A 72,089-nucleotide genomic window follows, 5' to 3' on the forward strand; every position below is an offset into this window, starting at 1 on the left:
ATGGATTTATGACAAAGTGAAGCCATATTCTAGAATCAATATGCACTTCAGATAACTCATGGCAAGAGCAACAAGAGTTTTTCCAAAAATATAAAATGTTTACCTACTGAAAACCTGAATTTTCTGTTGTTCAAAACCAAATACTATGAATTCCGGCAACACAGGTGTTAAACACAGTCTCAATTCTGTCTGGAGTTAAAGTATATTTGTAGTTGTCATTTCAGTGATTGGAGTGATATTCTGGCTCAATGAAATATATGGCTTTTTTAATAGATTTGGGAGAGTACAAAGATTACAATTGTGCAGCAGTAGATGCAGAAAGTAATTCAGCAAAGTAATTAGCAAAACTGGACAAGTTAGTGAACCTATGTGGAACTCTGCTACACTTAGTGACATTATTCTAAGTTCTGTAGGAAGTTAATCCTACTACAACTTAACTAAAGACTGCAAAAATATCTTTGCTGGGAAAGGTTATCAACATTTTAATCTACTTTGTCCTGATAAAGAGACAGAGAGGGGAGGGGTTAATTTTCATGGAATAAGATGGAGGTGAAACAAAAAACTCTTTGTCTCAAGAAATATTGCACCTGCATTAAGTTCACTGCTGATTTCTTAGTTGAAATTTGATTTTTTCCCTCTCCTCCCTCCCTTCATTATTTTCAGCACTGAGGAATGTGAGGCATGTAAGCCGTTCTTCTTGTCACTGACAAATTTCTTTCTTCAACTGTGAAAAAGAATAGACCTTCCTCACCTAAGTTACCATCAGCAAGTCATTTCAGCAATGCACCTGTACTGTGTAACACTATATTATACTTTCCAGGGCTTCATATTTGTGTGACAGACTTGAGAGATCCATTTCCTGTTCGTCTAAAACCTAAAGTTAAATTTCCTATTCTGACTAGGAAGGTCTTTTAGGAATGTATTGTGGTTTCCAAACAACAAATCAATGTAGAAATAAATCTTTAAATTCATAGAGAAAACTTTTTCATGAAGGGAGAAGGTGTAACTTCTATGGTACTCCCCCAAAGGAACCTATAGCACCTTCAACACATTGCATAGAAATTATTTTTTCTTGGATGTTCTTTTCTCATTAATTTTACACTTTAATACTCAAAGATTCATAGGGGATAAGGTCAGCTCAGATAGAGATCTGAGGCCTTCACATCTGTTTTGTTCTCCGTGAAAACTTACAAAAATAGAAGATCCATCTAGGCTGGTTTGATAGCCCTAAAAATCATTATAAATTGTGCAGACAGGCAGGTACATGAAGATGAGTAGAAAGCCTTTACAAAAACTGTGTGATTATGAGGACTCAGGAGATTACACAACCTTGCAATAAGTAATCTAACTTTTCCTATTTTTTTCAGACCTGTTGTGGAGGTCTTCACTGTGCAATCCCTGGCCTGGCAATACCCTGTGAATATTTATCATCCAGTATCACCATCTGCTGATATACCAACGTGGTACTAAAAGAAGTGTAACAATGTGAGTGCGGCTAGTTAGTTCCCAGATTGGATCCAGGTCAGTCAATCACGAGTGGGAAAATATGTGTATCTTGCTTCAAAGAATAGTTATCAATATTTCCAGCTCAGGTTTATGGAGTATTTCAAGTAGGATTACCCAAAAGTCTGTCCTGAGCCTAGTTTTATTCATTCTGTGTGATAATAACTTAAATTATGGAATAGAGTTTATACTGATGGCATTTACAGATGACAGCAAGGCCACAGAGGCTGTATGCATTTAAGAGTCTATGATCAGAATTTAAAATAAATTAGTGAAAATTGAGAAAATGTTCAAATTTAGCAGGATGGATTTTTTAAAACACCAGTGCTATATGTAGGCAGCAGGAAATAAATTATTGGTTTTGGGAAGCAAAAATCTCAAAATAATGCCTGGCAGGTTATACCAGTAAAACAACATAAAAAGAAGTCCTTAAGTTAAAATGAAAAACAAGCTTGCTGTAGACCAAAAAATGTATGTACTTTGCATGAAATGCTAGAAATAATAATTCCAGTTCTACTGCATCATAATGTATTCAGCAGGGATTTCTCTGCCTTTCAACCTCACTTTTAAAAGAAAGGCATAGCTGGTGTGAACAGAGACCAGAAGACAACAGTCTGGAGGACAACTAACATGAAAGATGAGAGAAATTAAGAAAAAATTACATACACCAATAGTGAAAGGCCCTAATAGTCTTTAACATAGGAAAGACAAGTACAAAGAGGAACCTTGTCTCAGAATAAGATGACAGTGTTCAGTTTGTCAAATCTACCAGGGTAATTACAAGACAAAATCCATTTGACTGCTAACAAGATTTGAGAAATATATTCAAGAACTGGCATGTGTCACTACAGAAATGGAAAAGCTTAGGGATTGTAATATCTTTAAAATCAAGTTAGAGGACAACCTTTTACAGAGAGAGTATGTTTGTTCCTGCAGTAATGTAGAATCAGATGAGGATGGTTCCATAATCTCTCAAACTTGTTTTCTCAATTTAAATGACATTGCATAAGTCTAGTATTTTATTCCCCATAATTCTGTTACAATTGCCATTACTTGTGGTAATGCCTTTTCATTTTTTGATTGCTAAGATCCCATATCTACTCTCCCTTATATTGACCAATCAGCTATCAGTATTTAATATTTTACTTTTTTGTGTACTGAAAAAGAATACTTTCTTCAGCCCTCTGATACTTCCCATTTTCTAAGACTTCTTTGAAAACATCACTGAAATTCTAAAGAGATTGTCTTCCAGATGTTTTAAACATCTAAGGTGTGAATTTTATAGTCTTATGACTTAAAGTGTCTAACTTTTAAGCCTGCTATTTAACATCCTGATGAAATGGAAAGAATTTCATAATTGTCCTTAGTGACAGGAACGTATTACCTGTCTTTTCCTTCTGAGTCCTGAAGATTTTTTTTTTGTCTTCTTTTTTTTTTTCCCCATTTTTACATCTAATACTGTTTTTTCTGTAAGTCGGGGGGGTTGAAGGGGACTTTTAACCAAACTGAAGATTAAATGTTTAATCAGAAAAAAGAGTGGTAGCATCTGATAGCTCTTCTTATGTTGCATCAGATGAATTTATGATCTCAGCTCTGCTCCCACTGAAACACACAGATCTGTATAAGATAGACATAGGAAGGAGGACATGCCAGCCATCTCATGAGAGGCTAATTGTGGGTGCATTCAAGTGTCTGTATATTCAAACAAGTTATACATTGCCATGATCCAAGTGAGTCACCATGAGCCACCATTATGATTTGAATTACATTACTTTGCATTTAGAGCAGACTATGACTATTTGCATAATCAGCTGACGTGGGTCAACTGGTGGACAATACCTTCTTAGGGTGTTTTAACTTGATCACTTAGCTGAGATCTGATTCTGTTATTTGAAGAGCTTTGCAGGCACTTCTAAGGATCATTTATACCAGAACTGATGGAAATAATGCACCAGGTTCTGATTTATATAAAAGATCATGAAATGTGTTTGCATACAAATCTTTTCAAAATCTCTTTCAGCACAGAAATAGTCTTAGACACCACAAGAAACTTTTATCACCGGATGCAGTCTGTATTAACAAATGCTTGTGATTTTTTTCCTAATATATTTTATGTAGATTCTGCAGATGAAATAATGTACACTGATAAATTATCTGTTTTAATAAAATAATTAATGTTTTTCACAGTGATATCTATGTTAATTACAGCCATGAGTCTTTTCATGCACTGGACTGACACGAACATGTCAGCAAAATCAGTTCTTTCAGCTTCAGAGTTGAAAACATATGAAAGGCTATAATGCATTATAGAAATTATAGTCTTTGATACAACTTTCCTGTCAGTAAAACATGGGTTTTAAATTACATATTGTGAGCATGATCATTGCCAAATACAACTATCATAAACATGAAGTTAACACATTAAATAGTTCCACTGACTGGAGCTGTAAGAATTGTCTGAAGTACCAGTAGGCTTCAACAATGTCCTCTTAACCAGCTATCAATCTCCAGTATATGTCTTATCTCTTGATAATTTTTTCTCATGAATGTGGTAACTAGAATGCTTTGTGGATCACCAAAGTTGTAAGAAACGGGAAAGGACAGATACATCCACATGTATTGGATATACTTACACCTGTATAACATTTTGCAATTTGTTTTAAAATCAATTGATACCACATAACAGGAATCTTCTCCTAGAAACCCTAGGCATCATACATAATGTGTTCTTCTTTGTTCCCTATTATGTAATTTGATGATGTTCTATTTTGTAATTTCCAAAATTTCCCTTCCTACTGTATATATGTTTGTCATTATGTTCACAACAATGTCACTCTAATTATTTTTCCTTCTGGGTGAGGAAACTAGTAGAAGAAATTTCTCAGCTGAGATCAAACCCAACCAACATCCATTAGCAGATTCTATGTGTTTAGTAAGCAGTCAGTACTAAGTGAAAGAAAAAGACCTGCTTTTAAAAACACAGCACTCAATTCTTTTCTGAAATGTAGACAAAAGGAGAATTAGTGTCCACAGTGAATTAGAGTATCTTCAAAAGGTAGATACTTGCCTGAAGAGGTAACAGAACCCTCAGTCTTAACTAGTGCAAAGACGTGTTCAGCGCAGAGCTATACAGTAATTATTCCTTTAATCCTATGAAATTAATAAAGTTTGATGGATTATGAGATTCTGTCCCAACAGATGTAGACCAATTGACAACATTGTTGACACTTTTAAAGACCTCTATTAAGGACAGGGTCACTGAATCTGCATCATTTGTTATTGAATTATGGCTCTGTGTACTCAGTTCCAAAAAACACAAACATGCAGCATTTTCCATGCTCCTAGTTGCAGATAACAAAGATGAAAAAATGCCTCCCATTACTTCCCCTCAATCATTTATTCCTCCCTCTGTTCTTCTGTTTCACAGAATTTGAAAGAAGTCCAGGAAATTGTGTAAATGTCCTTCAGCATAGCCACTGAACTCTTAAAAAATGCAGAACCTGGTCTGACCTTAGACCTGTCCTTGTTTTGAGCAGAAGGTCAGACTAGTGGACTCCTGGAACCCCTTCCCAACTGAATTTTCCTGTGATCCTATGATTTTTAAAAATCTGCTAGCAATTGAAAACTCCAAGAAGATATGAGAGTGATTAGGATCCTACAGTACCAAATCTCAGACATTCAAAATCTTTTCTTGCCATATGTACCTTCCCTTTTGGACTTTCTATAAAAATCAATAAAAATTAGAGAAAACATACAATTCAAGTACAGAAACAATCTCCATATAAGTCTGAAACTGCCTGGTTAAACATCACTGGATTCTGACCGTCCTTCACAGAAATCACCACAATCCAGCTTCCCTTCAGCTTCAGTTATTTGGCATTTTATAAAAAATAATAGATCAAACACAACAAATACTAACCATGTGATGACCTTAATGTAATGATGTGAAATTGTTTAAATCTATCCCATACTCTTTAATTTGAGCAGCAGTTTTGATTTTCCTCCTTTGAACAGCATCATGTGGGATGTTCCTGGATGAGAGGCCTCAAACAACTAGAATAATATTGTTACATTTTCTGTAGTTCATTTCACCTGCAGCTACATCAAACTTCTCATAATTAGGATGCATGAAGCACTAACAAGTTCTGCTAGAGAGGTCTGACTCAAATGTAGCTGTTGGAGTCCCTTAGTATTGACCACTACAAATGAATGAGCAATTTGATACTCAAATATGAAAAAAACAAACAAATAGTGCAAATACATACTTAGATCACTAATTTCTGTCCACTAGCACTATCTAAAATCCCCACTAATCTTTGTGAATAATACTTAGCACTTGTTTCTAAATTCTCACTTATTCTCTGTTTGGAGAAACACGGTAATGATACTAAATTTTTGGGGGAGTGTTTGTTATTATTGCATCTTAAGAGTGCTTAGATGGCCCACTGAGTTTATCTGAGCTGATAGGACAACTGATCTGGCTCTTCCATTTACATACCAATCCCTTCCACTTCTGTCCCAGGCCTCATGAAAGATAGAAACTATAGTAATAAGCTTTCATGGAGTTCTATCTGCTCCTCCAGACTGAAGCGGCAAACACAATTTAGGAGCCTGCTAAACCAGCATTCCCCTTCGAACTTCATTGTGGTTCTCCCCTGTTTGTGAGGAAGAATTCCCATGTTATGTTATGCCCTGCCACCTGACATGACTGGTCATCAATGGGTGAGAGAAGAACAGAGACTTCTCAGGTCCAGACCTGGAGAAAAGAAAGTTTCTGTCTTAAATGCACTAACCTGATCTCAGGCACATTTAAGTAGGCAGTGCAGAAAGTTAAATGTTTGTGGTGTATAATGAAATAGAAGTAGTGCAATCTCTACATAATTCTTCTGACTGATTTGCGATATGGATACCTCAAATCCATGTGCATTGCATGATGATCTCCAGTGACAGTATGTGCCTTATGTAAAACTTTGATGCTCTCTCTGCCTAAATGCGTTACATGCAGACATTACAAGCACTGTCCCTCCTGTCCACTTTCCTGCTGGAACCATGATTTTTGTGTGCCTGGACGTGCATTTTTCAAGAGAAAAGGTGGACATGGTTTTCTCTAGTCTACTCAGAAATAAGGCTTCCTTCTCTCTCACATCTCACCTTTTCTTTGAAGAACAGAGAGAAGTACTTCTCTCAATTCAATTGGATGGTCAGGATTACATCACTAAATTTGACATATAAAAAGTCAGTGAGGATCATATGTAATATGTTTTAGAGGACAAGCATTATGTACTTTGACTATTCTTTCTGTTACATTGGATTAAATATTATTTGATACCCACTGTTAAGGTCTGAGGATGTGGCAAGCTGAAGAATTTTAAATGCAACTCAGGATGAGAACTGTACCAATAAGTAGACTTTTCTGTTTATTGGAACTATTAGAAAAAGAAAGGAAAATCATCTTGAGTCCAGTGAAGCATTCAATTCTAAATATGAGCAGTTATTTTTATTTACAAACAAAATTGAAAAAAACCCAATTGAATAGATAAATTATATTCTTAAAGATGATAAAACATTTAATGTCTTTAACATGAGAAAGTCAGTAAGATATATGCACAAAGCATATATTCACAGTTCAGCCTCATGTTTCTAAACACACTCTTTCTGCCAAAAGGATTTTGGCCAAAAACTAATGTAGCATTATTTGATATCTTTTCTGGTTTTCTTCTGTTTTTGTAGGTCAGAAGAACATTTTGATACAGTATATTGCAGAAAAATAATTTTCTAAGCACTATATTTCTGTCTATCATTTATAAATGCTTCTTTTAACTAGATGAGACTAATCCAGCAATGCTGAGGTTACATTCTAGTATGTCCTTAGAAGACTATTTTTCAAGCATGATGAAGATATGTTAAAATTAATGTAAAATATACTGAGCATGTGCAAACTATGCCTTAAAAAGTCTCACAACTTGATTCAATCCAAACCAGTTCATTTTCACCCAAATTTCAGCTTTCCATCCTTAGTATTCTATGTTCCAAAAAAAATGAGATTTTGAATATTGGAAGCCTATATGTAACTTTCTATAATTATGAGTAGAAGAATCAGTTTTGATCAGCTTATCTGCAATGTAGGCAGAGTCTAAATTATTTTTATTAAAATAGTGGAAATTTCAGACAGCTACTCATTGCTGCATTTCAGAAAGGGAGATTAGAATGAAAGTTGTTGCACAAACTTATTTTAGAACTTCTTGACCAAAACACTAGTATCATTTTCTGGGGGAAAAATAAAATAAAAACAAAACAAAAAAATCTGAAAAAGAACAGAAAACCAAAAATCCCAAAATGTACCCTTCAGATTTTGCTTTGAAACTGCTCCAGTATCTTTTTTTCTATATGATTCATTAGGTTTCTTCTGTCTCTTCTTCTTATGACTAAACTCATAAGTTTACTTCCCTGCACAGGGAGGCCTCAAATCATTTAATTTCTGTGCTGTCCAGCAATATGTCAAGCAGTCTTCAGGAGTATCTGCTTTTCAGGGACTATCTCTATAGTTAGTGCTTTCACTTGCTTTTGTTGACAAAATATTTTTTCACTATCACTTGAAAATGAGTTACATTCAATGCCAAGTCATTGAAACATTAAAGTAGAAGCATCTCTGTTGCAGGTAAAATGCAAGAGAAGTTTTCTCATGTGGATGTATTTTCTGAGGTTAATATTATTCACAGACAATAGAAAGTCCTTAGAAGTTTTACATTAATGAATTGGCACTTCCAGACTCTTAGAGGGTTTGGTAAATTGATGCTAGGTAATGGTGATCTGAAATGGCAATGACAGAGTATACTAACCCATTTGTGTTTTACAGCTTTTCTTCTTCATTCATCATGTCAGAAACAGGACTAAGCCTTTAGACTTAGGTTATCCTATGTAGCATTTGTCCCTGCTCCAAAGGCTGAAGTTCAGTAAGGCTAGCTGAAGTATTAGGTTTCCAATTTGATCTTATTCAGAAGTTGCAATTTGAGTTGGTTCCAAACCACATCCGAATCACAGATTTCTTCCAAGTTGCTACCATCTTGGAAACATCATGATTTGTTGGTGATAATGAAAAGTATGTGAAGTACATGGGCTACAGATTAAGTACATGATTACACATATAAGAATCCTAGGGTACATCCTATCCTCATTTGTAACATCTACTCTTTGGTTATTGCTTGCTTTCTCTTTTTGCTTGGAGTGGTTTTATTTTTGCAATTAAAATTGAACTGTTTAAATACCTTCTAAGAAAACAATGAGCAATTTTTCTGTGTGCCACAAAGTATAACAACATTAATATCAAGTCCTTTACATCCTGAAGTGCTAACAGTGGATACTCAGAAGGTTTCCTAAATCTGCTTAAGATTAGGCCTAAAAATAAATTTGAGTAAAAAGAATGTTTTTATGTGCTCAGATATTAGGACCAGCTTGAGCTGCAGATCATCTTGGCAGCCATTGCTGGACCTCCCTGGTGTCTAAGGAATTGTAAAGTCCTTTCCAAATCCTTTCGGAAATTGCCAGTTTGATAAAATAACATTGCAGGAAACCACTCAAATTTAACATATTTGCTGTTTCATGTTCTGCCAAAACAATGACAGGACACCAGATTAGGTCATACTTTGAAAAAAAGCACAGACAATAGATTCAAATGCTGAATTTTATTATTTAAAAAAATTTTTTTATTTTTGAAAATGTGGAGTGGGAAGAATGTGTACAGTTGCCTGTATCATTCTGTTGTGGCTAGTTTCATAGAATATAGTATGAACATCTTGTTTCAAGGAATAGATCCTACTGCTTCTTTGCAGAAAAAATGTTATCATGTTGTTGGAAGGGATATTATTTATGTTTTGTATTACTGGTAGTATATAGAGAATGCACTGAGAGAGGTGATTATAGAAAAAGTGTTTTTCTTCCCCCAAAGGATTTTAAATTTAAGTAAGACACAGCAGAATAATTCCTACTTTAAAATTTACAAAGTAAATTATAAATTACTGTCTACTTAGTTTTGATTGTAACTTTGTTTTCAGTGCAAATTTAACAATGTACATATTATCTTTTATATAAAAAAGTATCTGAAACCAGTATAAATAATAGCCTACTTCTCCTACATGAAGTTTCATTGTAATAAGATTAAGAAGCTGAAGAATATCAACAGCAGGTTCCACAGGAGCTAAATTCAGGTGAACCATAGACAGGTAGTTAAATTATATCCTTACAGATATAAATTAATTACACTTTAGATGTAGATATATCTTCACAGGAACTCTTAGTAAAGATAAAATGTTTTTTATATTCCCTGGCTTTTTAGAGATTAGTTAGCAAGATCAAATTTAACTCATCACAGATCTAGAAGGGTTATGGGAAAGGGTGTGACATGTTTTGAGAACCACTGAGCCTTTCTCTAAAATACACTGAGACCATCTGTGTTAATTCCTCAGAAACAAGCTGTATATAGCCCATGTATTACAATACCAACACGAGTAACTCAAGTTGTGCTCCAGTGAAACTGTATTGGCAAATATTGATCCTAAATCTAGCAGCTGAAGAAAGATTAGGTAATTCTTATGCTGTTCTATGGCAGTAAAGAGACTCTGGTTTACTTTAGCAGAAGATGAAACTTTATTAAAATTCTGATCTTGCATCCTTTTTGTGGGGTATTGAACATTCAAAGCTATGACTGATTTTGTTCCCAGCCAAGAACGCTCAGCTCTGGTGTTTGAACATCTCACTGAACATCTTTTCACTAATAAATGCTGATTCAACAAAACCAAAATATTTCCTGAAAATATATTTGTCTTGTCCTCATTTTCTGTGAAAATAATAAAATATTTTACTTCAAAAGCACTGACTTTTTTTTTATTTACTTTGATTATGAGTCAACTGCATTCTTACCTAGAGGAACACAAATTACAGTGCTTTGGTTTTTAGATAATTTTACTGTCAATACTAATAACACTTTAAAATAAATGTTTTCAAAGAAAATTTATATTTACATTTTTTTCATTCAGTTTTGCATGATTCTTCTTCAAAAAGATTAAACTTCACTTCTGATGGAAACATGTAGCATCCACTGGGACCCATCAACACTAGCTTTATTTTTCCTTTGATAGCTGCTGAGCAGAAATTATATAGTTTAGTGGGAGTATTGGACTCTTTGGAAGCACTCCCATCTTCTGCAGTTTTCAGTCCCTTGAAACCTTGATACATAAAAATGATTTGACATAAGAAAATAAATTATTTTAACTCTTTTAAAGGATTTTCGATAATACGCATAGAGTTTGATGTCTTTGTTAAATGTTGGTTCGTCTGTGTTATTAAATGTGTTTGAGGCACATGAATGGAAGTATCGGTCTATTTTTCTTCCACATCAGATAAGAGACTCTTGTTTCCCTTCTAAAAATTGAAATGGCAGCTGTTTTGGCAGCTGCATAGCCATGTAAACAAGATACCGTTTTCAAGTTTCCACATATTTATCATATTACAGGCACTGGGAGACTGAATCAATAAAACAAAAAACTCTAAGTAGAGTTTAAGTGTGTTAGACTACCAACAAGGAGATGTGTTGTAACCCTAGCTCAAAAAAGACTAGGTCAATGAGGAATTAAAATGTTAAAAATAAAGCACAATTTCCTTCCTAAACAGAAGATTGATATTTACATAGAATATAATAAAGACAAAACTAACTGAATGCACAAATAGATTAAAATAGAAATAACTCATTTTTTTGTTCTTTTTTTTTTTTTTTTTTAAAAAAGCAACAATAAAAATATCTATTAAGCAAAATGACTCACATAAAATGCACTCAGTTTCAAAATACTCCTAACAGAATTAATATGCAAACCAGAGTAATAGCTATCTGCATTTTCTTTTGTACTAGCTGAGTCATTAATTCCCTTTCTTCTTGTAGACACAGAAAACTGGTCTAAGTAGAAAATTAAAATATACATCTGGAAGTGCAGTGGGTAGAATATAAACTTGTTCTACCAGAATAGATAAGAAGATATCTTTGGATTGCATTTTAGAGGATTTTGTGTTTATTTTCAAGCCTTATACATCTGAACATGACCGTGTATGATCTAGATTTTGAATGCAGACACATCCACAAATTCTGGTAAAGTTAAATATAAATTATGTATTTAAAACAGATGGATGTTGCAACTCAATAAAGTGGTTAAGCACTTGTTTTACTTTAAGCATGTGAGCAGCCTCAATGACTCTTATAGAGCTCATTTTTGCTCTTCCTAGTGTCAGTATTCAGGTACCTGATGTTTCGCATACTTGTATTTGTTTTGCTGGATAGGTAACCATGTCTTGTGTTTCTTCCATATTAGATAGCTTTGTGTTCTCCATATGCTACATATTTTGCAGAAAACTATTCTTAGGTACTTGTCAGCTATTCCAAATTTTACTTAATATCTCCATCTTTCAAAGTTATTAAAAAGCTGACTGTAGAGGGCTTTCAGAAAATGATAAAACCTGTAAATATGGATCACTGGGAGTTTAGTCTAGCATCTAATGGTTATGATATTTCCAGGATAAAAACATTTGGGAAACATTCAGACCACATGAAAATTGCCTTGTTTTGGATTTAGTGAAAATACAGTCTTCTGCAATCCAATAAAATAATCAAAAAATCTTATTCCCAGCATACCCTATCTTCTATGTAGTCAGTGTAGATGCATTGGACCACAGTTACCTAACTCTAGATATATACATACAGACAAAGGTGTGCTTATTTAAATCACTGATGTGTTTGGAAAATCTAGTCCTTATGTCCCTTTTGAAACTGAGAATGTACTCTTTATAGCGGGACAAACCTAATACTTCTGGTTCTGCAGGGCTGGAAAATAAATGTGTTTTTTTTAATTTTAACTAATGAAGTACAGATAAAGATGTGTAGCTGCATACTAGACCCAGTTTTTCTGATAGTGTTCTGTCCTTGGGAAAATCAGACAGAAATGTTTTATGGCCACATGAAAAAGAAAATGTTACCGTTGTCTGAGGTCACTCAGATGTGTGTTTAATTTCCAAGACCTGTCCTAAAGGATCCAGGAATACGGAGCAAAGAGTAAGGCAATGTGGGCTGGGTCAAAGTGTGTAACTCAGTTATGATGTAGCTGTCTTAGATATGTGGTGCAATTGTGTGTGTGTGTGTGTGTGTGTGCATGTTTGCAGGTATGTGCATAGCACTTGTAAACAATCACATACCAATACATGCACACACATACATAGTTATGTACATCTATTAGTTTTTAAATATTTTAGCTAGGTGTGTGGTAAGAAACCTTTAAAAAACCCAAACAAACCTACCTTGCCTAAAGCACTGGACTTCTAAGGCCAGGCCTGACGGGTAAGTTAGTTAACATCGAATGATGACTTCTTGTGCAAGGACTGGACCACAGTATGTTTAATGTTCATTGGCAGCTTTCCTTCCCTTAAGGCAATAATAAAACACCTTCTTTAACACTGAAACAAATAAAGCTAATCAAGGTATTCATGCAAAAGGGATGTGAATTGAAAGAAAGTGAAAAAAATAGAGGGGTCTTTCAGTCATGCTGGAAGAAAGAAATATTAAATTCCTCTTTCAAATGTAGGACAGGAAAATTGAAACAGGTGAGAGAGGCAAACAAGGTCCGCATCCCACAGGCAGTGCTGAAAGGCTGTATGTGCCAATGCTGAGGTAAGCCACTGGTGACAGGATCCCTACATGGGTGGTCAAGCAGATACCTATCAGTGCAGAGCTGAAACCTAGCCAGAACATCAGTTTTGACTGCATCTAAACCAAGCTGCAGGTGTGCACCACAGTATGCCCTGAATCAGAAATCTGGTGGAAGCATGTGATGGCTCCCATCCAGACAGCACTCCCGGGTAACCCTCCTATAGCAAATAGATGAGAGGGAGAAGGCTCGCTCTGATTTGGAGGCAGGGCCCTCATCCAGACCCATCAGCTCTGAAGTGTTCTCAGTTCTCCTCCTAGTTTAGATTGCAGTCTCTAAGTTTTCAAGCACCCACTGTACTTCCTGTCTATCTGCCAATTTGTGTAATAGTAATAATAATAATAATAATAATAATGCCAATTTTCAGGGTGGAGTAATAGGCCTGCAGCTGCTAAAGCAAACAAATAAATGCTTTTGCCTTTCTAGAAAAGAAATCATGTCTTAAGACAGCAATTTAGCACACTATTCAGGTACCAAGTATGGCATTTAGAACCCTGCATTTTGGGAGAAACAACATAATCCACTTTGCACTTGGTACATGCTAAGCACCTAAAAGGCAAGGCAAAAGTCTGTCTATATACTCTGCTGTTATAAAGATATAAATGCTACCTAGGATACAGCCCGTGTGACCTGAAAATCTGAAAACTCTTGTTTTCTATGGCAAGTGACATCTATTTCCTGTACATGATTTGCTAAACTGATATGAGAAGGGGAACTAGACTTAGACACTGTGTCTTGAAGACTGATGATTCCTGCACCTCCCTGGTCACCAGATTGTGCAATGGTGAGACACGTAATATTGTTATCCTACCCAACACCTCAGATGAGCCTTTCACACTGGAACGGGTCAAAATCACCGTTTTGATAGCAATCAGTACATGCTTTTTTATATATTCTTGCCTGGCTGGCTAAATTTTCTAATGAAACCACAATATCAATCAGTCCTGCAAAGAAAACAGAAGAGCAGGGAAAATGTTTCTAATTGTTATAGCTCATTCCTGCAAAAATGTATTGGTATAAATAAATCTTTTTTCCTTCTTTAACCTTCTTGCTAAGATTGATAAGACAACACTGCAAACCTACTGGTTTGAGGGATAAATCTTACATGGCTTAAAATTCTGGGAGAGTGATTTGTACCTACTCTGCAGAAGTTTCAAATCTGTGACTAAATGGCTGCCACATCATCAGCTAAAAATAAGAACTGTAATTTTTGTAGATTTAAAGCAGCTCTGATTTAAGCCTGTGGCTGGTATCTGGTCTCCTCTTCCATGTGGTTATCTCTCTGACTGTCAATCAAGCCAGGAGTTTTCTGAGGACAGAGAGAAGCAGCTGCAGATTCAATAGGAGCTCTGAGTAGCTCATCAGCACAGCTGTTCCCTTACATTTGTTTCCAAAGCAAAAACTCTTTTGTGTTTATATTAGGTAAGGAAATGTACTATTTGTGCCTATGAGACTTTTCATTAAAACTTCTGAACGGCAAAGAAGGCAAAAAATATGCTTAAGGGATAGAATTATATAGAAGAGCTCTGGATAAGAAGCTAATACATTTCAACTACATTTGCTTTAGTAAGAGCTTTTGATGGGAACTTAATTTACTTAGGAATAAAATGCACATTAATATTAGTGAAGATTTTAGTACTGTAGTCCTTGTAAAGTGAATCATGGCATGGCTGTCAGTCAAACTACCTTGTATGGATCTTTTTCTTTTTCTTTTTCTTTTTCTTTTTCTTTTTCTTTTTCTTTTTCTTTTTCTTTTTCTTTTTCTTTTTCTTTTTCTTTTTCTTTTTCTTTTTCTTTTTCTTTTTCTTTTTCTTTTTCTTTTTCTTCTTTTTATTTTTTTTTGTTTTTGTTTTTTCTTTTCTTCTTTCTCTTTCTTTTTCTCTTTTTTTATTTCTCTTTCCTCTTTTTCTCAAAATTCTCAGGCATTTTGCCTCTGAATTTTAGGGAGAACAGACTCTATTCCTTCCTCTTCATGAGAAGACCCCTGCTTTAAGAAGAAGGACATTAGAACTTATTTCAGCAGTAGAGAGACTCATCTGATGCTGCAAGAGAGATAATTATCTGTTTTCTAAATGTGACACAAAAATTCAATTTGTCTCGATATTGTATTTCTTTTACTCACATAAATTCTGCATTGCCAGTCTAATGAGCCTATATAAAATGATTTGTGATTTGTGTTATTTTCTAGCAAGATTTTGAAGCAAAACCACTTGTGAGCAAAAGCTGCACACCAAAGAAGACAAAGTGATTTCTTATTAAAATACATGAAAAATCACTCCTTTTGTAAAAAAACCAAACCAAACCAAACCAAAACAAAACCAAAACATAAACATATCAGCAGTTTTCTTTTTGTCTTTGTATATTTAGAACCAGTGGTTCATAAAAGGACTGACCTTAAACCATTGAAATCAATGAAAGTTTCTACTGACTTCCAGAGGCTTTGGACCAAACCCAGTATACACATGCATGGCTTCAAAGTAGGAGACACATTAAAAAAATGCAGTTCTTGGTGTCTAATGCTACAGTCTTTTGTGTTTTCATTATAACAATTACAACAGAAGATCTTTGTGCCAGATGTTGGGTCACTCACAAGAAACATCTGTTACCAGCACGCAAAACCTGGCTGGATCAGGGCCATTAGGAAAAATAAACAAAAATACATTCTTTGTTTTCATTACAAGAATTATTGTAATTCTCCCAAGAACATGATATTTCTCCACAAGAGGAAGATTTTGTGAGCCATATACACTAAAACCTGAAGACACGAGATCAGTGCCAGCAAGAGCTTTCCTGGAAACTTCTAGAATCATTTGGATCTGGCCTGAAGCAAAGCAGAGAACCAGCTTCTTTCTTCACTGACATAGAAAGTTTATCTTTTTGCTGCTGTCTGAGGGTAAGAAACTAGCCTCAGTAGAAATTGTACATAGGATAAGTACATACACAATTCCCTTTTCCTCCTCTTTTTTTGTTTTTCCTTTTTTTTTTTTTTTTTTCTCCTCCTTGAGAAGCCATTTGGACTGGGCTCCATTTCAAGTTGTTTAGATTGCTAAATGTTTAGGGAGAAGTTAGGTCAGACTTTCAAGTAAAAGCCATGTGTCAAGTCAGTTTTCAAAGGTTAGTAGCCAAAGTTCACACAAGGTAGTCATGTACCCCAGCAGCGGATGGGAATCAGTCCCAGTGGATTTGCTCTTGGCAGAACATATTTGTACTGGTTTGTGCTAGCAGGAGAGATGTGGCCTGGGACACAGACTGGAGGTCTTCTCTCTGGGAAGGGTCATGTGCTGAGCTGAAAACTTGGGACCATGCCCAGCCATTCTTAGTAGCTGAGCTCACATCTACAGATCTCTGGGAGGAACTCCCAAAAGTATCTGGACCGACCAAGAGAGAAAAGCTAGTTTCCCTGCAAAGGATCATAGCTGTTGTGATACTAAAATATCTTTACAGTGATGAGGGAAGGTGGAAAGTTTAAAAATAATTGTGATACTTTTTATTATTATTTTTCGGCAACAAGCCCAGTGACTAAAATAAAATGCACTGGGGTCAGTAATGGTGGTGGAACATGGCCAAGGGTGCCAGTAGTGTAAGGGTTAGGCCTATTCAAGGAAGAAGACAGAAGGAAAGGCCTTTTCATATAAAATGTTGGGAGGACAGAGGAGTCTGATGAAAGTGAAAATTTGACAAAATATATAGATTTTTTACATGAACATATTGGGTCTTTTTCAGTGGAAAATGTGGATTTGCAGATCAACAGTTAGATCAAAAGTTAAATTTATAATTATACAATCAAAGAAATGCTAAAAACTCAGGAAAATCAAATTTAATGACAACACCTTCTTTTCTACCCTTATTTTATGCAATCTATATTTGGTCATGACATTTTTCTCATCAGTGCCCCCACCCCTCTTCCTGTTTTTAATAAAGACCTTGGGTTTATTCTGTCACTAAGAAAGGAAAACTGGACTCAAGTGTATGATTTGTCTGTTACAGTCTTGGTGTTAGTCCTGTACACACAGGTAAGAGATGGATAGATGTGCAGTTGCTGTTGAGAGCTGAAGGAGAGAGGACTTTAGGGGAATATTAGCCCATTCCTTTTCACACGTGCATTTGCCTGTGGAGCACATAGCATACACTGCCCACGTGGGAGGCTGCAGATGTCAGGCCAATATTTTTTGTGACCTGTCTCAGTATTATTCTCTGCAAAGACCTCCTGTGTGATACTGTGAATCCCCTTAGTGAATTTTGCTTTTGCTGGCTGACACTGGCTCAGTACAACTTTCCTGCCTGGAAGGTCCTGGTCATATAAGGGAAGGAAATGTGGACAGTCACAAACCTCATCCTCCTGGAATGAAACAAAAACATGCCTCTCTGGGAACACCTGTTACTGGTTTAAATGTCTGTTTACACTTACCCTTAAAACAAGCTGAAACTCAAAGGGTGGATCTTGGAAAGGAAAAGACAGCTGAGAAAGATCTGTTCTGCACAGGGTGAGGATTTTTAATTTGCAAAAAAACAGAACTCAGACAACACTGTCTAGTGGTGTCTTGATGGGGCAATAGGAAGCTGGGCCATAGAATATAACTTTGTCTAATGTCAAGCCAAATGCCCAACAGGTGTAAATTCCTATAAATCACTGGAGCTTTCCTTCTTTATGTCATGTTGCTCAGTGTTCTGGGGCATACAGACAAGCCTCTGTTTGGGCTTTCTATAGGAGGTTAGAGATTTTGTGTATGTCCTGCCTCCTGTCTTTGACATCTTGCCATCGCCATTTCAGACAAAATTGACTGGCCTGAATTGCCTTCTTTAACCTCTCTTGGTCACTCATTACCTCCTGCATGTTCATGCTCATGCCATTCACTGCCCTCTGTTGTTCTCATCCCTCGCATTCCTAATCAAGTACATGAGATACATCTCCTAAACGAGAAGCTGATCTTACATCTGCTGGTCAATGTAGTGGCTTGACAGCTAAATGACCAAAAATATCCCTTGTTTCCTGGACTCATCCTGACAATTCTACATAATCTCCTTGGAAGCAGAGGCAGATGTGCTGACCGTAGCCAGCACATGTGTCCTGACTGCGTACAAGCTGTCAGGAGTAAGTAATTCTGATTTGTAAGCAATATTATTGTTTACATTTTCAAAATTGTAACTTTATTGTTTTAGTTATGGGAGTTTGCAGGGACATGTTCAAGACCCTCTGCAACTGGAGTGCGCTGTTTTGAAAGGATCACCTACAACTGATGTTAGAAGTATTTAGTTCCCCAATCTCTGCTCAGCTCTGCTAACCTATTTCTTTATTTTCTCATCAGCATTAACTGTTCTGCCTTGAATGTTTTTTAAGAATTAAGAATTGCAAAAAAACTGCTGTCTTTTCTCCACCATATGAAAGTTTCTTGGAGTCTCTTGACAAGCTGGCTTTTTCTGTTTCTAATACAGATTAACTGACTGAGCAGAAATTATAATTTTTTCATCCTTACATATAGGGTGAATTTTTTCCTCGACACAGTCCAAAGTTCAAGTAATGAAGATAGTTTCTTGTGCACACTGGATGAAATGGATAGAAGTTAATTCTTACAGGACTTTGGACCTGTCTTTAAAAATGACAGGAGCACAATATGTCTGCTATTCAGTGTGTCTAGAGATATGTCCTGGGTTGAGTGAGTGGTGGAGTTTTTTGGTGGCAGGGGAGGGGGCTATAGGGGCGGCCCCCTGTGAGAAGCTTCTCAAAGCTCCCCCAGCTCCAAGTCAGCTCCACTTCTGTTGGGAAAATTGAACCAATCAGCTGCGCCTCTGCGATAATGTATTTAAGAAGGGCCGCGGTGACGAGCAGTGGGACTTGTGAGGAGAAGCTGTGGGAGCCGTGTGGACACCAAGGTCAGTTGAGGAATGGAGGAAGAAAGGAGGGGGGAGGTGTTCTGGAGCAGAGACCCCCCTGTATCCTGTGGTGAGACGGCAGGGCGGCCCCCCTTGCCACCCATGAAGATCTATGGTGGAGCAGACATTGATTTATGGCCTGTGGCTTCTGCTCGGAATAATCAAGGTGCTGTGCCCGAAGGCAACCAGGATCCTGTGGGAAGAAGCAGACCCCATTGTTGTAGTTCGGTGCTGGGAGGATTGCAGCATGCGGGGGAGTCCCACGCCGGAGCAGCTCGGGAAGGGCTGCAGCCTGTGGGATTGAATCCAGTTGGAGAAAGTTAGTGACCCATGCCGGAGCAGTGTGGGGAACGCTGCAGCCCATGGGAGGAACTCATGTTGGAGAAAGTTTGTGGACGACTGTGTCCTGTGAGAAGGGGACCACGATGGAGCAGGAGAAACAAGTTCCGGACACTCCCCTCACTGAAAATGAAGGAAGTGGCAGCGCTGACTGCACCCCCCATTCCCTGCCCCTGCACTGCTGGGGGGAGGAGGCAGAGATATCAGTAACAGAACTGAGCCCGGGAAGAAGGGAGGTGTGAGGGGAAGTTGCTCTCAAGATGTGGCAATGCTTCTCACTGTCCTACTCTGTGTTGTTAGTGTCTGTAATAAATGTATGTTCTTTTTTTCTTCCCTTAAAGTGTCTGCCTTTTGCTCATGATCATAAAGGGGGGATTTTTCCCCATCCCAGTCCTATCTCGAACCCCAAGCCTGGCTCTCTGTCCCTTCTCATTGCCGGAAGAGAAGGGAGAGAGGGCCTGTTGTGGTATGAGCCTACTCAGCAGCTAAATGCCACACAGTCGCTCACCCACCCTCCCCCCACTTGGGAACGGGGAGGGAATCGGAGGGTCAAAGGGAGACTCACGGGTTGAGATAAAAACAGTTTAATAACAGTAACAGAACAATACACTGACAGCAGTATCAGCGGGTAATGTACAATACAGCTGCTCACCACCCACCAACCAACCAACACCCACCTGCTCCCAGCCAGCAATCCCCAACACAAAGGCCCCACAGCAACACTCCCAGAAGCAAGATCCCCTCCTGGCCCACTCCTGCCTTTATATAGTGAGCATAACGTCACATGACATGGGATATTGGCCAATCGGGGCCCAGCCCTCCAGCTGTGCTCCCCCCGCCCCCGCACACAGGTGAGGGCACTGGGACCTGGGGAGCCCCTGGGGTCTCAGTGTGCTGCAGCACTCCTCCAGCTACTAAAACAAACAGGAACTCTATTCCAGCCCCAACCAGGACAGGGCCATTGCGTTGTGGTTTGTTGCCAACCAGGCCCAAACCACGACAAGGTAATACGGATAACAAAACTTAGAACACTTCGCTTTGATCATTTCTAGAGGAAAATGGATCTCAGATCTTTAATATTTTCCTTTTAGGTCTTGAAAAACATCTGTGTGGCATTGCACAGACCAAACAATGGTTTAGAGTTTACTGATTCCCTAGATTTTAAAGGTGGGGACAGAAAGCAGAGGGGAAAGAAGCACAACTCAGGCTGTTGACAGCTGAAGTCATATTTGCATTGATTTTTCCTTTAGCTTGTCACCCTTACAATACAGGAAAACTAGAATACTACAGGACACTGCTGCTCTTCAGATATTAGGACTGCAAAATCTGATCGCTCTACCAGCAAGCTCCAGGGCAAATCTTTACTCATATTGTGCAACGTCATGCATGATTGTAGCTGCAATCAACTGACTGCAGAGAACATCTGGGTTTTCTGCATGGGACGGCTGAGGAACAAATACTGTATGAATTTTTTGTCTACACAGCACACATCCAGATGGCTAATATGATCTTGTTGGTTAGGGCTTCAACAGAAGGCAAAATTTCAGTTTTCCTTACCTAGCAACAATACTTATCCTGGCACCAGAAAAGTTGTTTCTCTTCAGCTTTCACTTACTGCTGTGATTTCATTGGCATTTGTAACTACAGGCACATTACCATGGCACACAGAGCACGGGTCAAGGAAGAGGATAAAACTATAATTACAGCTTTTTATTAGGCTTTCCTAGCTTCTTACAGATCTCATGAAAATACCAGAGGAAATTTTAAAGAAATTAAGAGGAAAGCTTAACTTGTATTTCATTTATTCAGTGCAGTGGTAGATAATGTCCAAAACCTATTTCTCAAGCTGTGATCTTGAAGTTTGACTAGAGGTATGCTAACATTGATACAATAATGGAACCATAGAAAGTAGAGATTTTATCAAGTTGAACTGCAAGTCAATGAATAAGTGCTTTCCTGACAAGCAGTCAGTGCCTCGCAGTTTTGAAGGCTTTCCAAACAGAAGCATTTCAAAACCAGACAGAAAAAGTAGTTTAGTTAACACTAGAGATATAATTTAGACAAAACAAAAGTTTACTAAATGCTGCAGAAGATTTTGTTTCATCATAAGCAAGATAATACCTTTAAATAGCAGCCATATTGATCACGTGATGATACAGAAAACAAGATAGTACTGGTGGAAATGTGTAGATGCAGTTTGTGAAATGGATGCTATTCAGTGTATAAAGGTGTTCAGTAATTACTGAAATTAAATGTGAAAATCTGAAATGCCAAGTCTTTCAGTAAGAGCTTGTCTCATAGAAATGGTGGTAACAAATATTGATACCATATATATTATTTTTCCTTTTTATATTCCTCTTCCTGTTAAAAGGGTCAGTCGAGCCACCACTGTAGCACTTCAACTCTTTAGTTCCAGATGCAACCCAAATGCTGAAGTTCATTACATGGGCTTTCAGACTGTGAAATCATTATGATTTTCACCTAAGAAATGAAGGCGGACATATTGCAGATCAGAAGATTTATATGGTAGACCATACCATGTTGTTACCTGAATAGTTTATGTCTTCTCATCCCAGACATGTCTCTTCTGAAATCCCCAAGTTCAAGCCATAGATGTTTATAAGCATCTGATTAAACAGGTAGTGAAAAGTTGAAAGAGATAGACTTTTATGAATAAGTTGTGTATTATCAGTATAATTATGTAGGTACATTGCTATGGCACATAGAGAATGGTGAACAATATCAGTCAATTAATTATTTAAATTTCTCTTTTAAACCCTAGCATATGCAGAAAAGCATTTGGACAGTGGAAATCTGGTTTATCGCATGATGAGCTCTGCTAGCTAGGTCTTTAAATATAGGGCTTTTTTGCCACCAACCAGCCCATGGTGAACAAACAACTGACTCCTCAAGACTCCAGATTTATCGGGGTATAAAATTAACTTTCAGACAGATGTTACAAGCAGGTGGACTACAAATTGAGTGTTGGGAAATCAATAATTTGTTGCACTTCTTCTTTCAACTGAAAAACTACACCTCTCATTGAGAGGCTGCTGTGTCATGTTTTTATGATATATAGTGATAGTCTCAGTTGTTAGCACGAAGCAAACACCTGTTCCCTTTGGCCTGACTCAATGCTCACTGAAGTTAGGAGAAAAACTCCCACTGATTTCAAGTCATTATCAGTATATATATATTTTTAGCATTTTAAATGGCTGCACTTAATTATTGCATATTAATTATTCCTGTTGTTGTTATCCTATGTTAATGCCAAGAAAGAAACTGATGCATAGAGCTTCTCAATGGTCATTAAACACCATAAATGTTTGTAGGGTGACTGGCTAGGAGAAACACACCCACATTGCTGACTAAGTAGCATATTTTGGCAATGCTGATCAGATAAATATTTTATTTAAAATTATAACAGGTTTACTAGCAGCAAAAAGGTTGAAAGAGGCTTTACATTAATTGAGGTATTAAATATTGCAGAGGTGATGACTCATTACACCCTTTCTGGCACAAAATATGTATCAGGAAAACATATGCTCATGTTTTGAAAGTCTTGCAAAAGCCTTGCTGGAATGTCAGGCCTCTTTTGATGAGATCATTTTCTGCATGCTAAGTACACAAAAGTACTAAGTGCAAGTGAAAGAGCAGATACCAGTCCTATAGAGCATTTAGCCAGGGTACAGCTGGCAAAAACAACTATATAGTGTAGTCTGGTTATACTTTGGTTTTAATCTCAAGATGAGGAGTTCAGAAACAGCTCTATAAAAGACTGTGAAAGAAAAACATATGGAGCTCTGGGCTGCTGAAAAGAGCAGATAAACATATTTGCCTTCAAAAAAAGCTGATTACCCTTTAATTTGGTACAACAGCAGTGCCTAAAAATGGTGTTCAAAGTCAAGAACCGCATTTGGGTTTATGGCAGTTATGGGACCCCTTTTGGTTTGAGACTATGAAAAAGGATGTAGTTCAAGCCAGAAAGGGTGTTATTAGTAGAGCTCTTTTTTAACATCTTTAAAAGCATATAGAGAAAATCTTAGAGAAAAACTAATATCAACAAAGAAAAAATGGTTTTTTTTAACTACCTGTGTTAACCTATAAGTATAAACATTGATGAACAAATACAGCAAAATCTCCACCTACCAAAATCATCTCTGGTCTCCCCAGATGGCTTCCCATGTACTGAAGACTCATTATAATAAGAGCTGTGATCTGCACAATCTAATAAGTCCTAATTGGTGTATGTAAGCATAGACAGAGTTTTATTATATGAGTTCAGAGTCTGGTTTCATTGTACCTCATTTTCCCTACCTTTGGTGACCTTGATTATTGCATGTTACAACAACTCTGTGATTAAGAGACTGGAATTATTGACTAGGCATTGCTCAAAGCATGACAGGATAAAAATGGAAAGATGTGTTTCAGATCAACACTGATGAGTAGTTTATAAAAGTATGAACTGACTGCTAATAAGAACATAGACATGGTTTCCTTATGAATATAAACCAGTTAAATGAGTAACTCTTTTGTAAGTTTACACTTGGCAAGGCTTATTCATTAGTCGGCAAGCAACTTATTTTCTGCATTCAATGTAGAAGGTCTGATGAGTTAATAAAATAGGGGAAAATAAAAATACCACAGCATGATTCAAGCAGTGAAAGCTAAATTATACTTTTGTATCTCCTCAGACCAAATCTTTTACTTGGTTGCTTGCACTGCATTCCCAATGACATCAATAGGCATAGCTAAATCATGTATCAAAGCAAAACTTAGCACTGGAAGTTATGATATGCTGTATTGATGTTTCAGAGCTGCTGATAAAACAGTAAAAACTACATATTAAAATACCTGTTATTAATAATAAAACAGGTCAGAAGCTGCAAATGTGCATTACTGTCACACTGAAATATTATAGTTAATGTTAATTTGATAGAAAAATCTGCTATGGTTCATGAGAGACATTTCATGTCTTATTATGTCTTTGAGACACTGATGTATTTCATCTTCTACCAGAACCAGTGCAAAATCCTAATCCCACTGAAGTGTCTAGGAGATTTTGCACTAATTTAAGTGAAGTTGAGAATTTTCTCAAGAATTACTGAGCTCACAGGGGAGTTATATGCCATAGTTTATTTGACATGTCATGAAAACCTGATTCTGATTAGTTTCTACTCAGATTCTCCAAAAAACAATGGCCGAAGAAGGTTCCATTTTCCAGTCACATGGCGGTAATGAGAAGCCTTTTTCATATAGTGCAAACCCTGGTCTGAGGTCAATGTAAAAGGGAACTGAAGTTGAGAATCTAGAACCATAGCCTGGGATAGATATATTCCTTAGGATTAAAGAAAGCACCAAGACAAGAACATCAGTGACGTTCCCAAATAGAAAACATGAAGGTGGATCAGCTGTCTTTAAAATGATACCAGAAACAAGGGAAGCCTAAGCCTTCTGAAGATCTGAGATGTAAAGTTGATTAAAAGGTCCCTGAGAATTTGAAAACGTCACTAATAACACTTAACCCAGAAATGAGAACAGGTAAGCCATAAATTTGGGCAAGAACAAAGGGAAACAAAAAACCTTCAAGACATTTCTTGTTTGTCTCCTCTGTTTATCTAGATGTTTATGAAGGTCACTACTGTTGTGATGTTTGAAGACATCTTATGTATTTAAGAATAGATATAATATTTTATCATCTCTTCTTTCCTATAAGCAAATACCTTCTTTGCTATAAGCAAAACAGCATAAGGGTTCCCCACATAGGAATTTTTTCAGCTACAGCAGACATAGTGTCCTGGTTGGGGCTGGACTAGAGTTCCCGTTGGTCTGGCAGCGGGAGGAGCTGCAGCACCCTGAGACCCCAGGGGCTCCCCAGGGCCCAGTGCCCTCACCTGTGTGCGGGGGCGGGGGGAGCACAGCTGGAGGGATGGGCCCCGATTGGCCGATATCCCATGTCACGTGACATTGTGCTCACTATATAACGGCAAGAGTGGGCTGGGAGGGCCTCTCACTTCTGGGAGTGTTGCTGTGGGGCCTTTGTGTTGAGGATTGCCGGCTGGGAGCAGGTGGGTGTTGGTGGGAGGTGAGCAGCTGTATTGTACATTACCTGCTGATACTGCTGTCAGCGTATTGTTCTGTTACTGTTATTAAACTGTTTTTATCTCAACCCGTGAGTCTCCTTTTGCCCCTCTGATTTCCTTCCCATTCCCAAGTTGGGAGAGGGTGGGTGAGCGACTGTGGGGTGTTTAGCTGCTGACAAGGCTCAAACGACAACACATAGTTAGATCAATATAGCAGTGGTGATTAGTGTCTTATGAAGATTTTCCTACTCTAAAAGGGGAGGGAAATTTGTTTCCCTTTTGTTTAAGTCACTTTCAAAATGACATACATCAAACTGGAAAAAGATGTATTTCACCCAGAGTATAGTATAGATATTTTTGAAACAGCAGTTCCTATATATGACTCACTTCTTGTGATTTGAATTTTGTAAGTAGATAATCCTTACATCATTATACTTTGTATTTGTTTGTCTTTTTTACATGAATGTGTGGACATAAACATTTTGTAGTTGAAAAGGTTGCCATGAAAGCCCTTGTCTACATTTGTTGAAACTGAGTACTCATTCACATTTAAAAGATATTTCAAAATCTTCTAAAATTTGCTTGCTAACTCAGAATGTCTCTGTATGTGCCATGAGAAAAATGAGCAATGTTTATGCCTCAAATATGAGACTATCTAAAATATAGTAAAAAAAAAATTAGAAAAAGGAAAAAACCCCTAAATTTATAAAATATTTCCTGTTGCATTCCTGGTGCTCAAACTCTGCTTATCTTTTGGTGGATCTCAGTCTTTTAACAGTTATCTCTGCCAACACATGAACCTCATTTCTCTTTTGGAAAAAAAACAGTATCAGAGATTATGTTAAAGGAAGTCAATGGCTTTCAAAACCGGCTAAAAGAACAGAACAGCGCCTATGCAACACAGTTGCAACAGATCAGCATATAAACTTTTATCTTGGTGCAAGAGGACATGATGTAGTCACTGTCTCTGACTGACACCTAAGTAATTCCACCTGTTTAAATACTACCACTAGCAGAATTGTGAAAATTATGTGTGGGTGTGTTTCTCTACTAGACAGAGATTGCTTATAGTAAGGAAACATTCCCTCGTAATTTTTATAGCTAAATCAAAAGAACATCTAACTATTATGAGACTGGTAATAAGTGCTCATGATCTCTGCACTTAAGTGTGAATTATTTTTTCTATATGAGGGAGTGTTACACAAGAGCAAAACCATACATTGATCATTTAACACTCATAGTCAGGTCAACAGTGGAGGCAGTTGGGATAAAGCATTCCTGTTTTCGGAACAATGGATTAGGTATCCTGAAGATGAAAAAATTCTTGGGGTACATATCCCTTGCATGAGGATTTATAACATTTTGGATTTTTACAACTTTTCTGAGCACAAAGCTAGAGAATGGCAGGGCTATAGGTCAGAAGAGCCTAATTTACATCTCTCAATGGAAATTCTATTCTCTCCCATTTTAAATCACAGTAGTTGTTACGTACACACACACATACAGAAAAACCCCCTAACTTTTGTTTTTCATGCAATAAGATCTCATTAGCCAATATTAACGACCTAAATGACAAGAAGTCCCAATGTATTTTTGGAAAATTAAACTTCTATCTCAGTTTCCTAAACTATTTGCTGGGCTCACTCACATAAGGAAAGTTAGGGATCTTTTCTTCTCTTTTTATCTCCCCATCCTTAAACACCTAAATTTTATTTCTAGTTGTTTCAAATCCTCTCAGCTTTATAAAATCTTTGTACTCTTCTGTCAGTTCTCTGTGTAATGAAATTTCTGTAGTCACTCTCTACTGTGTGAGTGATCAACATGCTCAAACTTTCACATGAGCTGACCTGCTTCTTGGTAACCACTGATTTACTAATGAAAACATCTCATCTCTTAAATACAGCTCATAGAAGTTAACTGAGCTGGTGTGGTAGCAGTGAAGGACAGAGCTTTGCAGTTATCTCTCATGCCACTAATCGCCTTCCTCAGGCTTTAGTAAATGAATCATGGTGGTGTTCTAGTAGTGACTAAGAAATCTTCCCACTTCATTACACAATTCATTGTTATTTGGTGTTTGGTCTATGCATGAAATTTTTGTAATGAATACATTTGACTAAAGAAACAGGAAAAAACCCACTCTAAATCACTGGACAGAAATCTTGCTTTCCTGACATTAAATAAGTTTTTTCATATTCTTTTTTTATAACTCTCCAAACAGGAAATGTATTAATAACATTTATACCCAGAAATGATAAATGTAGTTTGTTGAAAAGAATGTTATGAAAAGAATGAGATATATGTGGGGTGCACAATTAACAATTAAACAATGAGTTTTTACATGCAAAAAGTCTTTTTTGTTTCCTGTTTTATAAGATGACAGGTGAGAAGGTGATAGTCAAAAAGTTGCTTCTGTAGGACACTTAGGCATGTACCTTGAAGTTTTAGAAGTTCGTCAATTAAAATTGGTAAATCTTCACTATTGGAAAGAAACCCTGATATTTATTGTTTGCTGGGAATATTGTACAACTGTGAATATGTACTCTTTGAGTCAGATCCAGAAAAAATAGTTAGGTATATGAAGAATGATTTAGGCAGGATCCAGACACTTCCATCTAACAGGTCAATCCACAAGACTCACAAGAGGTTACTTACTCTTTGTTAAATATTTCTGGAAATCCTGAGGCTGCATAGGCTTCGTATTTTCCTAAATTACATAGGTTTCCACTAAATTATACAATGACAGAGACCCCAGAGCTAGATTTGACTTGACTTAATATATCCACAAAGAAGAAAGAAGAGTTGTCTGGAGACCTTAATTTGTACCTTGACACAGTATAGCTGTGTTAGCATAACTCTGAATAGTAAGTCCTGTTTTTCAGAAGGGTTGATTTAAGCTCAGTTACTTGTTGACAAAACTATACTATTTAGAGTTTGGATGAGGCACAGCTAAAGATAGATTGTAGGTCTGTGCACCATGGTATAGTCCATGCTGCAAACACCTAGAAATGCCATTAGAATGGCTGAACTGAGTATTACAGTTGGAAATAGTCATAAGTAATTGGACATCAACAACAACAAAAAAACTTTTGTGAATTTAAAAAAAAAAAAAAAAGGAATGTTTGCCAACCTAGCATTGTTGAAATACATAATCCTTGTCTTAGGTACAGAGTATATTCTAAGAATTATGTAGTATCCTACAATTTATATATTGGCCCACTACTGCCATTAAGCAATGACATGGTAGAAACAGAAAGTGATAGCTGAAAAAATGTTGGTGTTCCTTCTTTAGTAGATCACAAAGATTTTATAGATTTTCTTTGTAATCTTTGCCCTAATTACACCTTGAAAAAATGAGATAAAAATCAAGCTTATTCTTTAACACATATCTGTAGGACAATAAATGCTGGCTCTTAGAAACCATGGATTTAGAAACTATAGGTTTTCACTTGAAGATGGTCCACAGTTTTCAAAATAAACTGATAGCCCCTTCCAACATACCTATTCTAGTGGGCTTTATTTTATGTATATCTGGGAGGTGTGCGTTGCTCTGACATCATCATTGATAGGCTTAACTTCATTATACAAGGAGCAGTGTCCCTTAAGAAAATGTTTTGAAGGTCAGAAAACTGAAGAAAGTAATATGAAAAGAGTACTGTGTCCAGCTCTGGGGCCTCCAACATAAGGTAGACATGGACCTGCTTGAATCTGCCCAGAGAAGGCCACAAAGATGATCAGGGGCCTGGAGCACCTCCCCTGTAGAGAGAGGCTGAGAGAGTTGAGGTTGTTCAGCCTGGAGAAGAGAAGGCTCTGGGGAGATCTTATAGCGGCCTTCCAGTATGTAAAAGGAATACAGAAAAGATAGGGAGGGACTCTTTGTGAGGGAATGTAGTGATAGGACAAGGGGTAATGGATTTAAACTGAAAGAGGGTAGATTTAGATTAGTTATAAGGAAGAAATTCTTTCCAGTGAGGGTGGTGAGACACAGGGAGAGGTTGCCCAGAGAAGCAGTGGATGGTCCCTCCTTGGAAGTGTTCAAGGTCAGGTTGGATGGGGCTTTGAGCAACCTGATTTAGTGGAAGTTGTCCCTGTCCATGGCAGTGGAGTTGGAACTAGATGATCTTTAATGTCCATTCCAACTCAAACCCTCCTATGATTCTATGATATATTCATTTCCATTAAATATAGAACCCTCAGAAGTAAATGTGTAGATAACAAAGGTAAATTTTGTATTCATTTGCTACTCTACAGCCCTACCTTTTCTCTCCGAAAAGAAAGACTGCATACAGATCTAAAAATGTCATACCATTTGCTATTCAGAGGTTGTGAAATGAGAGAGCACTTTTACTTGAGTTTAATAGGATGGCTAAAGAAAATCTGTGTACATCTGTTCTAGGACTTCGTAAGTCTTTGTAATTTTAAATATTAGAGTGCTCTGTACTCAAACCAGAGATAATTTCCTGAGCACTACTTAGCTTATAAAAAATTTTAACCTGTTCCAAACCCAACAATTTGAAGGCATAAAAATTCCTGGAAGTTATTATACTTCTTTCCATAAAAAGTACAAAACAACAGAAGTGAAGCTAATGGTTTAAAGAAAGGAATAAGGAAATGTCCCCTTCCCACATATAAAACTGTGGTGAAAGTTCATAGTTCAATTTAACATCTTTGCAGCACATAAATAATGAAATGGTCATACAAGTTTCTTCCTTTTCAAAAAGAAGACATACAAATGGGCAGGTACATGTGACATGAGGCCAATGAGAGACCTGAGATCTTCAGAAGGATCACTTGAAGACTACTCTGGATGATTCAGAGTGCAAAAATGAATGGAAATAGATGTGTGCTTTGCTAATTGAATCCCAAACACAGTTTCAGTGATGAGCAGAACACAAATTCCAAATTACTCTCTAACTTAAACCAAGAAAAATAAGGAGGGCAGTCAGGCTGCAAAATCGACTATGTTTTTCTTCTCTGTGTTCAGGTCAGGGTCTATGAGACCAGAGACTGATTTCTTGACTAAATGTGAAATGGGTTTCTTTTATTGTTATTTCTCTGTATGGAAAAAGTTCATAATGATCTTGCAAAAAAACCTTGTTCACCTGTTTCTGTCCACAAAGATAATTTCTGTAGTCATTAGTAGTAGACTATAATTTGGACCTATAAAATTAATTAAAAGTAAAAAATAAACATAGTAATTAGAGTTCTGGTTTGAACTCTTAGAAGCAGAAAAATCTATATTATCCATAAGGAAGATGATATTTCATAGAGATTGATTCAGGCAATAGAAAACATAATAAATATTTAGAATATATCTGAGTAGTGTTCAAAATCTATTTTAGATGGTTATGATGGACAGTGATACAATTCTATTTGTGAAAACATCCTAATTTAAATTCTTAAATTTTTACAAATAGTTCTTTAGAAGTGAATACACTGAGATCTGTGAGCGTAGGAACTACACAAAGTTACTATCCTTCATTAATTGATAGTCAAGACTATTCAGAGGAAATGTTCCAGGCAAATATTGCCATGGTGCAGGATATTTTACTGTGATCTTAAACGATTTCTTCATCATCTGCAAGTAAGCTATCAGTTTTCACAACAATAAGGTAACAACACTGAGGACAGGATCTTTAAGTAGGAAAAGCAGAGACAAAAAGAGAGAAAAAACCACTTCCATTTAAAACTTAACATTATGTGCTCTTATTTCATACTAGATAATTGCAGTTAATGAATATTTAAAATAATAGTTAAGACTAAGTACATGAGCTTGGGCTTTAAGTTAGGATATAAATTTTGAGTTAAAACCATCAGAAAAGCTCAGACTTTTACTGCTAAATTAGTTCAAAATAACTGACTTGACTTATTCATTCTGAGCTTAAGCAGTGCAGACAAGTCCTTAACATGTCCAGTTTTGCAACTCTTTCTCTCACATAGTGTCCTGGGTTGAGTGAGTGGTGGAGTTTTTTGGTGGCAGGGGAGGGGGCTATCGGGGCGGCCCCCTGTGAGAAGCTTCTCAAAGCTCCCCCAGCTCCAAGTCAGCTCCACTTCTGTTGGGAAAATTGAACCAATCAGCTGCGCCTCTGCAATAACGTATTTAAGAAGGGCCGCGGTGATGAGCAGTGGGACTTGTGAGGAGAAGCTGTGGGAGCCGTGTGGACACCAAGGTCAGTTGAGGAATGGAGGAAGAAAGGAGGGGGGAGGTGTTCTGGAGCAGAGACCCCCCTGTATCCTGTGGTGAGACGGCAGGGCGGCCCCCCTTGCCACCCATGAAGATCTATGGTGGAGCAGACATTGATTTATGGCCTGTGGCTTCTGCTCGGAATAATCAAGGTGCCGTGCCTGAAGAAGGCCGGGGTCTCTTGGGAAAAGGCAGCCCCATTGTTGTAGTTCGGTGCTGGGAGGATTGCAGCATGCGGGGGAGTCCCACGCCGGAGCAGCTCGGGAAGGGCTGCAGCCTGTGGGATTGAATCCAGTTGGAGAAAGTTAGTGACCCATGCCAGAGCAGTGTGGGGAACACTGCAGCCCATGGGAGGAACTCATGTTGGAGAAAGTTTGTGGACGACTGTGTCCTGTGAGAAGGGGACCACGATGGAGCAGGAGGAACAAGTTCCGGACACTCCCCTCACTGAAAATGAAGGAAGTGGCAGTGCTGACTGCACCCCCCATTCCCTGCCCCTGCACTGCTGGGGGGAGGAGGCAGAGATATCGGGAGCAGAACTGAGCCCGGGAAGAAGGGAGGGGTGGGGGGAAGGTGTTCTCAAGATGTGGCAATGCTTCTCACTGTCCTACTCTGTTATGTGTTGTTAGTGTCTGTAATAAATGTATGTTCTTTTTTTCTTCCCTTAAAGTGTCTGCCTTTTGCTCGTGATCATAAAGGGTGATTTTTTCCCCATCCCAGTCCTATCTCGAACCCCAAGCCTGGATCTTTGTCCCTTCTTATTGCCAGAAGAGAGGGGAGAGAGAGTGGCTGTGTGGTGGCTGGCTGCCGACCAGGCCCAAACCATAACACATAGACAGTCCATATTCCTTTAAATAGTCTTAATTTGCTCACCGGACCTCTATGTGTTAATAAAGGTCATAGAATCAGGACCCCTGTGCTAATACAATATGAGCATAGAAATGTTAAACATGAAGTACATTGGAGTTGAGACACATTACAGTGCCAAATAGACAAAATCCTCAGAACAGAAACGTGACATCACTTTATCAAAAGTACTGCCAGCTCTAATTGCAAATCCATGTTAGGAAGCTGCCCTAAAAGCATGTATTAATAATAGGTGTTTATCCATGCAGACAAGCATCAGCAATTTTAGCTGGTTTTGTATACTAAAACAGGTTTGTTTATGTAAACTCCAGCCTTGCTTACACAATACTAAAATGGCACAGTTATCCAGTGTCACAAATTACTTTGACTGTTCAGAGGAAGGGTGTTGCATACTCTGAAAATGGCACTTATGGTATTGTCAAAATATGTAGATCAGCAGCATATATGTATCCCAGAACAATGTTATTTTTCTACAAATTGTACTACAGTGGTGTGAGAGAAAAGTGAAATAATATCTTTGTTAAATGAAGAGTCAAATATCAACCATTTTGTGGAAGTGCTCATAAGATACCCTATACATATGGGTTTTTCTAGATACATAGTTCCTGAGCAGCCATATGTAAATAAAGGATTAAGTTCAACAAAATACGCAGTTATTGTACAGGGTCAGCATTAATACACTAAATTTTGGGACTCTGGGGATTTTGAAGCAACTGTAATGTGGTAGAAGTCTGGGCCTAAATGAAATAAGTCAATCAGAGTCTGACTTATATTTTCACTGATCTCAATGGGAATTGAGCATATTCACTGTTTCGAGAATTGATTTCTGACTGTAGACACTGCCTAGCATGATAAATACCACATTTTCTGTGAGGCTTTTAATTGAATTCCAATTTCTACACAAACCATAGAACTTCAGTTCCCAAGGTGCAACACATCCCTCATTTTGGTCCTGCATTAGGCAAACCATTAAATACATTTTCACTTTAGGTTTTCCTGTAGTCAGTACAGCTATTAATGTTTCCTCAAGTGTTTAAGTGCTCTCCTAATTGAGGGTCATACTAAGGTTGGTTGTTTTCCAAATTATCTTTGACAAGCACAAATCCACTGTACTCGCGTCATTTTTCACCAGCTACAAAGAAATGGAGAGCATCAGATTTCCTCTAAAGAAGGGGTTTCCAGATGTTTTTCAGGCAGTCCTTCTTCTGTAACTTTTTCCTCCTCTTTGTCCTGCTTTCCACTAACCAACTCCAAGCCAATGCCCCTTTCTTCTCTGATCCTGCCCACCAAGTTCCTTGCAGCTTTCTCCTTGGGACAGCATCAACTCCTGAATAAAACATAAGCTAATAAACCTAGGAGATAATTCGGACTGTTCCCATCCTATATGTTTAATGTTGGATTGCCTTGCTAGTGAGAAATCTGTCCTCGTGCTTCATAACTCTTGTTTCACCCTGTGCTCAGAGCCTCACCAATGTATGCTTTTCCACACTCAGACTTGAGGCCTGAGACAAATTCTTCTCTCAGCCACATTCATTACTAGTGGGCAGAACTGAGTATGACTCACTTTCTCCTTCACACATATGAGACTTTTGCTGAAATATCACATTAAGCAATCTATCACAACAGTTCAGTCCATAATAATCAATTCAACTCAAGGATGCAAATTCAGGAGAGGGACTGGGTTGATTTCACGTACTGTTGGTGTGCATGGGATTAGTTTTCTGATAAGCGGAGAGGCTATGTAGCTTGCCATGGAACTGCAGGAGAAAACAGTCACTGTTGTAGTTTCCACCACAGTAAAATGTGCATCCACTTTTTATTTATGAAGAGATGGGACTAAAATGTGTTATCTGTTCATTCTCAAACTGTTTCATTAAACATAGGCACAAAGGTGTCTATCTCTTCCTGAGTAAAATCACAGATGACCTAGGGATTGAGCTCACTTACATCACCTTATTTTTTTCCAGTGAACTGGAAACATTTCTCATTTGTTTATATTTTGCGCATGCAGCCAACATCGTGTTTCACAGAAAAGTCAATGAGATTTACACAGGACAGTGCATAGCTAAAGGGTAAAAAATGTCGTTATGTAATATTAAGGAAATGTCAGTTTTATTAATTAATGTATGTGTAGTTGAAATGAGAAGACGGCCTTGTAGTTCATTGTTGCAACAGAGTTTGATTAGTATTTTTTCCTTTTTAATAACAAGTATCTTTCTCAACCACTGATTTAGCCAGGTAGAATAATACAATCTCCCCAGAAATGAGAATCAGGAATTAGGTGAGTTGAACGGCACTGGGAATGGTTACTGATCTAGATTTCTCAAGGTTACCATTTTCAGAGTTACCAAGGTAAGTGTAGCATAACTCCTGATGAGTTATGCTTTAATACACTTGTATCATAAAGGAAAGGGATCTCACCCTGCATATACCGATGGCACTTCATTTACTTTACATTCATTTACATCTAATTCACTTTATTGGTCTTCTTTTTATATTTGCGGATATGATTTCTTGTATATATTATCAGTCTTGTTAAAAAATTACTAAGTACAATGGAATAAACCAAGCTTATTTAGTTTGCAGGACTCCAACTATATATATATTTTTTTTTTTTTTTTTTAATAAAGTTGCATGTTGTGTTTCTGATTCTCCTTGAATTAGTTCATGATTTTTCAATCCCATATCTTTAATTAATATCACCTAAAAGAAAGAATTGGCTCAGGTCTGTTTGGAACTGGGTGTAACCACTCGTTTTTTTTCTGCAAATTACAGTAAACCTTTAAATGATAACTGACCAAATAACGAGCAGCAATAGAAGTGAATCATAAGTCTCTGTGTTTCTTAAGTTTTACTGCAAATATTTTCGACTGTCCTTGGTGGGCCGACATCATCCCAGGTTTAAATTCACCAAGGTCAGTGAAGTTCTACCAAAGAATTAATTGGCTTGTTAATTTTTAACAGAGTGTTAAAGGAAACTCTGACTGAATTCTGAAAGTCCAGCTTTTTTATTTCAAAAAGAAAAACAAAACAGAAATATTTCTACAGAAAGAATATTGAAGAATCACCTAGTTAATAAACTGTATGCTGGTGTGAATTGAGCATGTTTGCTAGTGTACCTTTAAAGTGTTTGGTGAATGTATATGTATTACTGAAAGGGGTTTTGGCACTGTCACTTGATATCTGGATTGCAACAAGCATTTCTTTTATTACTGACAAATAGAAAGCATGTGTTTGGCATTATTTATTGTTTTCTGTGGAGCATGTGTCAAGATCTGAAAGTGTGTACTTCACTAGTCACGTACTAAGTTTAGTTGTTATAATTAAGTTGCTAATATCTGGCATGGTAACCAGTCAGTGGGATTTGATTTGACAGTTTAGGAGACTGACTTGACACCTCTGGAAGCTGAGGGGGAGACACTCAGCAGCACACTAAGATAAATACCATCACTTTCTTAATGATTCAGACCACATTTTCCAAAGTAGTCATTCATTCTGATCCTTCCATTTCTGAGTGAAAAAACAGAAACAGTCCATCGGTAACTTCACTTGGCTAGAGCTGTAAAAAATGTCACTTGGCTGGAACCCCCAAAAGTAGATGTTTTGCATATAGTTCTTTGTATGTGTGTTGCTACTATTAAGGAGATTTTTTTTTTTTTAAGAGTACAATGAAGGTTTCAAAATTTAACATACAGTTTTCCCCTAAAATGGTAATTTCAACATTTTCCTCTCTCATTCCAGAATTCATAGAAGAGCTGGTCAAATCGGAACATTTTTATTCCATGAGAAAATCTCATAATTCAAAATTACTTTAACTTTGTATTGGAATGAAAACAAATGACTTTTCAGATTTGAAATAAATGTTTCCAAGTGAATAATGTTTTGTTTCCTTTTTCCTTATTGTTATCACTTTTATATATGTATGTATGTGTATGAATAATAGAAAATATTGCATTTTGAAATAAAAATGATTCTTAACATCCAAAATAGCACCTGTCATTTAACTGAAATTTCAGGCAGGTAAGTCTGCTTCTATAAAACATATTTATTTTGAGAATTTCTTTTCAATTTGCATTTCACAGAAATTTAAACTTCTGGTAATATTTCATTACGAAAATGCATATGGACTACGAATTCAGTGCTGAAGTAGCTAGCAGGTTATAAATGTTATACGCACAGTGAAATCTGGAGTTAAATGCTACAGTTTGGGATTTTTTCTGTCTCTGTTTCTTTATAATATTCTGAAGAATTCAAAATATTCAAAATACACAGACATGCAAATAGAAAATCTCATTAGCTTGGCAAAATAGTCATAGTGGTTGAGATGATCAGAAAGATCCTATTCAGCCTGTTTTTTTCATATACAAATGATAAACATTTCATGTAAGTCATAGTACACAAATGAAATATGTAATCCTAGGATGCATCTATACTACTAAACAAAACAAGCCAGGGAACTAGTCTCTGGCCCTGGTGCCAAGTAGCCTGGAACAGCTTGCTTCTGTACAACTGAACTGTTAGCTGTCAGGAGCCAAAACTATTCAAGGACCATGGTAAGCAGCATGGATGATTGCTAACCAGTACTCCATTCTATGCCCCAAATCTGTATTATTGACTAGCAGAGACATAGCCTCAGTGACTCTTGAAAATTTGCCTCTACAATTAAGAACATTGGTACAGTGAGCTATATAGAGTCTGAAAGAATATTTAAAAGTTTACATTAAAAAACAACAACAGCAGCACAAGTCTTTAAAGGGCTGGGCCCCTACTGAGAAACTAAAACAAGAACAGTTTAATAAATAAACTACAGTGATAAGGCTATCTTTAAAGCTGCTCTTGATCTTCTTACTTCGAAGTGTCAGTCATCATTTCAATATACAAAGCAACAAAACTGTGGCTATTAAATTTCTAAAAACATATTAATAACGTGTCTGTAACCTACACTTCACTAGGAAACAGTCTGGGGATATGAATAAGGTATGCTATACTGTTGTGCAATGAGTAAGTAACAGGTAATGTTTTCCAAAATTTAAATAAGGAGCTATGTACTGAAAATTACCTATCTAGCTAAAACTGGAAGCTATGTGCCTTTGTAGCAGCAGAACAATCTTATTCTTCCTAGAGGAGAAGTGAGTGATCACATAACCAAGGAGATCAGTATCAGTAATGTGACCAAAAGCCTCTCTTCTTACGTCCCACATCCAGTTACGGTATGTTTTGAGGAATGCAGGAGTTTTGTCCACTCATGGCATTTTTTGCCCATGATGTCCATGGCACGGCTCCTTATCTTGTCTGATCCGTAATTTCACTATTTTTTAATCTTTCTAGGAAAAATAAATAGATTAGGGGAAATATGAAAATGAAAAGTTATCTGGTTAATCATTTTCAGCAACAAATCTTCTGGATGGCTTATCTAGGCTTCAGTAGAATTAATGGACCCCATCACCCCCTGCATGAGAGGATGGGCAGTGCTCATTCTGCCATGCTGTTACTCAGGAGACACCATTTCATACACAGATCCAGGCTGAGAGAAGATCCTGCTCCAAGGCAAGCCAGGAAAACCAACCCACATGTAAGGAGATGAAGTCATACCAGCGACCATTCAGTAGAGATGATCTGAGGACATTACGTATAGCCGGCATTATATGACCCTATGGGGCAAGCTCTGAATGGGGTGCAAGACTTGGTCTCCATTTTATCAAGAGATGCATTCCCTTCATCTTAAGATGAAGTACATTGTGCATGGACTTTTCTTCACACCATACAGGTGGCTGAGTCTTGCATATAAATCCTGTTTCCAAGTAATAACTTTTATTTGTTACCATTAATGACCACTGATTTTTTTCACAAATTTTATTTCAGTAAGCATCTGCCAGGATCTGTCAAAAGGAGGCAGAAAGAGCTCAAGATATTTGAGCGCTCCAATCTGGAGACTTTTCCTTTAAATATTTGTAGTGCTATCAGTCACATTAACATTTTCCAGCCACTCTCACTCCTGGTGCCCCTGGTTTAAGGTGCTCAGTTATCTGAATTAGCAGGGCTTGCACAGGTGTGACCGAGGGCAATAATTAGCCCATTCATTCCACAGTCTGTGCTTCTTTGAGGATCCCCAGGGAACATATTACTGGCAACGGGTATTTGTGGCACTTAGTAGTTTCATGTTCAAAGCTGAATACAATATCTTACTGTGTAAATCTCCTAGGATTAACACTTTGATTAAATCTGAGACTGGACATGCTTGTCCGGGAAGAATGGGGAAGAGTTTGCTTTGTGTCTGCCTGAGATTTATAAGCCTAAGGGAGGCAGAGAGATTTTCCTATGCTACTGGTTGATCTGACAAACTATTAGCCTTTTTCCCAGAAACTTGTGACTGGTTTCATCTGAAAGCTAAAAACTCGGAAAATGCAAGCACTGCACAAAATACATTGAAATGTGGACTAAGTGTTTATGCTTCATTTCTGATGCTCCAGGTGGAAGGAGCTCTGCCTGGGGAAAGACAGACAAATTTCACCTGCCACACACTGCCAAACTGGAGATATTGGCCAGAAATATTTTGGCAAGTGTGTTACTTATCACAATCCAGAAGGTGTTATAACACAGTGAAGTTGTGCCTGTTAAACACTGAAGTCCGACAGCAGAGAGACGTTGTGAGGCCACCATTCCAGTGTTTAAAAATTCCTGTCACACATGGCCCTATCAGATGGCCTTATTTACATTCAGCTACAGGTGTCTTTACTCATGCTGCATGACTAAGGTGGGTGGAGATACCTACAGAAAAGAACTTTTCTTTATTCATTTCCAAGAGCCACAATATATAACTTTAGCTGGGTAAAGCAGTCTGGACTAGGGATTCAGAAGCATTTAGCACTGGCTTAATTGCTCCTACTGCACCTGATAGGAATTTTTTAATGTTTGAACTCCTGAAAAATCTGTTTTTTTTTTGATATTCAGCACTTAAATTTGCTTTCTGTCTTCAGAATTCTTCTACTTCAGCCAGCCTCCAGATTAAAAATGTAGTTTTTGTGAGCATAAAAACTGAGGAAACCTCCTTTCTTATGAATTTATGTCTTGCCCTTTGATTCTTCTACAGTAAGGTGTGAGTCCCTGTGCTGCTGTAATCACACAGCTTTCCCATAGATGGACTCTCTTGTATCTAATAAAGATTGTGCTGTAGGATCTAACGTTTTAATGAAATTTAGGAGAATATCTTATCCCAGCCAATGTCTTCTAAAGTGAGAAGCAGAAGAGAGGAAAAACATATCTATCATAGACAGTGAGGGCAGCACGCCTGCAATTCCCTAGGAAGCCAGACTAAGAAAAAGCATTTAGGGAAGGTGGGACATGTTTAACATGTTATCCAAGATTTTTGAGCTAAAGCAGGGCTTTTTAATGGTGTGTAGATCTACTGAGTGCTTGTGAGTTCTGCAGATGGCTCGTATGTAGTGCTGGACACCTGCATAGAAGAACAGTGGGAGGGGGTCAAAGATGTGGTGTACAAGTGAAGTGATGCCCTCTGTCCAGCCAATGAGTCATTTTATTTCCAGGCCCCATCCTGTAGTTTTTTGTAGAACTCTATTGCTCATGTTTTCCATAGCTGCCCCAGGCACCTGGTTTTGTGAACCCTGAATGTTGCCTTTCACTGAAGCCGAACTATAGAAAATTTCAGAATAAAATAATACTCTGTATAGGGGGGAGGGGCAAGAATTAAAAAAAGAAAATAATTTGAAGCTTCTGTTTAATTTAAGCATTATTTGTCCACTGAATTTGTAGCAATGAATTTCATATACGGATCCTTGGTCTCAGTGCCCTTCCTGCTCCCTGTCTCAGCTCCCCAGGCGTGCTCAGATCTGGCATCTCACATTTCCTGTAATCAGCTTTGGTGAATCTAGCTCATGGCTTGCAATGCCACTGCCAGTTTGTTTGCAGATTTTATTTTTTCTGGATTGCATGTGAGATATTACTCATCAATATGACTAGTCAAGTGATTTAACAAGTGAAGTATCATCCAATGAACGCATGCTTGTACTTCAGCCTGACTAAGCCAGCTGTCAGCGACAGCAACAGCTGTTGATTCATGAAAGGAATGGAAATATTTCTTTGTTAAATCAGAACACATCCAGCAAAATCTGTCTTAAATGAAAATGACTGACTACAGCTATGCATCAAATAATCCCAAGTGGAAGTCTGGGGGTGGGGAGGAATTTTGAAATTGCAGAAATCTGTTTTAAACCAAAAATTGTAAAGAAAGGGAGCACTGATTCTCTTTTTCAATTTCCCAAGATTTTTGGAAAGCCCAATGAATTTAACACAAATCCCAACATATGCAGGTGATTCTGTTAGGTGAAAAAGTCCACATACAGATACCCACTCTCTTCTGAATGTCAGTTTTCATCTTAGTCTTCTGTATCTCTCGTTTCTTGATGTACTGCTGTCCCCTTCCTTTCTTGAAAGGAAAATCATACGCACCCTTACATACCCTTATGTTCACAGCCCTAATTACAGTCTACATACATACAGTATCCTGCTGAAAGTTGTTTTCCCCAAATCCTTCTTTGTCTTCAAACAGACCCCCAGTTTTGCAAACCACAACATAAGCAACAAACTTACTGTGGATCAGTACATGCCATGTGAGAGACTTACTAGAATCTCTGTAATCCACACAATAAATGCTTCCAAAACAAGAACCATCAAAATTCTTGGACCTTCTACAAACCTTTTTCATAAAGTAACATATTTTTTCCCATGGCAAACTGTATAGAAACTGTAGAGATGAAATAAATCAATCATCATGTACCACACTGAATTTACTCAAGCACTCAGTAAAGGATGGGTATACTCAGACTCTGGGAGGAGAATGTCTTCCACAAAATTCCATCCCTACCGTCTCAGTCCTGAACTTCAGTGGAAACCTCCAGAATAATTTTCTAAGATGAGTCTGGACATTAAAATCATAGACTCAATGGGTATATTTGTTTTATTAAACATATTGATTTCTCTCCTCTGACTAACCACTTCAAAGGTGTTATTTCATGGGTTTAAAGCATCTTTGCAGTATGGATGCCAATTATATTTTTGTTCTCCGATAGCTGATTAATTATAGCAGTTGGCTTTTTCTTTTTTTTTTTTTTTTTTTTAATTTAAATTTGGAGTATTCATTCTGAAACTGTATTTAGCACAGAAATTTTCTTCTTCCTCTTAGAATTGTAGGCTTGTCTGAAAGTTTGTGTTTCTTTTCCAGCTCTTTCAGATGGTTTTATAAAAAAGTATTATCTTTCACAATATTATTTTCCTATTCCACATCAAAAATCCTCATGACTGCAAGTATGGTAATACCACTTTATGCATTTCTTTTTCACACAGTAAAATTATAAAATAACTTATTAATATTTAATTCAGAACTGTTCACCCCTAGAAGTAATAATTACATAAAAACTTTATTCGAAAAACTGGAGGTTCTGGAGATCACCAATGATTTACAGATTCAGTTCAATTTGTTATGTTTATCCTATGCTGTCATACAGGAAAACAGGTGCATCCAGTAAAATTGAAAGATTCTCATGTTTTCTGGAACTGTAAAGGTTTACAAAGTTAATTTTGCAGTGGTTGAAAAGAGTAGAGCCAGTGCTTTCACTCTCTTAATGTTAATAAGGTGCTTCCTCATGTATTAGCATTTTCTATAGATTGAATGATGGCTCTCCAGTGACTTCACCTAGAAAGATTCCTTCTGCACATTGAAAATAAGTATTTTTCTGTTTGTGTGTATTTTATCTTCCCATACAGTATTTTATAATGCCAGAGGTGTGCCAGCGTTTACAGAGAAGGATGCAGAAACCCCTGAATGAAACCTTTGGGTTGCAAAACATAATTTCTACTTGCTGGAAGAGCTACATTTTTTGATGTTGAACTATTGTTTCTAGAACGGAGAGATGTTATGTCATGACAACAATGCAAACAAACTGGGGGTCTTTCCTGCAGTTAGATATAATTCTCTACCAGAAGGTATGTTTGCCCTTGATATTTTTAGGTCTGTTTTGATTTTCCAAGGCATTCCCTTTAGCAGGTTAGTTAATCTGTCCTACAGAAAATGGATGTGTTGCCAAGTTTCTGTTTAAACAAAGAAGGAAGTGAATATGAGTTTACTCTCTGAAAAGTAAATGTGGGAAACAGCCTTCTGTAAGAGGAGTGATTGTCTAAACTATTGGTGCCGAAATTCTTTCCAGTGAATAAAAATTACTATCTGTCCTAAAGAGGATAAATGCATTTTAAAAAGATTAATGTGTTAATAACCTATTTCTTTTATCACCTAAATATATAGTTACCTGTTATATGGTGCTTTTACTGTTTAGTTATCGAAATTCAGTTGGCAGATAGGTGAATAATATATCCCATAATAAATCAGCCCGGGAGTGGTAAACTTTTGTCATAATGAGCAGACTGTCTAGTTGTTCAGGGAAGTCTTTTACATAGGGTGTTAGTAGAATAATTGTAATAGCATTTGGAGACAGTTTAAAATTTCCCTGTCTCTTTAAAGAGTCATCCAAGCTCTCAAGTGTTCTTCAGTGGGAGGAAATGTATTTTTAATATATCAAAGGATAAGGATCTGGTACTATGTGTACAATGGGAACAAAATAAGCACTAGTTAATAATAAAAAATATATATATTGAATATAACAGATAAGTCTCTTATTAAGAGCAAGGAGAAAAGAATATTCCAGGGATTTGATCTTGCTCTGTGTTGTCAAAGGGCAATTTCTCACTGATTTCTAAAGATATAAAGCCAAGATTTCATTAAAAACAAAAACTCAAATAATCTAATTACCTTTTTTTCTATGTAATACATACATGAGAGTATTACAAACCAGAACAAAGTTTATAGCTTCTATGTCTATAACATGTGAGATGGTGGATAAATATACACATATATAATCAGAAGCCCAAAACTCATCACTATCTATCTGTGAGGCAAACAGTATTGCTTATTATGGATTTCAAGTTGAGAAAAAAAGACACGGCCTGTCTTGTGAAAGCTGAAAACCTAGATAGACATCTTACTCAGATTTGGGCTGGTTTAAGCTGAATAGATCAAAAGTGTGGTGACTGTCTCTGAAAATAAGGGATGTAGAAGAAGCACAGGAAAAAATTCCCTTCTTAGTTTTCACTTTACTCTTATGTTATTGCCCTACTGTGCAATGTATGCTCTGCTAGGAAGTAGCTACTGATGCTGGCTTCCTAAATGCAGCCATGGCCCATCCTGTTCCCATGTGCAGGACTGATGAGTCTAGATGGTTGAACACAGAAGAAAATAGTGAGCTAAAATTCTTTTGGGTTTGTTGTGATGTTTTGTAGGTTGGGCTCTTCACTTCCATGGAAACTGCCCCTAAGTTCATGCTTTGATCTACTCCAAGCTATTGACATAGAAACGAAGACATGGCATATCAGGTCCTAGTTGGAATGATTACTTTTCTATTTCACCCAGGACAGTCAGTGTTCCTACTTAGAATTAAATTCCTTCATTAAGACATAATTATCTTCTTCATGCATTTTGTTCAGTATTTTGTTCAGTCTTTTCACCTCTTCTATATCTATCCTTTGCAGAAATCTTCACTGATAGATGAAAATGTATTTTTTTTTTCTTTTACAATAGACAGTGTTTATGGCAAAGTGATTTATCAGACCAGAGGAGAACAGTACTAAATATCCCCATGGATATATTCATCTTAGTTATTAAACGCAGGAAAGAGCTGTCTATAGAGCAGGGTATAGCTGTGATAGTGGTGAGGAAGTTTTACAAAACTAGATGGTGCACTCCTCCTCATGTGACAGAAATCAGGCATCACACTGCATGAGTCTAACACAGGGCTACAGATTCCTCCATGCCCCATTTCCCCTTCCTTCTGCCCTTCCCCTTCCCCTTCCTGTACAATCAGGGTGTAAAGAAGAGAAAGGGGAAAGGCAATTTTTGAGTGAAGAGAGAAGAAAAATATGAATTGAGTTTCAGAATTGGAAAGAAAATACACATCCAACAATTGAGAGAATAATTTCTGAAGACTTCCAGAAGAATTCAGCCAGAAAGTAAAGTGAGGAAACACGGCTTTCTAGGGAGGTTTTATAGATGCATTTTTTATTGCTGTTTCTTTAAAAGTAATATGATCTTTGGTAAAAGGCAAGCTATATATTTGGGGAAAAATATACAAAATCACTGTCTTCTCAGTAATATCTTCTCTACCTTCGACTAATAGATACTAACTGAAAGACTGTGACTTTCCCTCACATAAGTGTTTTAGGAATGAAGGGGAATGTAGTGCTCATCCCCACTTGCTACCTGACTTAAATCTTGTTTTCTTTCCCGTAACCCACTTTTTGGTGGGCATCAAAAGACAGAACAGTTGTCCACATCTCTATACTCACCCTCTTAAACATCAAGTATAATATTTTACTTTTTACACTCCATTCTTTCATATAATGTTAATTTCTCTTTTTAATCTGTGACAGTCTCTTTTGTTCAACACTGATAATACAGGCTTCATTTCTCCTGTTTTAATTACATATGTAGACACCTTGAGGTGCCTTAATTAGGAATACAGTTGTGTCAGCTGACCTCCATAATCAATAGTGAGAGGGAGACAGAAATCTCACTATGGAGACCTGAATTACCCTCTGGAGGTCAGGGTCTCTCTCCAGTCATTACAAAGGGAGCTGTGGATGACCCCACACTGTCAGGTACTGGGAGCTGGGATAGAGAAAATGAGCTCTGGTGCCTTAGTGCTCACTGAAATCACAGGTAATGAAAGTTATGTCATCTCTCCTTAGGGTGACCTAGTTTGTTTATGGGTTACCTCGTGTGAGGAGTGGCAACAGTCTTCCCACTTCAAAAAGGTCTCATGAGCAAATGAATAAGGTCCAACCACTGCACATAGTTAACAGCTGCTAGACAGGATTTTCTTCTTCTGAAGTTGTTCAAAAAATAAAATTGTTGAAAGTGAATAACATTTTGTAGCTTTCATTTTGTTGGTATCTCATTCTTCTCTTTCCTTTTTCATTTCCCATTTCTTTTTTTTTTTTTTTTCAGACATTTTTTTCTCCCCTGTCTGTTTTTAATGCAATTTCAGCAAATGCAAGAGTTTTTCTCTTGAATGCAGGGAGGGAAAATAAACTTGGTGCAGTGGCATAAACAACCTTTTTCAATTTTATCCAGATTAAGCTTTCACTCTTTCATGTGTTTTAGCAGAATTACAGTGAGAGCCATCAGAGACAGCAAAAAAAAAAATCCTTTTAGTTTACATTTATCATGCCATTGGTCTTCCAAAAGCACTGCATATTAAAAAGCAGAAGAGCATTAATATCATGTCCCTTAACATATATCATGCTTCCCTACAAAACAAAATGTTTTTAAAAAATAGAGTCAGTGAGTTTTGGAAAACAAAAAGATCCATGTCATGAAATAAGAAGAGGATGAGGAGAAATTAAGAAATTAATTGAAAATAGTGAAAGATTCTTAAAACTGAAATAATCCAGCCACACAGAGACCAGATAATTCCTCCACTGTGCAACAAAGTGTTCAGATACTGTGAAAGCTATCCTCATATTCTGAGGATTCTTTTGTTAGTTCAATGCTGGATGTTTATTGCTTTCTGCAAGACAAACTTAACAGCAGGCCAAAATGTCTTAAAGATAAACAAATGGAAAGGGTCTGTGAATCGAGGTAATGCTTTAAGAAAGACCAAAAGACTGTCAGGCAGACACCTTTTCTCACCAGAAAAATACTGTAGTGTAACTAAATAATAAGGAATTACTTTTTGTCTGAGCATTCATTACAGAGGAACTGTTTTATTTAATCTGGTGTTTATACTGGCTGCGTGAAGGAATCCCTTTGTTATCACTGCACAGTAGGTTTATGCAGCATTTTTAACATCATCTAATACTCTATTTGTAAGCTAAAATAGCGGCTTAACTGTAATGTACTACTTCTACAAATATTCATAGATGTGTTTTAATTAGCAAAGTATTTATTTATGTAGTGACTATGAAAATGTTTTTCAGAACTGTTTTTATAAACAGAAAACTCTCCTAAGATCACTCTGAAAGCTACCTAAATGGTCAAAATCATCACAGCTTCCTAAAGGTGCTTCCCAATATGTAGCCATCTGTGTACCACAGAAGTGGTAAGAAAAATAAAGGTAAAGTTAAGAATGTTTCATCTTTCTTTCTAAGCCTATATTTTTTTTTTCTTGAGTTAAATATTTCTTTGTTGTCACTACACTGAAAAGACATGCTTCTCCACTGTTGATATGAGTGACTCCAAGCCAGTCTGACCAGGTAACTACAATTTAATGGAAAAATATGTTTTTCTCAATGTCAGTCATTTGCAAGCCTTATGCAAATGTTTTGGATTCACTTCAGTTTCTGGGATGGTGATACATATTTGAATTTGAGCAGCTGAAGCTATTTAAGCAACCATTATAGTCAACAGAGATGTAGTCCATAGAGTCAGCAGATTCTGAAGACTATTTTTTTTTTTCTTGATCAATATCAATTTAATGAAATTTAACAACTCTCTTATTTAAAAAGTCATGTTTCTGTTTCCAGGCAAAGACAGTAGAAAAGGCAATTTAGACAGAAGTTTTCTTCTGACAGTGGTCTGTCATTCCCACAGAAAACCATGCATCATCTTCATTTATTTATTTACAGGACTACATACATATGAATTCAATCAAAGAAAATATGTAGGATTAAGTTTTTTTCAGTTAAGAAACTCATTGTTCTGAGAAATCCTTTATGCATTCTGCCCATCTTTTCAACATCCTGCTACATCTTTTTTGTCTTATGGAAAGCAGTAAGAAAGAGTAATTGTTCAATATATCAAGGTCACTATGCACTTAAAACAGAGCATTTTGAGAAAAAATTACAAGGACAAAGAAAAAAATACGATTTTTGAGAAGTACCAGCTGATTTCAATTTATTTTTCTATAATTATATTCTTCTGCAGCATTTATTCTTGCAGTCACTTGCAAAATAGAAGTATTTTGCAGCAAAATTGATTGAACTTAGCTGGCAAAACAAAACTTGTAGGCTTAAATGCTGTGGAACTTACTGGGACTAGAGTGCATGTTAGCAAAATTAGTGGTAGTTACTTTGGTAGGAACATTTACATTATATGTTAAAATAATTTATTTTCCTTGAGAGAATGGTTGTAGCATGTGTTCTACAAGAACTTGCTGGTGATGCTTTATACAGTTTGATGCTGACGATTTTGGCCATTGTTGTACTTGTGCTGGAAGGATCTTGCTACCAGAATGCCAACTCAAGTTTCTCAGCACACTCAATAGGGCTGTTCTGTAAAATCATTTATAACACAGACCATCTCTGTATATGCTGGCCAGTGATACATCCTGCTAGTGAGAACACTGTTTAGATGAGTTCCTTTTAAAATGTTTCCAGGACAAGAATAGACCAAGCATTTTTTCCCTATTCTACTTATTCAGATCACAACTAGAATTATTTTTTTATCAAAATCATCTTGTTTTCATAACTTTGTTCCCACCTATGTCAGAATATACCAGAATGGGACAATATTCTGCAGCACTGGATCATCACGCTCAAGAGTGTAGAGGTTAATGGGTTTTACTATACCTGGAGGCCAGTTCCAAGTGTGTTGGGACCTGTCCTTTTTAATAGCATTATCAATGGTATGGAGGAAGTGACAGGATACACCTTCATTGAGCTTGCGGACTGCACCAAACTGGTGGGATCAGTCAATATGCTGAAGGGCTGTCTTTCAGAGGGACCTAGGCATGCTGACAGAACAGACAAACAGGAACCAGGCTCTTCACAGTGGTGTGTGGTAGGGGGATGAGAGGCAACAGGCTCAAACTGAACCAGCTGGGTGTAAGGAGAAACTGGATATAAGAACAACAGATGGAGAGTGGAGAAGGTTGCCCAGAGAAGTTGTGTTGTCTCTGTTCTTGGAGGTTTCCAAGACACAACTGGAAAAAGCACTGAACTACCTGATCTGATCTCTGAACTGCTCCTGTTTTGAGGTTGGACTGCAGACATTCCAAGGTCTCTTCCCACCTGAATTACCCTGTGATCATGTGATTGTATCTCTTGTCTCTTCCATCTATTTCTTTATACTCTGAATTTCCATATGGATGGCATTTACAATAAAGATTCTTCCAAAGGCATTTTATAGTATTGTTCTTCTGCCTCAATGGGGAAGGGAGCAGAAGAAAAAAGGAAAATGAGAAAACAGCTATACAGAATGTATTTGGGTCTAATAAATCAGTTTCGGACTGAAAAAAACCCCTTCATTAGTAAGGTAGACCAAAATGTTGATTATTAGGTGTCAATGAATTTTCATCATGTTAGTTTTATAGGGTCTTTCACGTTAGTTTAAAGTCCTTCTGTATTAGCAGACTATTTAGATATCTCTCTTGTGTATGGGTAGTTTCAGGCACTTGTGATTTAATTTTGGCAACCTTTATCTTTCAACATTTGGAGTAAATTTCATATCTATCTGATCAGCTGTTTCTCAAAATATCCAAGCCATTTCATTTCCCAGTGGTGGTTAAAAGGATTTTTCTTTTGGACTGGTAGACATTGCTCTCTCAATCCATCACTGTGTGCAAATTCCTCTGCTCGTTTTCTTGTATTACCAAACTAATTGGACACATTTACTGCATCCTCTCTGTTGTAGCTAGCACAGAAATTAAGGCTAAAAAAAAATCACAGGGGGGGAAAAAGGTTCCATCTAATATTTTCACTTCATATAGTGTATTAACTTTACATTTTTCCAAATGAGTTTTTATTTTCCAACTAGCATTTTAATTTTCCTAGTTACTCTCTTTCCAATAAAAAATTGTGACTAGTATTCTGTCACCTTCTGAAAGATTGTATCTTAACCATTCTATTGCTTATTTCAGTAGAAAGTTAACAGATTTTGGTGCTTGTTTAATAAGCTGCCTCAGCTGCTGTCTCTATTTTTCAATTACATTACTGTGTTCATGTGCAAAACACAGGTAAGACAAACCTGATGTCAGTGAACAGATACAGTCTGCCCTACGAAGCAAAGGCCTCAGTCCTTCACCATCAGTTTGAATGCATATTCTCAAATTCTGCCTTTTTAACTCAGCTCTTCTTAGGAAAATCAAACTCAGTAAAGATCTTTTTTCCCACACCCAAAGACTGAGCAAAGCCAATGAAGCAATTTCACTGTGATGGAAAGTATTCATTTGATGCTTTTTTTTGGATCCAAGATGTCGACTGACAGAAACTCAGTTGATTTTTTATTAAATGGGTTGGCAGCATTTTGAGAGGTTCAAAGTTTATCTCTGCTACATTGACACCATAACTTTTTTGGTAACTGCATTTACAATATTAATTTTAGAAAGGCTTTTTTTTTTTTTTTTTTTTTGTGGTAAAATTTTTCAATGTATACGTATCATATATTTTTTATTAGAGTTGGCCAAAATCTTTGGCCTTGAAGATGCACCCTAAGATGTGTTGGAGAAGTGCTGAGTTTCATCTGGAAAGGTGGCTCTGGGGAGCAAAGTAAAATGGAGGAAAGCGGGGACGGACTCTATAGCTAGTCAGTAAGGATACTAACCTGAGATGCGAAAGAACCCTGTTACAGCTTTTGATTTTCTGAATTTGGAGTAAACGAGCTGGAAAACATTACTCTGAGTTTGTCAGAGTCTGATTGGCATTAAGAAGTTCGAAAGGTTTTCTTCTTTGTGCCAAGGTGGAACAAAAACAAGATTTTGGAACCATGCAAGTGACTGTGGAAGAGAACTGTCATCCCAGGTCAGCTGTCCCTGATTAGGGCTGCTTCCTGACAGCTTGCAAAGGAGGAGTTTAGCCAAGAGCTGAATCTTCCCCCTGGGCTGCCAAACATTTTCTCATGGAAGAGGCTTTGCAGTGGACTGATTTGCCCCACTGCCATCAATTTAATATCAAATTCTAACTTCAGGTTGAAAAAAGTGACCCTACAGCAGAACAGATCTAAAATGTCATGTCAACACGACACTAACACAAATATTTTTAGGAAAAAGGGACAATAAACTTATTTGATCAGCAAACCTCTTAGTCTCTCAACAACTATAAGTTGCTACAGCTGAATAAAGAAGAAGGAAAAAAAAAGTATTTGGAACCATCAGATATTAATGTGAGATTCTGAGGTATATAAGAGGATGGAAAGTAAATCTAAATAGGTCAAGCTAGTCAAATGGCATAGTTTCAAATAAATGTAGGCTCATACTATTCTGATTACTGTCAGACAGTGGCTGCTGTGAAGAACTCCATATGATTCTTGAAAAATAACATTTTCAGTGTCTGGATTTATAAATGTGAAGATCTAGCTACTCATTGCAAAACTAGACTTTGCTACACCTGGAAATCAGCTACATTTCTATACACACTCTCTCAGTAACTATAAGACAATGACCTATTTCACAGACATTTCCTAGACTAATCAATCAGACACTAACTTAGGCAATACTGTACCACTGCTTAATGGTATTTGCACAATTTACCTGAGTTATTGGAGATGCAAAGTACTCATGGATGTGAATATCTGATCTACATTTGTCAGTATGTGCTACGTTTGCTGCATTTCCAGTGCTCAGAGAATTTGAGATCTCAGCTTAGTCTTTTGTCCTTTATTCTTAATTCTGGATATCTTTAGTATATATTTGTAATATTAGATAAATCAGAGAAAAATATTGCTATAAAAACATGGCAAATACCTTCATATTTTATGTATTTGCTATGTCCATCAATACAAATTTAGCTATTAAAAAAACACCACTGTATAATCTAGGGAGAACATATCTGACTGAACTCTTTTTTGAAAGACACAGTTTCAATCTGCATGAGTATATATATGTAGTCCCTTACAAGCTTTAGACAATGAGCACATATTTTTATTACGCACCCATATAATTTAAGAGAAAACTTATTGCACCATATCTTCTGGCCTCATTCATTATGTATATTCAGCAGCACGTTTAAGAAGGTATTAAAAAGAAAGCATAAACACAGCACATGTGTAGATGGTATAGAGTCCACTGTGCCAGCTTGCTGTACAGTGTTGGGGAGTTCTGGCACTTCTGTATGGAGTCCACTACAATCAGCATACTGAGTGTACATCTATCTAGAGCTAGGTAATACAAAATACAGAACTCAGGGATACATCTTCCCTTCACTCCTGAGTTAGTGACACCAAAGTAGCTCTACCCACTTGGGATCCTGTGTCTGGAAACAATTCTTGTAGGAAAATACTTCAAATTTCTTTTTATTTAGGGTCTGACTGCACAATCTTTGTTCAATATTTTTCCCTACAAAAGGGATTCAGACCCTGTATTTTGCTGGAGAATGCACTAATTTGATGATACTATTTGGTTAAAGGAGAGAGGAAGAATAAGAAGGAGACAAAAGGCTTTTCATTCCCCATTGTAGGATCTCAAATTGAAGCTCCATTCAAATCCCTTTGTAGATATCCATTCCAGCCCTTGAATTTTGGTTTACTAATTTGATTATATGTCTCAGTCACATAATGCTATAAGCACTAAAACACAAACTGGGCTGTTGTGTCTATGTCGTACAGTGCAGGGCTTTGGAGTGGTACTAGCTTAGATCCCAAGAACAGTACAGTCCTACAGTACAGCCCTACTATCATCACTGTGCAGCCTCAGTGATACATCCTGATTCTCAACAGACCTAATCATTGCATAGTCTGTGCAAAACTGTCACTGCCACTTTGCTTACTGTGCAAAGGCAGCCTGTACAAGATCAACAGCTGCTGTGCAATGTAGATATGACCTAAAATTCTCATTAGCAAGTGGGATTACTCAAATTAAATATCTTTGCATTGAAGTGCCTTCTTCCAAGAAAGGCCTCAGCAGCATATTAAAGACTGCAATCTCAAATATAGATTCCCATGCAGTGGAATCATAACAAAAATAAAATTATGAGAGAGGAAAGAGTCATTGCTCATTTATAACAAGATTTCCTGTCAAGTACAAGTGAATACATTCTAATAGGAAATTCTGTTTCATGGTAGGTCCTGGCATTTTTCCTGGCTTTGTAAACTAGATTTAGTCCTCATTTCTCTAATGTCTGATGAAAATCTGAAGCCTCTACTGCGTTCAATATTCTACAGCAAGCAAAAGTTAACAGCAGGCAGAATGGGTAGATATACATCTCAAAGCCTCTGAAGTGAGCGATATTAATCTCTCCGGTCAGGTCTCCTCTGTATCTTCTAGTTGCCCTAGCTTGCAGGAAGGAGGAAACAATGAGTACTTTGCAAGTGGAGTAAGAAGAATTGCTACAGACACCTCATCTGAGCCATTTTGCAAGCTTACCTCAGCTGGAAGAAGAGGTCTCCCTGTTGGGCTAATCTCTCTCCTGGTTAGCTGTTTCAGGTTTTTTATTTTAAACAAATAAACAGACAGATAGCACCAAGAGGAAAGAAATCCCAGTCACCTGAAACAAGACAGGGTCTTTTATGCATCCTGTTTTGCTTGGGAGAGGCTATTTTAAATATTTAAGCAACTTTACACAACCGTAAATCTCCATAATCTCAGGTTTAGAGTAGACATTTAGAGCTACAGTTTTCTGGGGCCAAGTTGAAAACAAGGATTTACCTTTCTTCAGTCTATATAGTTACTGACAGCATCAATCCTCTTCTCCTTTACAAGTGTAAATCTGCAGCTTTGTTGAAATTAATGGCTCTCCCCATCACATTGTTAACCTTCCGGGAGAATCAGATTCTGGATATCTACAGTAATAAAACCTGTAAGGCAACGGAGAGCTTAATTACCACTTCAGACTACTTCTGCCTTCTAGAATGCAAATCGAATGATTCATTGGCACATGGTATGCCAGGTAAAGTCTGCTGTAAAAGAGCAGACAACAGCAATCCCTGGTCAGCCTGGTAACCAGCAACTTGGCCACATGCTAGTTCATATTATTTAAAGGAATTCAGATGTTACAGATCCGTTTTTTATTAGAGATATGGAGATAAATAATGGGCAGTAAGAACTGTACGTTTTCTTAATTACACTGTGAATTTTCTTTCTAATGGTATCTTGCCAGTAAATGCCATACAAAGCTGATGACATGTGATCCAAGATGAGGCACAGATGCACTTTTATAGAACAGTGGTACATGTGTAACACTACATATATAGAACACATGCATTTGATTTCGCAAATGCTGTCCTGCCAGAGGCAATCACTATTTATTTTAACCTTACAGAGTCAGAGAAGTTCTGTCTATGTTGGAGGATTCTGGCACTTCCATTCCAAGCAAAACTGTAATTAATGTGCTAGATGCTACATGCAAGTTTGCAACCACTGTTGTATAGGCATTCATACTACAACTGAGACTGCCTTTGCACTCAGAAAAGCTAACCACTACATTCTCCACCATCCATAAATCTACCTCTCCTTAGTGCAAGTCCAGACAGCAAATCTGGGCATAGAACAGGATTCACTCAGTAGATCCTCCTCTTGCTCTCCCAGCAGATACTCTACTTTAAGGACATGAGTTTGTCTACCTCAAATTGTTCAAATGTTGTCCCAAAAGAAAACAGAAATATAAACAGGAATATGCCAAGAAATTCTGCTTCCTTCCGTTTCGCTGCTTCTCAACAATAAACAAGAGGCATCAAAGGACCCCTCCTGACCAACATCAAAAGCCCAAATTTTTACTAAAGAGAACCCAAAATTAAAACAGTTTCCATTTGTGGTCACTGGGAAAAACACTTTTTAAAACATTTAATAAGTCTTCTCTACTTTTTAAAAAGCAAACATTTTACACTATAGCAAAGGTTTTAATTCAGTGTTGAAGTAATCTTTATTCATCTTTAAAAGGGAAAAACAAAATAGAGTTATAATAACCACAGCAAAGAAAAAGAAAGAGAAAACTCCTCACAGCCCTGAGACTGTGGCCTCTCGTCTCTGCTTTTTTCTGGCTTCAGTTGCAGATAAGGCAGAGAATTATTTCTTGGCTAACAGCAATGGAGAAGAAAACATAAATAAGTATCAGGTATAGAGCAAGTTAAGAATGTTCTCTATGGTAACCTGCATGCCAGCAAGGAGCAAGTCAGTGGAAAAAAAAAAAAAAGGTGGTGGGGGGTTGGGAAATAAAGGAAAGACTGGTCTTTAAAGGCAAAGCACCAAAGGACTCTGTGAATTAGATCCCGACCCTTCAAATAACTGTCCATTCTCCCGATAGTAAACCACGCAACAACTGGTGCTTATAGGGCTATTTTTAGCAGGAAAAACTACTATGATAGGAACCAAGCAGGAGGATTTTACCTTTGGAAGATTCTTTGCTCACAGTAATAGAGATTTGTTTGCTACTACATTAGAGTCAAAAGAGATTAAAAGGTGTGGGAGAGGGCTTGAGGAGGTACCTCCTATTTCCAGGCAGCTATTAGTGGGACAATGTGTTATTCATGGCATTCCTGTCCAGGTGCCTAGCCTCCCTAAGGACCCGTTAGTTCACCAGGTTACCACTGATCTTTCACCTGTCCTCAGGTGCATGGTACCATCCACAGGGCACCAGAGCCACTGAAGAGGTAGGTGCAAGACGTACTGCAAGGAGGGACCACTTCAGCTCTCACCCTGGTCCTCAAGAGGTCTGTCCCTGAACCCTAAATGGTTAACAAACAAATAGCCTGCTAGAACTCTTCATTACTAAAATCCTGTTTCCCTACAGAGCTCCCCGCCTTCCTACAGCCTTGTCACCTTGGTAGGGCCATTTATCACTGGGGTTCTGTGATGGGTCCCTCAGGCTCCTGGTGAGGGGGGTGGTGACTGGAGCCCACACCTCCACCCTACACCAGGGACAGCACAATGTAAAGGGCTTTTCTCTAAAACAGGCTCAGATCCTTGGCAACACTCCCCAGTTTAAGCCATTGGCCTGGTAGGGGAGGGAGATGGGATTACAGGCAAAATAAGCAAAGAGGCGTTATAGTTATGTAACAGAAACAATAAAAGACTGAAATTATTAAATCTGAGGGTGAGAGTGGGGGGAACAGGAGACTCAGTCGGGCTTGCATGGAGCTACAGAATTATCCTGTATGCAAATAAGGAATGGGTACCAGCCCCAGAACCACCTGCAAAGTATCTGGAAGGTCTCATCCTAGCCAGCAAGCTTGCTGATAGCAGAGGGCAAGCTAGCATGGAGGAAGGAATGGTGAAAAAAATAAACCCACTTCTGCGTCTTTTGTAAACCTTTCTATGTTGCTGTGTGAAGCAGCGGTTCAGCACTGCAGTGATTGGCAGTTGTTGCCTGGGAGAAGCACTGCAAACTAGTAGGAGTGTTGGTGTAAAGAGTAGTGTCTTCTAGAGAGAAATTAAACTTCCTAGTATTTCCCAGTCACATTTTTAAGGAGCATGTTGTGAGCTTTCAGGGCAGCTCATCTGAAACTAGAAATGACTGTGTCTTTCTGTCTCCACCAGGCTTCTGGATGCGAAGGTCAACACACTTAGTTCTACCTCTTGAACCCATGTGCAGGTAGCAGCTGTATAGCGAGGGTGTTGCCCGTGGCATAACAGTGCTTTCACAGTCAGAGTTGCTGTTGCTGGTGTTGGACCAGAAGCTGATCTCTGCTGGTGAGCTTTGAACTCTCTGTAAATATTTCACTGCGAACTGTGTTCCCTTTCAGACTTGCAAGTATTTTCAGAAAATGTACCTGATGCAGGGGGAGAGGGTAGTATCCAGTTTCTCCATGACAAGAACTGTGAAGAAACTATATTCATAATGTATTGCAGCTACTGTGCCAAACTGTTGTTAATTAGAGTAATGATACACTTGAAAACAAAGGAGTTTGTATCTATGTAGTCCTATGTAGTTGTGTATATGTGCACCTAGCTGTGCAGATTAAGCCAGAGGTTTTCTTGTTTGTTAGCAGCTATTTGCTACTGCATCTCAGCTCTTGAGCAACAACTGCTATACTAACATCTTCCCATGACACTGAAAACCCAGTTTTCGAACATGAAACATTCTAAGTGCTTTCTTTAGGTGATGGTTGCATGAGGGAAAAAACCAGAAGATAGGTAAACTGCCATATAAAAGCACAAAGTGATGCACCCACAACCCATCATCAATCATGTAGAAAAACTAGAAATAGAAAAAATATTTCTGGAGTGCTAGTGTAGCACTCTTCTAGTTAGAGAGTCAGTCTCCTTTACAAGCAGGCATCTCATGGTTACCCTCAAACTACTGCTTGATTTTAACTCCTCCTTTGGATAGGTCACGAGGAGGAGTGACTTGGGTTGTGCCCAGACCTGAAATGGGAGACTGGTGTAAATGGCAGATAGCCAGCAGTGAGGAGACATCTGGGATAAGACAAGGCGCTAAGGTGTGTTGTACATAGTTATGAAACTATTCTACCTTTGTTTTCTGTGTAACGTTATATTTTTAAGAACCGTGCCTGCCTGAGGAGACAGTAGTTATTTTGTTCTCTGAATTGCTGTAGCCTCGGGGTGTCAAAGTCATTTAGTGCAGAGGGTTGAATTCCATGTTAAATTATGGTTCGTGGGTCACAGTATAAATATACAAATTGCATACTTTCCAGCACAACAGAATCCCAGTGATGTCAGTGGAAGTTCACAGAGACATCGGCATCACTCAGCTGAACAATTTGCTCCCTTTTAAGATCACAGCTGTCGAGCTCCATATTTCCCTCTTTCCGCCAACTCCTAATTCCAGTTCCTTGAGAGATGCACTTCTGTCTCTTCCCTGCTGCTTGCTGAAAACAACCAGCAGTGATGCAGAAATGTGTTCAGGGAGATTCATCAGCCTGGGAGTGTTTCAGGCTGCCGGAGGATGTGGGTATGTATCTACTATCAGCTCTGCAGAGTCATGCTTGAAAGCTTTTCTTTATAACCACCAAGTTTAAAAAATGGAAGCAGGATTTTATATCCTGTGTCCCCGGGTACAGCCTACAGGCTATGTTTTTGTCTCCTTAGTGCAGCATGAACAGAAACAAACTCACTGCTCTTAGTAACTGGATGTTTTTCTTCCTCTAGCCTGAGATCTACTTGGACCAAGGACACATACATGGAAGAAAAATACTTCAGTGAACACTAAAGTCTGTTTCCTTGTAGGCTTGTGCCCTGTGATGGTCTCACTGCTATATAAGAAAGCTCAGTCTTTGCCTACTTCTTTCTGACTGAAAATTTCACAAGCCTCTCCCATGTGGACACTCTGGTGTCTAAGAGTGCAATGGATCATACTTGGCCTCAGCCTTTCTGTCTCTTGTTGCATATTTCCATAAAATTGTAACATAATTATTTTGAGTCCTTTCCTCCACTTTGAAGTCATTCAATGTACATAACAGAAGACGGTTTGCTTGGGAAGGAAATAAGAATGAAAGCAGGAAGGAAGGAAACAAAAAGAAGGATGTAAAACTCTGTGACATGACTAGTTACTGTTCATGCTGCTCTTAAGACATTCTAAATTCTAACATTAAGGTTGGGCTGCTGTTCCCCAGCACAGAGCATGAGTCACACATAAAAGAAGGACTGACTCCACACCAGGAGTATATCCCCGTATATTCATGTCCTTAAATCTCAGCTTCAGCCCTCTTGTCTTGTCTGCTCATCCCATCCCCTCCTCCCTTTCCTCATGTGGCATATGGATGTTGTGAGAAGACGTGGAGATTGCAACATCTATTTTCTCTTCTCCCTCACAAATGAGCAGGAGATTGCTTTTAAAGGTATTAAATGGACACAGGTGGGACTGTAAACTTAAGTGCCTCCACATGGAACATCTGCTGCATGTTCTCCAGTTCCTGTTATCTTTATAGCAGAACTTGATCTTTTAACCCCTTCACAACTGCCCCCCCTCAGAATTTGTTCGAAGATGTGCAGTGGCTTTTCTTTGATGTTTGGAGAAGTCACAATGGATCTCTGTGATGTGACTGGCATATGGTGTAGTGCTTTGAGCTGCGGTGTTCTTAGCACAGGTGGGTGGGGGAGGCAAACAAGTGTTGTCCAGGTGTTCCCAGCATTTCTACAGATAAGAGGATTCCAGACGTACCGCAATACATAGAATATCCCTGTTCTCCCTCATTTTCCCTTGCCCTCCGCCCCGCCCTCCCCCCCCCCCCCCCCCCCGAAATTGTCTGTCCTGGGGGAAGAGCATACTTGTGGAGATATTCCAAGCTAACTAATATAATCTTAGCCATTTGGGATTTTAAAAAAAATATTGCTAAATGTTTGCTCTGGATCCAAAACAAGTGATTTTTCCTTCCACCTCCCAAATCCACCCCTTTTCTTCCTCCTGCTTCTTCCAAGCCTTCTTACTTTCGAGTTTAGGTACAAAATAGAAACCTGGTCCATGTTAGTATATATTTAACCTCTTCACTGTTACCTCTTATCACTCCACAGCATTTGTGAAACAGAGCTGTGTAGCATTATTCTTTGAAGTCCTAATGAAGTCACAGCGGATCCTTAGGCTGGAACTGCAAGCTGGCTGCCAGGTGAAGCAGTCGCATAACTTTTCCATGTGCTCAGCCTGAAAAGAAAAGGAAAAATTGGCTGAAGGCACATAAAACATGTAGTTCCAAACTGATTGTAATGTAGAATGAGATTGAAAGCTGTAGCCTCACAATGAGGTTTAACACCACTTGCTGAGTGTATCTAAATGCTAAAACTGTTGATGGCATGTGCATGAGTTCATTCATAGCTGGAATGGTGAAGAGAGATGACGTGACATAGAATAAGGAAGAGCTGTATTGGTAGAAACCACAGTTTCATTTAAAGCTGATAGCTGTACTGTATGGGAGGAGACCCAACAAGACAACCTTGTGTAGACAAGGTCCAGCATCAAGTCATGAGAGCAACAATAAGCAGACCTAATTCTCAGTTATCTGCATGTATGTTATGTGCATGTGAAATATTACTATCCTGATTAACAGTCTTACACCCATCTGTACAGCTGTTCATACTAAATCAACTGGACAAGGAAGTGAACAATCAGGACCAAACAAATATTCCCACGTAGAACAAGAAAAACCTCAACTGACTTTGAAAACCCATGTCAGTGGCCCCCATTCTGCTCTTTCTTTGCCAGGAACTAGGATCGTGTGTTGTTCTGTTTCAGTACATCTGATATTGTGGCAAGCACCTGTCTTATACTTGTAGTTTTTAGGAATGGATTTGCTTTCTAGGATAGGGATTGGAAAAGTAATAATTGTATGCAGATCCCCAAAAATGTCTGTTGGCCTATATGTTTCTTCTTATTCAAGTATGTGACTTGAATAAGAATAGGTGAAACTCTGCCATATAGTGGTGGCATTTTGGCATTTTAGCCATGCAAATTCTAACTGATATGCCAGTGTCCCTCACAATCTGATGATGACATTTTTCAATACGGTAGTTTCAACAATAGCTATGGAATAAAAATCTATATGCTTGCATTTTTAAGATATTATTGCTATTTTTATAGAAAGTGTTTGGACAGGACCAGGATCTGATATCAAAATAGTCCACTCCATCTTATCTTCTCACAGCTCTTGAACTCCTACTGGATCTTTTTAACCTCACCCTAAGCATCTTGATATACTTTGCATTGGTGCTTGGGATGTGCAGGAGCTTCCTGTAGTCCTTTCCTGCGTGCTCTCTTTGCTTTGGATTCATTCCACTTCTGTTCCAGGCTTCTTCCTCTTGTGCCATTTCCCTTCTTTCCTTTGTCTTTCGGCTCAGTAAAACACCATATAACAAAACTCCACCCCAGCAGCCTAAGAAAGTGCTGCTTCCTCTTACAGAAAAATGAACAAGCAAATAACTAAATGTCCTTAAACCGAGAAGACTTATGCAAACCATCACACTGCTCAGTATGTATTCCATCGCTTCTCTCCAGCCCATTGTCCAACTTGTTTACTTAGATCACAGCTCTCTTTCAGATAATAAATCTCTTGCTATGCCCATGCTTACTAGCAGGGGCACGTCATGGCACCCTTCAGGTCCCCACAATGCCCACTCCTGATGGTTCTTAGAGCAGTCTTAGTGTTCACCTGGAGCGTGTGCCTTGGCTGAGGTCCACTGGGGAATGAGGACTCAGCCAGTGCCAGCTCCCGGGGTGGGGACTTGGAAGTGCTGCTGGGCTCTGCAGCCTAGATGTCTCCTCTGCTACTCTCTGTGCCCAGAACAATGGCATTTTTCTTAATTGTTCTCACTTGGCCCCTTGGCAATCTTATAATTTAAAGAAATAATTCTCTAAGAACATATGCCTGGCTATCATTTGCAGGATAAGCACTGTTCATGAACACTTCAGATTTTTAACAGCTACATCTGTGCTTTTGGTTTGGTAACAGAAAAAAAAAAATTACTTAAACAACAGTTATGTTAAAAAACAACTGCAGTTTCTGGGGTAATAAATGGGAGTGTTTTCAGAAGTGTATTTAAAACACGAAGAAATAACTGTGGTGTAATTAAATAAGTCTTAGTGGAAAGTAAAAAAGTACCTCCCTTACTGTAAACCCTGTGAGAGGTGGTGAAGCCTCCTGTTCTTTGTGGTAAATGCCTTAGGTCAAAAAAAAGCTTAGTATGTACAGGGAGGCATAATTTCTGTTATCCTCCTGTCCTGAATCCTGGACCTTTTAGCTGTAACAAAAATTCTAAGACAACCCATACTTTTTGGATTACTTTAAACCCCATCACAGCGCTTTTCTTAAAGCACTTTATTTTGAATAGGAATAGCTCCATGAAAGGATTCTGATATGGGCTGAAACTAAATCAGTTTCAAGGAAATGCAGCTGGAAGCACACTAATCTAAAAGCTTCCCAGGCTAAGCAGCACAGGCCTCTATTCTGCAGGGTGTCTCCGCCCCTAGCTAAAGTGCACCAGGGCCTTCTGAGATCCGTTAACCCTTGCACTGTGACGCTGCTTCACCAGCAATATCCAGAGGTAAAAAAAAAAAAAAGAAAGCGCGTGTTTTCTCTCAACGCAATCTCTGTGTAGCATGCAGTTTTATTCTAGTCTGCTGGGTAGAGGATGGAGGGTTTTGTTTCATCTTTCCCAGGTTTTATGCATTGAATTGTAGTACCGGTTCAATCCCTGGGATGCAAGTTAGGGCTGTTTCTGTCATAGGCTGTTGCTTTGAATCCCAGTAGAGATGACACAGTTCAAATTACAATTTATAACACCTCTTTCTTATTCCCACCTGCTCTGCACGCAGGGTACTTGTTCGTGCCAGTATGCAGCCGAGGCTCATGTGTGTCTGGTCAAGTTGTGACTGAATTTTTAAGAAGTATTTCAGCTGTTTACTGAAGGATTAGAAAAACTGTAACTGTTACAGTGTAAGTTTTAATTGGAAGCAAAGCCAGCTAATGGTATGCGGATTGGGAGAGGGTGAAATGTCAGTAAGCCTGTAGAGTATTTCATCCTTCTCTCTAAATAGAAACTTTTTTTAAAATGAAGAAGGCAAGGGAGGTGATCTGTGCAGATGAATCTGGGCCTACCCAGACTGTGGAATGGTAGGGATTTGTTTTTCTCATGTTTTTATCACATCTGATTTGTATACCTAAAATTTACAGCCTCTCTTTTTACCACCTTCAAACCAGTTACAACCTACAAAGCTATGAAGTCTTCCACTCTCCATTAGGATCCAACCTATTGACATGACTATGCAGAAGATAGAACAGAGTTTCATTTTGCTCTCTTGGATGTAAGGCTTTAAGATCGCAGGAGGGTTTAGTTGCCACAGCTAAGACACTTTCCTCATCTTGCATCCATTCCAGCCACCCAAATTTTTTGTCCCTGGAGCAATGATCACTTAATGGGACAGATAAGCCTCCACTGCTTCAGTTCATAGCCTGGTATAATAACATTAACCTGTGCTCTTGAAGAGTTACAGTGTCCCCCATAGAGAAGTTCCTGCCAAGAGCAGCAGCCGTGGGCACAGAGGTGGGGACAGGCAGACAGGGATAACCAGCAATTCAGCTGCCCCAGCAAAATCCACCCAGAGCAGTAAGAGCGAGCCTTCAGACACCACCGTTGTCCTAGCAGCTAAGACAGTGCTGACAAAGCATCTTTTAGCCATAGCCCCTTGAAAGTGTACCACCGTTGCCCTTGGAAGTCACAGCTTACACTAATGAGCTCACTAAAGTCACTGGTATGATTCCAAACTGTTTCAAAAAGCACTAAAGTCTATTTTGCCCTAGAGACAGCAAAAGTAGAGAAAAAATAGCTGACCAGGTGATTTCATGCTGTGTCAGGTGATGCACTTACATTAACTTCCAGAAGTGTTTGTGTATTGCTTGATTTTTAGCTAGTAGAGATAAGCCCACCTTCAGGAACGAACATCTAAGTGCTAATTGACTTTTCCATAGTGTTACAATTAATAGCTAAGCCAAAGATAACAGTGATAGGGTCAAGGTTGACTTCAAAACCACAGAAGCTACATGATGGGGTTTGAATCTGCTTTATACTTAATTATTTTCATTTATATGTTTACATATATACCTATCCATATTTATAAACATAGAGATTCACTGATATAAGATATATATATAAAAATAAGAGCATGCTACAGTCTCAAATACCAGCATGACTGATTTTCTATATTATTTTCTATATTATAATGTTTTTAAGTTTTCATTGCATTCTGAAATAAGACTATCAGTCTCTGTTATCTTTTGCAAACATTCTTCACAAGTTTAAACAGAAACATGTGGAGTTTAACAAAAGATGTGTGCATAATTAGTGCATTATGAATGAAGTAGTAAATAAGAGCCATGTTAGGCCTGAGAAAACAAAGAGGAAAAATCAGTTTCATTATTGATACCCATCAGGACCTCTTGTTGTTCAGTCAGAGGCAGAGAATTAATTTATTTGATCCTCAAATGTTTTTCCTGCACTCTTATAGTGTGATCACATACTTTGTTGATTGATAAAATTTGAGTCCAACCTAGAAATGACACTGCAGGTACACTGCCATCTGAAGAATAATCCTGCCCGCCTTTCCTGAATAGGTTTGTTTTTTCACTGATGGTCGTGCAGACATGGGGTCATGTCCCTTGAGAAGGAGTTGCTGGGGAGGGGCTGGGAGCTTGTGGAGAGGGGAGCATGGTTCAGCCCTGACATCAGCACCCCATGATCCGTGCTAACCCAAGGGTGAAGGCGCACCTTAGCTCCCAGCCTAGCCGTGGGCATGTTGCAACTCCTTCTGCTTCAGTTCCACCTCTTTTTGCTTTGGTTCCCTTGTGTCTTAATTACTTGCATTTGTACATAATTTTTGGAAGGAAAATCTGTTCCTGTTTACCAAAGTTGCTACGTTCACCCTCCGCATTGCTCAGATGCTGCAAAAAGGAAAAGGAGCATCCTGTGAAAATGCCAGCCTTTGAAACGTGTTTTGCAAAGCTTTCCTCAGCCCAGATCCTCTCTCAAGAGCAAGCACTGCAGCTTTAAGGCTATCGTCCCAGATCCACATCACACCCACATATTTGTCCTCTCTTTGCACAGCCAGTGCCAAGCAGTGACATCTACTATAGTCTCTGGGACACGCTGGTCTCTGCGGCGGAGGAAGAAGGGGGTGAGGGGGGGGGGGGGCACCCGGAGGAGAGCACAAATCCCGCTGTGTTCCAGGAGGATGACTCACTTCCTCGCACCAGCTCAGCGATGCTTTATTTATTGCTGCTCCGCTGATATGAAGCCTGGCTGCCCCGTCCCTCGGCGGCCTCCCTGGGCTCGGCCTCCTTGCCGGCTGCCCCATTAATCACTCGGGGCCGTTGGGGAGTGCACACAGAGCGGGAGTCCTGCCCGCCAGTGGCCTTTAGCTGTCTCCAGTTCAATGAAATTACCTTGTGTGAAGACTTGTTTTATGAGAGATTGGTTTATTTGTAACTAAACTACTTCCTCTGTTATTTGATAAGCTCAAATATTTGCTACTGATAGTCAGAGAGTGTCACATTTATTATCCCATTTCAGACATTGCTTAACTGCTTTGTATTAGGCTTCTTTAACCCCTCTGAGGACAGCAGAAAAAAGACTGCTAAAGTCTTATTCCTCTTACACATGCTTTGAAAAGAATTGAGGTTTATCCTGTAAGGGATGTGGCTTGATTATATTAAATTACTTTATAGTAATTCTTTATATGTTAAGCATAACATTCATCAGGGCTGACTCACTTGTTTGTTAGAAATCCAAAAAAAAAGGAAAAGTGAGCAATGCCTTTTTTTTTTCCCTTCATATGTTGTAACACTCAAGGTTTAAACAAATGACTACATGTGGACGTGAAGCACGTTTGGGATCTTGAGCAACCCGATCTAGTGGAAGATGTCCTTGCCCATGGCCAGGGGGTTGGAACTGAATGATCTTTAATGTCCCTTCCAACCCAAACCATTCTATAATTCTATGATTCTAAGCACCATGGTCTCAAGGATGGGGGACATATATAATTACTAAGTCCTATTTGCTGTCTTGCCCTTGGTGCGTATGTCACCTGTGACCCATTCATGCCTCAGTTTGTGTTCGATTAACCTTGACTGAAAAACAAATTTGCTTAGCTTTTTAAAGACATCTGATATCTTTGGAAGAATAAAAAACCTTACAGCTTTAAGACATAAGTAATACTTTATAATAACATACTTCTATACTGCTATAAACTCTCAAATTATGCCCAGACTTTTTGTTTGTTTGTTTGTTTGTTTGTTTGTTTGTTTGTTTGTTTGTTTGTGGAGGTCAAGGGGTTATTGTTAACTATTTGCTTCCGAGGACTCCAGAGGTAAATCATAGTCCAAACACAAAATGTTACTCATATATATTAGGAAGAACAAAAGTGCTTAATTGTATCAGAGCAATCTTTAGGAGCCCCATCTACCTACTCTGGCTCTGCAGTACTTCTTACAAAACTTTCTTGGGCACTTGATGTTTCAGTAGCATACATGCTGTAAGCAGTGTTGTCTTGCCTGACCTAAGTATTTCAGATCCTAGCTGCCAATACCACAGATTTCTACATCACTATCCGCCAGAAGGTATGATCATATGAGGGCAGGGCAGGGAAATGAAGAAGCAACCACTCTTTGTCTAATAAAGAGGAATAGAAACTCAGGATCTGGGGTTGTGAGATGGAGGGGGTCTCCAATCCCATTTGATACTTTCACAGCATCCCATTTTCAAGACCTCGAAATACCTGAGGCCAGAGGGAAAATTTATAGGAGAAAGGCCATGCCTGCCACAGTTGAGGTGTGTGGTCATATTTCTCTAATGAAAATTATAGAATGGTCATTATTCATTAATAGAGGATGGTCATTATTCTCTAATGGGGATGGTGTTGTTCCAGAACTGCTCACGTGTTTTGCACAGAAAGTCTTCAAGGCATTTTGTGTTGGACCCAGCAGGCTTTGGGCTGGGGAAACAGCATTGTGCCCAGTGCTTATGGTGTGTTTGAATGCAGAATAGCTAGCTGTCTTTGTGCTTGTCGGGGGCTGCAGTGAGCCAGTCATGCTGCTCACAGTACAGTACACTAAAGCCTATCTAAAATTAATGGGACTGCTCTTATTAAAAAAAAAAAAAAAAAAAAAAAAAAGGAAAGGGCTGATCTACCAAGAACGGGGTGAGACTGGTCAGAAATCTCCCTCATGTGGAGGAAAATAGGAGTTTTGTGGAAAATATAGTTAAAACAGTCTTGAATAAAAATAGACCAGTTTCATATGACAGGTATTATTTACCTGAATATGACTATCTTCTACCTGAATTTAGTTTTCTGAAATCATTCTAAAGTACTGGCATGAATGAATTTATACAAATGTTTTTAGACATGTGAATATTCAAGTAGAGCTTTTGATCTTGCTGAAACATTCTAGTCCCTCAAAGTTCAGGGAAATGAGTTTTGTTTCTTGCTGAATTATAAATGATTGAGGGGAAATACATGTTCACTGTGTTAGGTAGGAAGGAAGTAATGGTTCATTCTTTCTCTGACAGACATATGACTCGTGTGCAATCACTCGGGTGCTTACAATCAGATATAGCAAGCTCACTGCACATGACTAGGTGTCTGGTGTGAAGGGAAATATTAAGCCTATCTGAAATGATAAGGATATTAATGCTGACTTAGTACTGGCCTCCCAGAACCTCCCTAGGGGAAACCAGGCCTTTTTCAGGTGGCTAAGTTGATTTCTAACCAAGCACCTGCTGGTGAGAGTCCAAATTGACTCTTTCAGCTGAGGTCTGCCCTAAGAACTAAGAACTGAGCCTGGGGAGACTGAAAGTTCATTAAGTGTGTGTTTGTCTTGGAACTTGACATGAAGATGTTGCTATTCCAGTTGCAGCTAAACTCTTAAGGATGTGGACTTCTTCAGAGCTATAGGAGGAGGAAAACTTCAGCTGTGATTTCTGTACCACAACAGGAGCACACAAAGGCAGTATTCTCCTTTGACATATGAGTTTTAAAAAAATGCATTGTCAAATCATAAGTTGGATTTTTACAAGAACATATTTTTCAGCTGATTGCAGTTTTAAAAGCAGATGTGTATTCTAGATTTTCTCATGTGTTCACTAAAACACAGTTAAGCCCAGATAGTTGGTGAATTTCTTTTTGATACAAATTTCAAGGCACAAACGTATAATACTTAACATAGTGTGAAGACACTAGCATCCTATCAGCAATGAAAAGCTACAATAATTTCCAAAACTTACATGCAAATAGAAGTGCACAGCCTTTTGTATTTTGCTATTGGTCACAGACATGTTGTTCCTTTCTTAAAACACCTAGATTCCTCAGGCAGCACCTGCTTTATGTATGGATATATAATTCAGTCAGAAGAGTTACTTGGGAGTGAGTCTACAGACTGGGTTTCTTGAAAGAATTAGGTTCTTTCTTTCTTTGGAGTAAAAATCTTCACTCAGCACCTCATTGTGGGAGCTGATTTATACCTTCAAAATATGAAAATATACTTTGTTGGGCAGAAAATGTCCATGTCCAGACCTGTGTCCATATGGCTATATTCATTCTCTTCCAAAAAATAAAGTAAGTCCTAGTTACCTATTTGGTACAGCCCTAAATGCATGTTGTTTGTGCTCATCCCTATGTCTTTGAATTTTTTTATCACAACCCATGATTTCTACTGAAAAGTTATTTATTACCTTACTCCTCTGGTAATTAGAAGTCTTCTATTTTCTCTTATTCCCCAGAAATAATATATACTAATTGTTGCTTGTGTCATCATTATCTCTTAGCTTAAAAAAAACCACTTTTTTTCTTCTGTGGTGTTTATCTGCTTGCCTGTTTCTAAATAACGTTGTCTGGATCTGCACGGGGTTAGCCTTTGTTTTGGTAATCTGAACAGAGCAGGTTCTTCCAGCTGCATCTGATTCTCAGGGAGAAATGTATCCAGCTGACCCTCTCTGTTGAGTAGACCTATGACCACACAGACATAAATACTTGTTTTCACTTTTTCTTCTTCACTGACTGTCTTGGAACTATTATTTCACAACAAAAAAATATGATAGACAGTGGTGTAGAGCCTTCTCTGTAAATGGTGGAGACTAACGGACTACAGCCAGAAAGACACAGCTTAACTCATTAGCCACTTGTGTTCAGCATCTTTGCAGAAGCAAGTACTTGATTTCCTGCAGGAGACAACTGGTTGGACTCAAATATTTTACTACCCTAAACTCAGGTGCTTTCAGCTCCTGTTGTTGCACACCTGCAACTTTGAATTATGAACCAAACCAATATTTTTTGTTGTTTCTAGCACTCAGGTCTTTATCACAAGTTTTAACTTTTCCATGGAAGACAGTGTCTGACAGGACTTTATTCATCAGAGTTGTATTATATGTTCTGCTTCCTCTCACTCTGATGAGGTAATTGCTGGAGGGTTTTCCATTGTCACTTAGCTCTGTATAGACCTAAAATTCTTTCTTTTTTTTTTAGGATGGAGTGGCATACTTCAGCCTGCTTACACCATCAGTCTGTCTTGTCTTTCCTGTTTGCAAAATTCAGTTCTATTATGTTTTCACATTATCAAAAGAGATAAGTTTGTCACTAAACCACACAGAAGATTAATACTGTTAGCAACTGTTAGTTTAGCTACCATCAGAGATTATATAGGAAAAGAAGAAAGTTCAGAGTCCACACAGTGGCCATATGTTCTCTTGACATTTATTTCAGCTAAAAATGTTTTAAATAGCTTTGAGAGAAATTTTCATCAATCTGATATTGCAAGCGTCCTACCAAAAAAAGGAGTCGCAATCTACAAGTCCTATGTAACACCAGCTGCACTGTCAGATCAAGATAAATATCATAAACCAAATGGAAAGACAAAGTATGATGAGCCTATGATCTCTGCCAGGAATCATAGAAGAAAAGATGCTAATGGAAGCAGGAGGAAAGAAGGTGTGATATGACTTGTGAGCTGAAATAAGTAATATCTACATAGATGAACTCTAAATATAGCTTCATATAGAATACATCATTAAAGGTTACTTGGATGCACTTGCCTGAGAGAAAGTAGTAAAATGAAAACAATAATGACATCCAAATTTTTTTGCAAGTATGTAAGGACAGAATACTCTAATGTGAATAGGAATCTCATATATATTCAAGGACAACATTTTATCCATGATTCATCCATGGTTTATCTCAATGGTGGTTGTTTTTTTATTTGTGTATGAACTGCAGTAAAATGTGAGAAACTTAAACTCTCCTATTGGGATTTATTACATATAACACAAGATATTAGAATATACTTTACTATCCACTTTCCATAGTGGAAATCTTTCTTTTTCCTTTTACCACTGCCTAGGGAAGACCTGTTTTCACATCTTAATACAGGATTTATTGCAGTGAACATCTTTGTTCAGTGTCAGTACAGGAATTAAATTGATTCCATCTTCATTATTTTAAAATTATTTACTGATACGCAGTTTCTCAACAAATATCTTGGTGCTACAAATTGCACATGAATTAACCTGCCAGTAATATAAGGAAAAAAAGTCTCCAGTTCTGTTAGGGCTGGCTTCTTCTTCTATTGGAGTCAATGGGAATTTTGCCATTGACTTAAGTGGGAGTAGGATCAGGCCCTTAATGCTGTGTATTTACTTTATTTAGGCCAAAAGACACACAGACACAGAGAAAAGATTGTTCAATGGTTGCAGTTTTATTCAGTAACCTTGCTGCTTGCTGGCAGTATGGCACCTCTAACGGAGCAAAATATTACGGCGTTAAGGATTGCTTTTGGCAGTATGCATGTTATAGCATGAGTCAAAACAGTTATGGTTATGTTTTCAAAGATGTAATGAAATTTTAGCTGCTAGACTGAGAAGCCAGTTGGAAATGTTAGATTGAAAGCCTGCATGAGTCTTGTTGGGAAGTGGCTGATTCTTAACCTTTTTTTTTTGTTTGTTTGTTTGTTTGTTTGTTTGATTTTTGTTTTTGTTGTTTTGTTTTGTTTTGTTTGGTTGTGTTTTTTTTTGTTTGGTTTTTTTTTTTTAGTTTTTGTTTTGTTTTGTTTTAATTCATTATAAATTAAACCTATCTGGGTGATGGACAGGAAGGTGTACCTTGAGATCTGGATTCATTTCCAGGGCTCTGCCCTGGACTTCCCATGTGACCTTGAGCCAATCATTTAATCTCTCTGTATTGCTGTGCTTTGTTTGTAAAATGTGAATAACAACTCTTTCTTTCTTCTGTCTCCAGCCCTGCCTGCTTAGCCTGTAAGCCCCTCAGGGAGCAGACTGTCACAGCCTGTGCCCTTCCTCCCAGATCAGAGCCCTGGCTTTGGCTATGACTAGAATGTTTGAAATAACAAAATAATACTTACTGTTTCTTTCAAGGAAAAGCCTCTTTTTACGTGCATATATTGAATTTTAATACAGTTTAATTTAAACTGATAATTTTTCCTTTGGATGAGTCTGTTGATGTTTGACTGACTCACCTATCTAGCATGAGTCTGCAGGGCTACAAGCCTCTGACTTGTCTTCCACAGTTCATGATTTCTGCTCTAGCCTCTCCTCTACCTGGGGAGGGTTCCTGTCAACTTCTATTACCCTCAGGTAACAATTGCTTTGCATATATAAATAAACTGAGTATATGCAATAGCTCTAACATATCTAGAAAATTTGAGACCTGCTGTACATGTGTGAACTGAATTATACGTGTTTGAGGTGACTGGTTTGTGCTGGACATTGAAAAGACCATATGTGCACATATCAATGCCGAGGTGCATACCACAGGGATCTGATGCTGCACCAGACCTGTCACTCAGGTACTGTTAGTTTGTGGGGAATCGTGAATCCTGTGTGTGCAGGATGCATTGATTTTCCTGCGTCTGCATAACTCAGCTGTGTTTGATCAGTAAGCCAGAGGCTGGTAACTGGCAAGTTTATAAAAGTGTTTGACAGTTCTAAATCTGATCTCTGATGTACCTTCACACTTCACTTCATATATGTATGTAAAACACCTTAGTAAAATCAGTGAGCCATATTCATGCATAGAGTTTTATGTCTAGCTTGGGGTCAATAGGATCCTGTAGGTGTGTTATATTTGCTCTGAAAATGCTTCTTGGATAAACTCTATAAGGGTTTTTAGGAAGGATGAGATGTCTTTTTTTACTGGATCCTAACCTAGGATCTTGACAAGATGGACAGTGAGCTACTTTGCTATGCCAGGAATAGTGTTGTTGTAGGTATATGCTAAGCCATATCTCTACATACCAAAGGAAGGAGCTTGAAAATTTAAAGTGCTTTTGTTGAATGGCAGTGTTTCCATGACTTAGGCAACTGGTTTCACTTTAGCCTTTTGGGAACCAAATTTGGTTTTGTGGATATGGCCCTAAATGATTTCCTCAAACATAAGTGTAGGGAAAAGAATTGGATCTAGTGTCACTGAAATAAAAATCCAGTTGCTAATAGAGCCTTTGGGGAATATTAGGGTCATACTTGGATATACTTTGGTTCTTAAAAGAGTGAGACTAATTTTTATTACCCCCTCCATATCTCTTGCTGTTACATCTGTTGACAGAACTGGAAGGTCCCATTGTTTATTCCCAAGTTATTCAACTCATGAATATAGAAAATTAGAATCTTCCTTTTAGGAGTCCATCTGCCTATGAACCAGGCATCACAGTCCTTAGGTCAGATGCCAGCTGGGGATAATGGAGAAAGCTCATATAGGTTCCAATTCAACCCAGGAGATTGGTACCAGAAAGAGAGGCAGCACAATATCCACAGGCTGCAGCACAATGATTTCATTGATGTCTTTGAGCACTGTTCCTTCCATGGATTACAGACTTGATCTGGTGCAAAACCCAATTTGCTTAATGTATTTTATAGGAAGAACAGAACCAGCCTTTCTTGAGGGAGAAAAAATACCAAGTCTTCCTATCTTTGGTGGTTTTCTTATCTTTGTATGCATGCCAAGTGGGGACACGATGAAAACCATTGACTTATATGTCAGAGTTAACATTAAACAGAATGGAACCTGTGCTCAGCCATATTTCTATTTACTGTAAATTATTTCAGAGGGCTGAGAATGGGTTTGATAGTGCAAAGA

The sequence above is a fragment of the Tyto alba genome, unplaced genomic scaffold (assembly GCF_018691265.1).
Source record: "Tyto alba isolate M040663 unplaced genomic scaffold, T.alba_DEE_v4.0 Super-Scaffold_45, whole genome shotgun sequence".
In the NCBI taxonomy this organism is placed as follows: domain Eukaryota; kingdom Metazoa; phylum Chordata; class Aves; order Strigiformes; family Tytonidae; genus Tyto; species Tyto alba.